General features: G+C 36.2%; 7 protein-coding genes across 7 annotated transcripts; 1 reads left to right on the top strand and 6 right to left on the bottom strand.

Annotated features, from left to right (window-relative positions):
• Window positions 1-62: 62 nt before the first annotated feature.
• Window positions 63-10091, top strand: LOC108805918 (uncharacterized). The gene is given in 6 exon segments (XM_056988379.1): window positions 63-520; window positions 773-842; window positions 937-981; window positions 1058-1382; window positions 3592-7735; window positions 7737-10091. Coding segments are annotated over 2 exon segments (5778 nt in total). The 5' UTR covers window positions 63-520; window positions 773-842; window positions 937-981; window positions 1058-1382; window positions 3592-3607; the 3' UTR covers window positions 9387-10091.
• A 6538-nt stretch (window positions 10092-16629) lies between these two features.
• On the bottom strand, window positions 16630-19324 carry LOC108812634 (arginine decarboxylase). The gene has a single exon (XM_018584949.2). The coding sequence runs from the start codon at window positions 18868-18870 to the stop codon at window positions 16750-16752; it is 2121 nt and encodes a 706-aa protein (XP_018440451.1). The 5' UTR covers window positions 18871-19324; the 3' UTR covers window positions 16630-16749.
• A 7844-nt stretch (window positions 19325-27168) lies between these two features.
• LOC108809075 (polyprenol reductase 2) lies at window positions 27169-29029 on the bottom strand. The gene is made up of 6 exons (XM_018581198.2): window positions 28694-29029; window positions 28078-28427; window positions 27778-28015; window positions 27598-27696; window positions 27451-27522; window positions 27169-27374 (listed from the first exon to the last, which is right to left on the bottom strand). The coding sequence occupies exons 1-6, from the start codon at window positions 28868-28870 to the stop codon at window positions 27270-27272; spliced, it is 1041 nt and encodes a 346-aa protein (XP_018436700.1). The 5' UTR covers window positions 28871-29029; the 3' UTR covers window positions 27169-27269.
• An 8475-nt stretch (window positions 29030-37504) lies between these two features.
• On the bottom strand, window positions 37505-39528 carry LOC108805814 (amidophosphoribosyltransferase 1, chloroplastic). Its single transcript, XM_018577767.2, has one exon. The coding sequence runs from the start codon at window positions 39394-39396 to the stop codon at window positions 37693-37695; it is 1704 nt and encodes a 567-aa protein (XP_018433269.1). The 5' UTR covers window positions 39397-39528; the 3' UTR covers window positions 37505-37692.
• Window positions 39529-44336: 4808 nt separating this feature from the next.
• On the bottom strand, window positions 44337-47725 carry LOC130496744 (uncharacterized). The gene is made up of 6 exons (XM_056989126.1): window positions 46314-47725; window positions 45739-46133; window positions 45539-45665; window positions 45166-45477; window positions 44877-45089; window positions 44337-44784 (listed from the first exon to the last, which is right to left on the bottom strand). Exons 1-6 carry the CDS (start codon window positions 46314-46316, stop codon window positions 44470-44472), a joined length of 1365 nt encoding a protein of 454 aa, XP_056845106.1. The 5' UTR covers window positions 46317-47725; the 3' UTR covers window positions 44337-44469.
• Window positions 47726-48116: 391 nt separating this feature from the next.
• LOC130495686 (uncharacterized) lies at window positions 48117-48979 on the bottom strand. Its single transcript, XM_056987149.1, has 3 exons — window positions 48956-48979; window positions 48558-48892; window positions 48117-48488 (listed from the first exon to the last, which is right to left on the bottom strand). Exons 1-3 carry the CDS (start codon window positions 48977-48979, stop codon window positions 48155-48157), a joined length of 693 nt encoding a protein of 230 aa, XP_056843129.1. The 3' UTR covers window positions 48117-48154.
• A 3782-nt stretch (window positions 48980-52761) lies between these two features.
• On the bottom strand, window positions 52762-54052 carry LOC108805783 (uncharacterized). The gene is made up of 2 exons (XM_056987148.1): window positions 53055-54052; window positions 52762-52962 (listed from the first exon to the last, which is right to left on the bottom strand). The coding sequence occupies exons 1-2, from the start codon at window positions 53400-53402 to the stop codon at window positions 52762-52764; spliced, it is 549 nt and encodes a 182-aa protein (XP_056843128.1). The 5' UTR covers window positions 53403-54052.
• Between the last annotated feature and the right edge of the window lie 18037 nt (window positions 54053-72089).

The raw sequence follows: 72089 nt of genomic DNA, 5'->3' as shown, positions 1-72089 counted from the left end.
GAAGATGAACATTATTTCGTGTGGGCTTCAAAATTTCACTATGGCCCAAATTAAACATTTTTCCTAAACATATTTTTACTCCGAAACGTCGTCGACTGTTTCTTCCACTTCCTCTCCACCTATCATTTCCTCTGTAATCGCCGTTACAGCTACCCTTACTTCATCAATCAATAATGTTCTTTACTCAATCATTTATTGTTTCGATCCACCTCCCAATGATTTGTCATCCTCCAAATCCAGACGTCTCATGATTCCATCAAGCACTTGCTATAAATTTATGGCCATAAACACGAACCCTCATTACCCAAACCAAGTACTATGCAGTTCTTACTTTTCTACTCCCCTCTTCCGTCATGACTAACTCGATTTTGTAACTTGACATTCGACAATCTGCATCTTTGCCCTTTTTCAAGAGCTTGTCCAGAGACCCATCGTTTACTGGATTATTAGGTTTTTAAATATATCTTGCATGTTCAATTGCTATTACTCTCGATACCAAGAGCTTCTTGCCAATAAACAGGTTAATTAGTTAACTCTCTTTTCGATTTTCAAAACTGTTATCATTCGCTACAATTTGATTTTTAATTTCCCTGTCTCCGTCATGTTTGATTCCTCTAATGAGTTTTTAGTAATCAACAAACTCTCCAATCTGATATGTAGTAAAACCGATCATCTTAATTCGTTGGTTACGTACATAATTTTACTTTTGCTTTGGCGTTCAGTCCAATGGTTGTTATTGTTGATTTGACTTGATTTTAGTTGTTCTTCCCAGATCCTGATTGCATTGCCCCCAAGGAAAAACTAAGGTTTGCTAATAAAGGACATGTTTATTTGCTAATAATGTGATCCCTCATCTCCTTCATCACGTGATCTTAGTTTGTTCTTTCTGATTGCTTCATGACTTTTCTACTTTGGCTTATTGAAACTCATATCCAGGAGCTGGAGGAGGAAATTAAGCTTCTCAAGAATCACTCTATATTTGTAAGCAATAAAAGCTTATACGTCTTTGTTTTTTTTATAACTCTCATTCAAATGTTTGTGATTGATTCATTCGTAGAAAAGATGTGTGTTTTGTGGACTTCGGGTCCAGGAGATAGAGAGAGACAAGGTTTTGCAATGAGCAGATATTCTTCTGTCTCTGTTAGTCTCTACTCTTCCCACGGACGGTGGAAGAACTGTAAGTTTTCACGACCTCCCCTGTTTTGTAATGCATGATTTCTTGAAACTGATTGTTTAAAAAGAGATTTTGGACGGAGAAGAGAAGCTGGTAGAAATGTTGCCTGTTATTAGCGAGAGAGCTGGAGTATTGGCCACGGCTGATGGAAACCAAGAGCTTTAACGCAAGTGGCATCTAAACTAATTGTCTTCAGAACTTTTGTGAGGTAAAGAATGCATCTTCTTTGCTCACGAGTTGAAATTTTATTTCTGTCTATGATCATTTATTTTTGAAATTTTACAACTTTGATTACGTGTTTATCTATTTGGTCTTTTTATTAGCATCATTCCTGTGAATAATCTGCAGAAGTCAATGTAGGTTTGGTTGTCACAAGTATTCGTTTGTATCAGATTCATCTTTATAGAGTGGTTGTTTAAGAAAAGATACTTCTGTTGCAGCGGAGCGGTTGTGGTTGTGGCAGAGGTTGTGGTCGTGGTTGTCAAGATGTTAAGAAGAAAAAGAAAGGTAAAAGACTGAGGAAGAAGATGAAAATCTATGAAAAGCGGGTGCTTGGGTCTAAGAAGGTTGTGCTTGGATATTTGAGGTGTTATAAGGGAGGGGGGGGGAACTATCAAATGATTTTTCACCTCCTGAATTATTTGTCGTGGCTGGAGGGGTTGTGATTCCGGGCAGCATTGGGGACAGCTGGGGAGGAGGTGGACGTGCACGTATTGGTGGCTATCGCAGTGAGGGAGGAGGAGGTGTAGGATTAGAAGCAATTGTTAGATTTTTATATGCGAAAGCGGGTTAAACCGAAAATATACCTTAGCCCGGTTTAGTGGTGAACACTACTTGATACAATCGGGCAAGAGTCGGGGATGAAATCACAGATGGAAATCAACCACTTATCACAGTTCAAGTGCCTTGATTCCTTATAGCTTTCTCTCTCTAAAATGTTTCTCTCTCTCTCTCTAGTATTATCTTGTTATTACTTCAATTGATCTCTTCTCTTTGCAATGTATCTTATTTATAGATAACCAAAAGATGCATTGTGAACAGTCACATATGTTCAAGAAAGAGACACATCTCTTCATTAAAGAAACACATACATTCAATGAAGAGTTGCAAAGGTTCATTTATGGAGTTTAACCAATAATTACCAGTTAACCAAACCGGTTCGGTATTGATATATGGTGTTTTTCACATCATTGTATATATGTTTTCATTTGTTTCAAGTCACTAATTCGTGTCAGTCTAGTCCTTTTTGACCTTTTACAGGTCTGGAGTTAGTAGAAGAAAGAAGAGAAGGTGTGTGATGAAAAGAAGTCCTTTTGGAGCATTCCTGCGGAAAACACTCAAGAGAACAGTCCCGAGACTGTTTTCTCTCAAGCGGAACAAGCAGACGGAGTGATCCAGAGATTGTTCCACACCAATATGGAAACTCCTATTTCGGGAATTAAAGCCATGTTGCCCTAATCTCTTTCCTTCTGATTGGCGCCTCCATATAAAAACGTCATCTATCATTTTATTATTTTCTACGCTAGTTTTTACAAGAGAACACTGAGTATTTGAGATCTGCAACTTGTAAGGGAGAAGAATCCATCCTCTCATAGAGAAGATCATCTGAACCCTATTGTTTCATACTCTGTTCTTATGCAATTTTATTCAGGATTTATGTCTTTGTTTATTTGCATTATGATCGAGTAGTGACCTTGCTCGCCTAGGGTTTTTAGGGTGTTGAGACATGAGCTAAACATAGATAAGCGATCCATAACTGTTCTTCATTCATACTGTTCTTACTGCTTTCATTAACCTGATCACTTGATGTTAGATCACTAGTTCATCACCTAGTTAACCGCTTAGGATGATAACTTGACATGTATTGAATGAGCTTAGTATCCCTAATCAGCGAAAGTAGATATTAGGGTGGTAAGTGAACTGATCGGACCTGTTCTCTAAAGCTTGCAATCGATCTTCATCCCAACGACAGTTAGGTGGTGAGATCGATCTGCAAAGCGATCACTGCCACGACAGTGGAGTGTTCCAGCTGAGTGATCCGAGTTCTAGAAAGCACTTCATCGCGCTTGAATAATTGTTTGGCTCCAATTCAACACCCAATGAAATACCCTAGGCTAGCTCTTGTTTAATTGAATCATTCTCGTGTTTATTTTGCTTGTTAACTATCGCCTCTTTCAACCAAAATTATATCTTCTTCTTAGCTTGATTTTGGAACTTATAGAACTAGAGTGTAGACTGGTCCTCTGGATTTGAATCTCAAGTACTACAATTGCAACTGTTAACTTGGCAGTAGCAAGGATTCATTTTTAGTGTATCAAGTTTTGGCGCCGTTGCGACGGGGACCAGATTTTTACCTCTAATTTTCGGTTTCATATCTAGTCTAAGATATCTAACTCATGTTTATTTATTTGTTTCAGCTGATGATCCAGGTGCATGACCAGTAGACATACTCGGAGCAACGCACAAGGACCATTGCATCAGCTTACCAACGAAGAACTAGCGAGATTGGAACGACAGAACCGTCAACAGCCGAGATCTACGAACACCAACATGGGTGATCACCAGGATGATCTCACTGCTGCGTTTGCACTCATGCAACAGCAGATGCAGCAGATGCAGCAAACGATCCAAGCGCAGCAAGCTGCTGCCGAGCAAGCTGCTCTGAATGCTGCGAACCAGCAGAACCAACAGGAGGAAGTTGTCCAGATCGGCCAGAGAAACTTACTGCGCAATCTGCCTGCTACGCGATCTGCCATAACCCCTCCACCGTGCACTAGGCAGGACTTCGAGATCAAGCCAGCCTTGATAAGTCTAGTGCAAAGGAAGATCTTCAATGGACTTCCTGCTGAGATACCGATGGACCACATCGAGCACTTTGAGAAGATGTGTGGTTTCACTAAAGCGAATGGAGTACCACCCGATTACATCAAGTGTACTCTGTTCCCTTTCTCTCTTGATGGGAAAGCTGCTTGCTGGCTTGATTCACTATCCACGGGATCACTCACCACCTGGGAACAAGTCCGAGAGGCCTTCTTAAGCCACTTCTACACGAAATCGAAGACGGCAGCTCTGAGACAGAAAATCGTGACCTTCAAACAGCTGGTGGACGAGCCGTTCTGCGATGCTTGGGAGCGATTCAACGTCTACCGCAGAGAGTGCCCGCATCACGGTTTTGAGGAAGACTATCTGCTGGGAGTGTTCTACGATGGAGTAGGCTGGGAGTACAGGAACGCTTTGAACTCAGCCAGTAAGGGAGATTTCATGACTCAGTCCACTCAAGGTGCCTTCGAGTTGATTGAGAACATGGCCTCAAGCTCAGCTGATAATAACCGCGAGACTGATCGCACTCAGAAGGTGAAGAGCATTGATAACAGCAAGATTGATGAGCTCTCTGCCAAGGTCGATCAGCTGATTAAGAGCAATCAGAACCAGGTCTTCATCATGGAAGAATCCCCTCAGGATAAAGCTACCGCGGAAGGCACATCAGAGGCAGATCAGTCAGCTGAGGATCAGCATGAAGTGAGCTATGTGAATGGGCAAGGATGGCAGTTCAAGAACTATCACCCGAACCCTAACGTGAGGAACAATCCCCACCTGTTCAATGCCCCTAAACCAGACGATAAAGCTCAAGGAAATCAGGGTCAGAACAGTGGATACCAAAGGCCTTATGGCAATCAGGGAAGAACCTTTGTCCTCAACCCAGATCAGAATGCCCAATTCCACAGCCAGAAACAGCCGGTTAATCAGCAGGCTGCACAACCGGCTCAGACTGCTCCGCATGATGACATGAAGAGCCTCGCCAACATGATGAGTCAACTGCTCCAAGGACAGCAGATCCAGGGGAAAGCACTGAACCAGGTCACAAACGACATCAACACCAGGATGAATCATATGTTCAATGACCTGAGTGTGAAGTATGACAATGTCTCAAGCCATATGAGACAGATGGATATTCAGATTGCTCAGACTGCTGAGAGTGTGAAGAGACAGCAAGGAACTCTCCCTGGAAAAACAGACAAAAACCCCAAGGAGTGGAATGCGGTAGGTCTAAGGAGTGGAAAGCAACTGCCTGATCTAGACCCCAGGAGATTCACATCGGCTGAGAAAGGGAAGCATAAGGAGTCGGATCAGCCACCTAAAGTTGTACCCACAGATGAGGGAGAGGCAGAACAACCTACTGAGACTGTTCCGACTGAAGCAGAGCGACCCGCTGGGGTTGTTCCACCGATTGCAGCACCTTCTCCTGCTCGTCAGTATGTACCAAAAGTACCTTACCCTGTCCCAGCTAAGGCTACACGCAAGGATAAGGAAGAGATGAAGTGCAGGAAGATGCTGGAAGACCTAACTGTCAAGCTCCCTCTAATGAGTGCGATCCAGATGATACCATCCATGCGTAGCTTCGTTAAGGGACTGATCTCTGGGAAGATATCTGATGACAGCGAGTTCATGATTGTCTCTAAGGAGTGCAGTGCGGTGCTCCAGAACAGAAGGATCAAGAAGTTGGGTGATCCGGGAAATTTTTTCCTCCCGGTTCAGATTGGGAGAACAGTTTTCTCATGCTCACTGGTCGATCTAGGGTCAAGCATTAACCTCATGCCATATACAGTGGCTAAGCGCCTTGGATACACGGACTTCAAGCCTACCAGGATGTCCCTAGTGTTTGCTGATCGATCTGTGAAGTCTCAAGTTGGAATCCTCGAAGATCTTCAAGTTCTGGTTGGGAACACACTTGTTCCTGCCGATTTCGTTGTTCTGGAAGTCGAGGAAGATTCAAATGATCCCCTGATCCTAGGCAGACCATTCCTCTGCACTGTTGGAGCTATCATCGATGTCCGACAAGGGAAGATTGATCTCCATCTTGGAGATATTGTAATGAAGTTTGAGATGGAGCAGATGCTCAAGAAGCCGATGCTGGATGGACAAACTTTCACTGTACAAGAAGATGGTGATCCGCTAGAGCCGCATGAGGGAATGATCGAGGAGATTCTCACCAAGGATCCACTTGAACTCGCCTTAGTCAGAGCTGAAGCCGAGCAGAGCTTAGAGAGTGTTGATGCTAATGCTTATGCCAAATTTCTGGATTCAGCCAGCAGTATTGAGAGAATGGTGGCGAATCTAAGCCTGGGGGAGGACAGTGAGTCCAGCATATCGGCTGGAACAACCGCGCCTCAGAACCCGTCTGTTCCGGCAGCTCAGACCGATGACTCATGGAGCGAGCTGAAAGCTCCAAAGGTAGAGCTCAAACCCCTTCCCAAGGGACTCAGGTATGCATTTTTTGGATCCAACTCCACATATCCTGTCATTGTGAATGCTGACCTGAACAATGCAGAGACTGCTCTGCTTTTGTGTGAACTAAGAAAATATCGTAAGGCATTGGGTTATTCTCTAGCTGACATACCTGGCATTTCACCTGATCTTTGCATGCATAGAATACACCTGGAAGATGAATCGATGACTTTTGTAGAACATCAGAGGAGGTTAAATCCGAATCTAAAAGATGTTGTAAAGAAAGAGATAATGAAACTTCTAGAAGCAGGTGTGATCTATGCGATCTCTGATAGTAAGTGGGTTAGTCCTGTGCATGTAGTACCTAAGAAAGGTGGGATCACTGTGATAACCAATGAAAAGAATGAATTGATCCCCACTAGAACAGTTGCTGGTCATCGCATGTGCATTGATTTTCGTAAGTTGAATACTGCGACTCGTAAGGATCACTTCCCACTTCCTTTTATTGATCAAATGCTTGAGAGATTGGCTAACCACCCTTACTATTGCTTTTTAGATGGTTATTCAGGTTTCTTTCAGATTCCCATCCACCCAGCCGATCAGGAGAAGACGACGTTCACATGCCCTTATGGAACATATGCATACAGGAGGATGCCCTTCGGCTTGTGCAATGCTCCGGCGACCTTCCAGCGATGCATGATGTCGATTTTTACTGATCTGATCAAAGACATAATGGAAGTTTTCATGGACGATTTCAGCGTCTATGGAAGCTCCTTTCATGTCTGTTTGTCAAACTTGTGCAGGGTGCTGAAGCGATGCGAGGAGAAGCATCTGGTGCTGAACTGGGAGAAATGCCACTTCATGGTCAGAGATGGGATTGTTCTGGGACACAAGATATCAGAGAAAGGCATTGAGGTGGACAAGGCAAAGATCGAGGTCATGATGAGTCTGCAACCACCAACTTCAGTGAAGGGAATCAGGAGTTTCTTAGGACACGCTGGTTTCTATAGGAGGTTCATCCAGGACTTCTCTAAGATCGCGAGACCACTCACTCGGTTGCTCTGCAAGGAGGCTCAGTTTGCCTTTGACAGCGACTGCTTAGCCGCATTCCACACGATCAAGGGAGCCCTAGTCAGTGCACCAGTTGTCCAACCTCCAGACTGGGATCTCCCTTTTGAGATCATGACAGATGCAAGTGATTTTGCAGTGGGAGCAGTCCTTGGACAGCGTAAAGACAAGAAGCTTCACGTGATCTACTATGCAAGCAGAACCTTAGATGAAGCTCAGTGCCGATATGCAACCACAGAGAAGGAGCTCCTTGCCATCGTGTTCGCTTTTTGAGAAGTTCAGATCCTATCTGGTTGGATCAAAGGTGATTGTGCATACAGACCACGCGGCTCTCAAGTACCTACTCACAAAGAAGGATGCTAAACCGCGGCTCTTAAGATGGATTCTCTTACTCCAAGAGTTTGATCTGGAGATAAGAGATAAGAAGGGGGTTGATAATGGAGTAGCAGATCATCTCTCCAGGATGAAAGTGTCAGATGAGACTGTTCTTGATGAGGAACAACCGATGGAGTACGTCAATGCGATTGGTCTGCGCAACATGGAGCAGTCGTCACCTGTCATCAAGGACTGTTCCCGCGTGGAAGGAGCATTCGTTGCAGTAATCCAGAAGGAGTACCCGAATCTTCCATGGTTTGTTGAGATTGTCAACTTCTTGGCAGCTGAGAAAGAGCCTTTGAGGTTCACTGGGAATGAGAAGAGGAAATTTCTAAGGGAGGCAAGGCACTACTTCTGGGATGAGCCGTATCTCTATCGGCAAGGCAAGGATGGGATCTTCAGGAGATGTGTTCCAGAGGCTGATATTCCAGGGATCCTTCACCACTGCCACGGTTCCTCTTATGCTGGTCACTTTGCCACCTTCAAGACAGTTTCCAAGATCCTCCAAGCCGGTTTCTGGTGGCCCACTATGTTCAGAGATGCTCATGCTTTCATATCTCGATGCAATTCATGCCAAAGGATGGGGAGTATAAGCAAGAGAAACGAGATGCCTCAGAACTACATCTTGGAAGTTGAAGTGTTCGATTGCTGGGGGATCGATTTCATGGGACCCTTCCCAGTCTCTCACAAGAACGAGTACATCCTAGTTGCTGTGGACTATGTCTCCAAGTGGGTAGAAGCGATTGCTAGTCCAACCAATGATGCGCGAGTTGTAACCAAGATGTTCACCTCCATCATCTTTCCAAGATTTGGAGTGCCTAGAGTGGTTATAAGCGATGGTGGAACTCACTTTATCAGCAAGTTGTTCCAAGGATTGCTGAGCAAGAATGGTGTCAAACACAAGGTTGCAACCGCCTATCATCCTCAAACAAGTGGTCAAGTGGAAGTTTCCAACAGAGAGATCAAGAACATCCTGCAGAAGACGGTCAACACCACCTGCAAGGGCTGGTCCCTTGAGCTTGACGATGCTCTCTGGGCGTACAGAACAGCCTACAAGACCCCTCTAGGGACCACTCCCTATCATCTGGTCTATGGCAAGGCGTGCCACCTACCTGTTGAGCTAGAGTACAAGGCCGCTTGGGCTGTCAAAATACTCAACTTCGACATCAAACCCGCCAAGGAGAAGCGAACCATTCAGATCCACGAGTCGGAGGAGATCAAGCATCTGGCCTATGAGAGTTCTAAGATCTACAAGGAAAAGACCAAGGCGTTCCATGACAAACGGATCATCAGCAGAAGCTTTGCTCCGAACGATCAGGTCTTACTCTTCAATTCACGGGTTAAGCTGTTCCCTGGAAAGCTTAAGTCCAGAGGGTCCGGACCTTTCACCATTAAGGAGGTTCGCCCTTATGGAGCTGTTGTGTTGCTGGACACGATAGGTGGAGAATTTGTTGTCAATGGTCAGCGTCTAAAGCCATATCTTGCTGACACAACAATCGCTGAAGGTGTAGAGATACCCTTAAGCGATCCCCCTCAAGCCTAATCGGCTCATTGAAGTCAAGCTAGTGACAGAAAATAAGCGCTTGGTGGGAGGCAACCCACTGGTGAGTGTAAATATTGTTTTCCTTTTGTCTTTATCTTTCTAGGAACTAACTTGCAGGTTGAAAAATCAAGAAAATTCGAGATCACTCCAGGAGGGCACTCCAGCGGTTGTTCCGCCGATTGTTCCAGGTAAGTGCTCGAACCAAAAAAAAATATATATATAAAATAAATAAAAAAAAGAGAAGGGGAAGCGGTTTTGATGGACCTATTTAAGGAGCCAAACACTCCACTTCCCCACTTCATCTCTCTCGCCGCAAACCACCCCCTTAGAACCCTAAAATCGCGAACACACATCCCTCTCTTTCTCATCGATTTTGGTTCTAACCTCTTGGGATTCTCTTGAGATTGGGTTGTTTTGCAGGAATCACCTCTCCAATCAAGGTAATCGGACAAGAACCCTCCCCCTTTTGCGCATGCAAATCGCGATTTGGGAGTGATTTCTTGGGTTCTCTCTTTCCTTTATGCTTTGCGATTTCATCCTAGGTTGTAGCTCTTGATAGTATACTTGCTACTAGGATTGAACTCATGATTGATTTTCAATGGAAGAGGAACCGATTTGTTGCTTGTGATTCTTGGCCTTTGCGATTTCTACTGTTGAGATTGAGGCTTGTGTAGGTTGTCTAGTAATCGATGGACTTGGATAGAACAAGAAGATTGGATTGTTCCATCGTTGCTAGAACAACCGACGAACTGTACTGATGTTGGGTTTTGCTGTTGTTTTGCAGATGCCTCCAAAGATGAGCCCGTTCTCTCTGAGTAGAGCCTGTGACAAGAAGCTCACGCTGATCTTAATTGAACATAAGGAGTTTTGTCTCGAAAGTGTTGCCTTTTCAGGTTGAGATGTAGAGTAAGGAGCCGATCTTCGAACAGCGATCAGGGGGTTCTCAGTAAGTGTGTGTGGACCTAATCTACAGCTTGTATGGTTCAGAGATTTGTGGTAAGAGTATGGTTGCTGAGAATAAGCGAGTTTCCACGCTTTCAAACCTTTCTCCCTGTTCTTGGTACTTGTCTTATTCGAGGACAAACAAGGATCTAAGTCTGGGGGAATTGACATATGGTGTTTTTCACATCATTGTATATATGTTTTCATTTGTTTCAAGTCACTAATTCGTGTCAGTCTAGTCCTTTTGACCTTTTACAGGTCTGGAGTTAGTAGAAGAAAGAAGAGAAGGTGCCTGATGAAAAGAAGTCCTTTTGGAGCATTCCTGCGGAGAACACTCAAGAGAACAGTCCCGAGACTGTTCTCTCTCAAGCGGAACAAGCAGACGGAGTGATCCAGAGATTGTTCCAGACGAATATGGAAACTCCTATTTCGGGAATTAAAGCCCTGTTGCCCTAATCTCTTTCCTTCTGATTGGCGCCTCCATATAAAAATGCCATCTATCATTTTATTATTTTCTACGCTAGTTTTTACAAGAGAACACTGAGTATTTGCGATCTGCAACTTGTAAGGGAGAAGAATCCATCCTCTCATAGAGAAGATCATCTGAACCCTATTGTTTCATACTCTGTTCTTATGCAATTTTATTCAGGATTTATGTCTCTGTTTATTTGCATTATGATCGAGTAGTGACCTTGCTCGCCTAGGGTTTTTAGGGTGTTGAGACATGAGCTAAACATAGATAAGCGATCCATAACTGTTCTTCATTCATACTGTTCTTACTGCTTTCATTAACCTGATCACTTGATGTTAGATCATTAGTTCATCACCTAGTTAACCGCTTAGGATGATAACTTGACATGTATTGAATGAGCTTAGTATCCCTAATCAGCGAAAGTAGATATTAGGGTGGTAAGTGAACTGATCGGACCTGTTCTCTAAAGCTTGCAATCGATCCTCATCCCAACGACAGTTAGGTGGTGAGATCGATCTGCAAAGCGATCACTGCCACGACAGTGGAGTGTTCCAGCTGAGTGATCCGAGTTCTAGAAAGCACTTCATCGCGCTTGAATAATTGTTTGGCTCCAATTCAACACCCAATGAAATACCCTAGGCTAGCTCTTGTTTAATTGAATCATTCTCGTGTTTATTTTGCTTGTTAACTATCGCCTCTTTCAACCAAAATTATATCTTCTTCTTAGCTTGATTTCGGAACTTATAGAACTAGAGTGTAGACTGGTCCTCTGGATTTGAATCTCAAGTACTACAATTGCAACTGTTAACTTGGCAGTAGCAAGGATTCATTTTTAGTGTATCAGGTATGCTGCCTAATAATGGGCGTAAACCAACCATAAACCAATAGCAATGAGAGGGGTTCATGTTGGTGGTTACAGCAGCAGCGGCTCAAGCAGCTTGGAGGCAGACTCTCTGTACAGTGACTCGGCGTGGCTTTCGCTGCCAGGAAAGGCGGAGGAAAGATTGGGAATGGGAGCATTTGACTTCATGTCGAAAGGACCAGCTGGATACATCAACAGGCAACCAAACTGAGGTATTATGAGTGGTTTTTTTAATCTGAGAACTTTAACATTTGTGTTTTGGGGAAAATCTGATGATGGAAATCGTGTTGTTGCAGGTATTGCAGCTTAGAGAAGTATGAGAAAATCCTATGGAGATTTACAGGAATGGCTTTATTTGCAGAATGGGAGTTTTTAGAAGAGGAAAACTTATTTATTCAAAGCTTTTATTTACTTTTTTTTACTATTTTGATTTTTGTGAGTTCTTAAACAAAGTGATTACAAGCAAGTTGATTTCCATCTCATGATTCTCCTGTGTGCTACATACCAAATGCTTAAAAGTATGAAATCTCCTTATATTCAGAACTTCAGAAGCAAAGTATAAGTTCTTACATATTGAATTCAGGCTGATAACATCAGACAACAACATACTGAATTCACATAAAAAGCCACTGAGTTTGTTAGATGCCTGAGCTATCGTATTAGATACAAAGTGTCCCACATCGGTAGTTGGAAGGATCCTTAGTAATATATAAGGTAGATGTGCCACTCCACTTATCACCAATTAGTTTTAAGTGTGAAGCCCATCTAGCTTAACATGGTATCAGAGCGGTCGATCCTAGTGGATCAAAGTTAAATTAAAAAGAGTCACCCGATGTTGGGCCACTCCGTGGATGGTATTCCCACAGTTGTCCACGCATGTTTATGAGAGGGAGTGTTAATGAATAAAGTCTCACATCCGTAGTTGGAGAAATAATTAAGTAATATATAAAGGGTTAGGGCCAATCCACTAATTGCCAATTGATTTTAAGTTAGAAGCCCATAATAAACCGAATCTAATATAGTATCAAAATATGATCCTTGCAGTCCAACCCGATCCACATCGATCTAATATCTAATATATCGCTAAGCAACATCAGTCATCGAAACTATTATGTAAGAAAATCAAATTTTGTGATCAACAACGCAAACACAGAAGCATATGCGGATAAGCTGTTCCCATTTCACTGTATTATATTATATTGAAATTTGAGATGAATTGACAAATCAATAAGAGAAGAGTTTTAAAATCCATCCTCACACACAAAAATTCAACAACCTTATACAACAAATTTTCTGGGGTTTGTTTTTAATTATATTTAGTTTTATGTTTATTGTATATTTATTTTTGGTTTAGCTTAGCATCTCTTCCTTTTTCCATTTTTCTATTTGCTTTTCAGTTTTCACCGTTTTGAGTTTTTGGTTTTAAGATTCATAAAATAATCTAGGCTAAATGTTTTTTTTTGTTCCCTTCCCTTCCCTCTTTTGTTGTTAAGAATTCATTGAAGTATTACACATATATATTGCTGATGGATAACACAAAATACCAGTTTAGTTTGGAATATTTTCACCCACGTCTGGTGCAGGAGGAGCTTTAGGTAGTTTGCATGTTCAAGGGATAACTGGATAAGTTTGAGTTATGTGTTAAATGTAATTTTCTTAGGTGAGTGATTTCATGGATAATGCTATCCTAAGTTTTTAATGTATTGATTTCATACTCTCTTTACGGGACGATAATCCCTCTTTGATTCACACTACTACTACTTTTACAATATTCGATAGTCGTCACAAGCAAAAAAATGTTTAGGCATATACACATGTTCTCGAAATTGTCTAATGCGTTTTTGTCGGCATTGTAATTCTAATGCTAAAGTCACACATTTATATCACTAGGAATATAGCCCCGCGCAAGCGCGGAGTCATGAATGTCTAAAAGAATTTTCGATTTGTGTTCATGAATTCGACTTTTAGCAACATTTTTTTTAAGAATATATAGGACATAGACCATATATCCACTCAGATTCAACATTTGATACGCTGACTAATTGACATCCTCATTAGCTATCCAGTAAATCTCCAACCTATATAAATATAAGAAAATAATAATCTATTCCAATTTAGAAACCCCACACAATAGTAAAACCCTTTATTAAACATAGTGCAATAATATATACATACTCAGAAAAATAGTCAAGGCGAGATTTTTTAACAGAAATAGAAAATGAATCTCCATGAGCCTCTCTCAGATCTATGCGAACTCTCTCGGTCCGTCTAAAAAGTTGTGTTTCTTTTTCATTGGTTTTTCCTGTAGTTATCAGCTGTGTAAACAATTTTGTTCGCCTCCTCCTTGAAACTACCAGTGTGTTCTAATTCAAATTTGAAGTATGAGAAATTAGTGAATCCCTCCATGGCGTACATGTCTCAGCGGACAACTTCAAAAAGTAGAACAAAGAACATAGAAAAGTTGTACTAATCAAGTTTTCAGTAGGACTATGAAATTATATCAATTTAAGGAGTTTCAATGAATGTGACACTGAATAGAACGGTTTAGAGTGTAATGGTTTATCATTGGATGTGAGAGTTAAACGACAAAGTGGGAGAACCCTATGCCATATTCAAAGACAGTGCAAAAGAATAGACGATTAGGAAGCTTTTTGGGTATGTCTGACGCATCAGCCTTACCTTTTAAAGGTTGTGTAGAAACTGAATGCCATAGGCCGCAAGTTAATTTAAAATGACCCAACAATCATTAATTCATTACATGATCACGTTCGAAAACTAACTGCCGAGGGCCGTAAAATCACCGGAAAAACGTAATTCGGACACCAACGATGACGATTTAAACTGACTCAGTCCAAAAACCAAAATTCTTAAAAACTTAATTTTTTACTCATCTCATCCTATAATCGAGTAGTATATTTAAAAATTCATGAAGTTTTCATGAAAATGGCAATAACGAAGAAACTGATGTATAACTCTTAAAAAATTATGAGCTGTCGGAGTCAATATTGCAGAAAGTCTAAAAGTTTAAAAAAGAAGACGAGTTGTAAAAATCATAATTGCCTTTCATTAAATTTGATCATAAAAAAATGCAAAACACATATTTTCTCTATTCGAACTCGGGTTGTGGGCTTCTTTAATGATACATAAACCACTGCACTAAGTGATATTTAGTGATATTCATATGAATACATACTATTTTAAAGCAAAAATATAAAGATGGGTCCCACAAACATTTATTAAAATCTGATGTGGACACCTTAAGAAAAGAAGAAAGTGTCTCATTATATATATGATTATCATTACGAGATGAGAGTTGCTCTTCACTTTTTCTAAGGCGATAAAAATAAAGGATTGATTGTTAATTTGGTGCACCAAAAGTTTTAATGTCATTTAGTTACCTAGAAAATAATTAATTAACTATGCAGCCACTAAAATTATAAATTTTGACTAATCTTTGGAAACTAAATATAACAATTTATCTAACAAAGCTTTTTTTTTTTGAAAAATATTTAACTTTCGAAAATTTTTGTCAAATGTAATTTTAAAATCAATATAAAATCACTTGCAAAAAGACAAGAAAAATCAACTTAATTAAGTTAACATAAAATATTTCATAAAATCAACTCAATTCTTTAAATTAACATAGAATATTTTAATTAAGTTATTACAAATAGAAATTCCATGAAAAATTGAAAGACAAAATTTTGGAAATCATGTAAATGTTCCAACTAACAGAACAAGATGATGTCTTAAAAAAAATAAAATTAATATAAAATAATACATACTAAAAACAATGTAAGAAGTATGTAGAAGGAGATGAACATTTAACTGCATATAAAAAAGACTAGAGAAAACATATTAATAGAAACAAAAAAATGAAGATAACAAAAACTAAGAAAATAAATATAATTAAGCATATATAAAATGACTAAAAACATATAAATGGGAAATACATATCATAGAAGGAACAAACCAAAAATGAATGAAACTTTTTATTTTTATCATAGTACCACATTTGAATAACTAACTATTTAAGATGAAAAACAGATACTTTCACCAAATTATTGAACATCAAATAGCGGAAAGAACAATTATGTAGGTACAAACATTAATCTTAAAATACATACAGATGAAAAAACTACATTAACTGACTATATATGATATATTATAAAATTAATCGAAATGCATGAAAATTAACACTATCCATAATATTATTAATAAGATTTTACTTAACAGTTCTATAATAATCATTTGAAGCTTCAAATGATAATTAACAAAAAAATAAAATACAAAAACATTATACCACATATAAATTCAACAAATATATTAAGAAAACATATATCACAAATAAATTTATTAAAAATACAAAATTATGATAAACATTTAACAAATAAAAATCTATAAAAATACAAACTTAAACAAAACAACTTACATAATATCAAAAACTATAAATTGATACACTTAAAAATATAAACCGCGCATAGTGCGGTTAAAAACTCTAGTGTTGTCAAATGTTGTTTATTCTCAAAATGAAAATGTAAATATTATTACAACCCAAATAAACAGATGGGCACATGGAAACGTGTGGTCCATTGATTCGGAACCTTTAAGGATAGTTCCAAAATATGCCTCTTGAAAACGGAAGGTCCAGACTTTGCATCTCAAAAACACAGATTGAGAAGAGCCACAAAAAGTAAAGATTCCAAACTAAGAATAGTAAAATACAGTCAGAAGAACCATCTCTGTCACATGTGTGTGGTGTGGTGTCACGCCTTACCGCTAACAACCACATCTTTCACTTATTCTCTTGATCCTACACATTGCCTTACTTCGTCTACTTGCGTAGAATTATGTTTTGTTCTATTCAAAATACTCTTCGAATGCATCCGAACGCATCTATTCTAAATGTTAAGAACAGTTTACTTTAAATATTCCGAATAAGACTTCATGTGATGTATAACAGGTCATTAACATGGTTAACCACTAGTTTATAATCATTAAAATTTGCTAAGAGTTTGCCTTATTACAAAGAAACATTTTTCAACTTAAAAACAGAAAGACAGGAACTAGATGTCGTCACGTCTCTCTCAGTCCACCGAATAAAACCATTCTCCATTCTTGCCGCAACCGCCACCATCACCAACCGCTGCTTCATCGCGGTAGTAAATGGCTATATTATTTATCGCAGCGGTGAGAGCGTTTGTGGACGTCCCCACGGAAAGATAAGGCATGTTGTTGAATGAACGAGCAAGACATGAGGCAACAACTAGTTTGTCGTTTCCCTTATCACCACCAGCTTTGAGGACAGAAGACAACTCTTCAGCTCGGTGTTTAAGAGTCTGAAACATGAGCTCAGGCTCGTGCTGCATCGCTCTAAGGACATCCGCTGAAGATTGGCCCATCATGGCACGAGTCACTGCAAACCCATGAGGACCGTCCTTCTGCAAAACCCGAACAACGCTTGGCCCTCCGAACAGATTGTGGACTCCACCGAGAGCTTCCTCATAAGCCCCACCAAGGAACATTCCCAAATAGTACCGCCCGCCGCTGCAGCCATTGCTGTCTAGCTCGTGCAGTGGCAAGCTCGACTCTCCGCCTATGAACTTGTCGATCTTCCCGTCGCTGTCACAAGTCAAATCAGACAAGATCCCTCTGGCCACAGGCCTTTGATCAAGCCTATGGATAGGAACTATTGGAAACAGCTGATCAATCCCCCAGAAATCAGGAATCGAAGTGAAAACAGATAGATTGACATTGTACGTAAGAACAGGATCCGAAGCGCCAATCTCCTTAGTCACCCACTCGCATAACCCATCAACACCAGCTAACTGTTCAATGCTCAAAGAACCTTCTTTGAACTCTTCAACACATCTCTGTTTCAGCTGATCAACATAAAGCAAGCAGCTTTCACCATCACCACGCATCGCAGCACCATAAAGACTCTCGTAATCGCCACGAGCTTCCTCTGAGTACCCTTCAAGCAAGAACTGAAGATCACTCGGGGTGGTTTCATGTTGTTTACCAGCTGAGACAGCTTCAAAGATCAACACAGAGTGATGAGAGACAATGGCTCGACCGCTCTCGCTGCATATCACCGGATGCTTCACAGACTTCTGATCACAAACAAACCTAACAGACGCCACAACAGCCGCAGCGTACTCCTCAAGACTGTACGCAACAGAGAGATCAGTCTCTCCAGACTTAGACCCGTCGTAATCTATCCCCAACCCACCACCAATGTCAATGACTTCCATACGAGCACCGAGACGGACAAGCTCACAGTAAAGCTGCGCAGCCTCGGACACACCGTCGGAAAGCAAAGCCGTGGATGGAATCTGCGAACCAATGTGAAAATGAAGCAGTTGGAGACAGTCAAGCATACACACATCACGAAGCTTCCTAACCACACGAATGATCTGGACCGTTGTCAGACCAAACTTCCCCTTCTCACCAGAAGTAGAACCGAAGTGACCTGAATGTTTAGTCCTCAGCTTGGCTCGTAACCCAATCACAGGCCTCACGTTCATCTTCTTGCTCAAATCAATAACCAAATCAAGCTCCTCTTCTTGCTCGAGAACAATCACAGTGTTCAGCTCGAGCTTCCTCCCAAGCAAGGCTAACGAGACATACTCCGCGTCTTTGAAACCGTTGCACACAAGAAAGGCGTCACGATCACCTTTACACAAACAGCTCATCGCGAGGAGAATCTCAGGCTTCGAACCGGCTTCTAAACCAAACCGGAAACTCGAACCGAACTCGACGATATCTTCAATAATGAACCGGTCTTGGTTACACTTAACCGGATACACACCTTGGTAACGAGACTCGTACCCTTGCGTCCGGATCGCGAGTTCAAACGCGGATTGGAGAGAGTCGAGGCGGTTCTTGAGGACGTCGGGGAAGCGGACGATGAGAGGAAGGTGTAGAGCTAAACCACCGGAAGATCTGGGATCTGTGGCTTTCTTAACGACTTTCATGAGATCGATGTGTTGGTGAGGCATGGTGTTGGAGCCGTGGGGACGGACGGAGATGTTGCCGGAGGGGTTGGTGGTGAAATAGGGAGCGCCCCATCCGTCGATTCGGTAGAGGGAGGAGGAGAGGGACGGGGACCAGTCGACGGAGGAGTTTGGAGACGGGGGGATGAAGACGCCGGAGCAGTCGACGGAGAAGGCGTCGACGGGAGTATCAAGGAGAGCGAGAGCAGGCATCTTCTTCTTCTTCTTCTTCTTCTTCCTTCACAATTATTAATAAACGAATCTCCGAAAGGGAAAATGAAAATGGGGAATCAAATAAATTTTGAATCTAAAAAAAAAAAGAGAAAATGAATTTGTGAAGAAGATTGGTTGGGGGGATATTGAAATCCGCCGAGGCAAAAGAGCCTCGGGGCAAACCCCCTCAGAAGAAGCAGAAGAAGGTGAATCTATCACCGCCGTGAACCCCGCCTTTTATGACCCCACCCGACCCGAAATTCCCCACGATGAACGTTCGGGACAAGTTTATTTGGATAGTTTCCAAATCTGAAAATCGGCAACAAAAGCTATTATTCCCTGAAAGATTCCCGGGAATTGAGGAGGAACAAAAACAAAGAGAGAGGATGAGAATGCTAATTTTCTCGGGATAATCTTTGCGAGATATTAGCGGCTACAAGAGAAATGGAGGTGAGCGAGTATTGCATGTAGCGGAGATGCGTCATTATATAGGAAGAAAAGAGAAGAGAAGGTGAGATTTGGGCTTGGGTTTATTTGTGATTCTTTCTTTCTTTCTTCTTTATCCGTTAAGAAAATCGAATACCGATTTCTAGCCACCCAAAACTTTAAATAGCTTATTCAACCCAATTCTGTAATCTAAAACTGTGTAGCAACTACAAACTTAAAAAGAAAAGAAAAAAAGGCTGAAATGAATTGTAGTAAAAATTTAATGTTTCGGTTTCATTGTTAAAAGGTATATTATCTTTTAGGATTTGGATATCTGAAATATCAAAATTAGTAGGACTAGAATTTGATATGTGCGTTCGCAAAGGTTTTTTCGATTTACATTATCTAAATATGTATATTTGTTGTTCGTATGGTAGTTGGATAGTAAGTTAATGAAAATAATATGTTATATAAGATATTTGTCAATTAATTATACTATATTAATTTTTATTGTATTTATTTATAAATCAAAACCAGTTAGTATCTTTTTGTTTATTAATAAATGTATGTTTTCAAAATATAAATATTTTGTTGAATAGTATGTTATTTTTTAAAGATATTTATATGTTTCTAAGACTACATTGGTGTAACACATTCTTTTCTATTTTTACACTTCACATCATTTTTTCCCTCTTCTACCTAATTGGTTTCATAACTGTAGATTGTCATTTGTGTATATTATTTGTACATCAAAACGATCAAAATAATATAATGAAATTTTATACAGACAACATTTAACCGATGCATACTTGGTTTGGTAACAAAACACGTGATTTTAGATTCAGTTGGTTTTGTAACATCTATATTATTAAAACTGAAGTACAGTTTGGTAATGTTTGAAAACATAGATAAAAAGATAAATAAGAATTGTTTGGAAACATGAATAGCAGATTAAATATTTTCATTTATTTACGCATTCAGTAATTGCATTTACAATAAATTAAATATTTTCTTTTTGTATTTCTTTTTATATCAATTAAAATTAATTAATTACAATGATTATTATTTTTGTGGTGAAAATAAAAACACAAACTGAAATATAAATATTATATATTATATAAAACAATTTTTTAAAAACAATATTACCTTATTTAGTTTAGTTAAATATAAAAATTTTGAGAATTAAATTTTCAAGAAAACAAAAAAAATCATAAAACTAATTATAATTCATAGATAAATAATGCAAAATTAAAAAATTTAGTATGTTGTTTTGTTTTAAAACTAAATGTTAATATATGAATAGTACAATTACATCAAATTACATCAAGTTATAAATTTTTTAATATAATATTATGTACAAATAAAAATTATTATCATCAAAAATCTATATTATAAAATAAGATATTTTACTCTTTATGTAAATTACAAAACATAAAAGATATATCTGGAATTTTTTATAAATCCAGCGGTTTATGAATTTACGTTGAACACAAGTTATATCAAACACCCGTATGGAAGTGCGAGTCATATTCTAGTGTAATTTAAAGTTAAGTCTTTAAATTTATTTGGCTGGTTTAGTAATGTTATCTAACGATTGTTTTTAAAGATAGTGACATTGACCGGTAATTATTTAGAAAAAATAAGGGTTAAGTATTATTTGTACTTCAGTTTTAATAGTTTAGATTATAACTTTAAACTCTTGTACGCAGTTTAAAAGTTAACTAAGGTGTTGTTAGTTTGCTCATTCAGCTGATCAATATGTGTCAAGATGTAAATCGATATTCATTTTATGCATTAAAATACTACGTCTAGATGGATCACTCAACTGTATTTATGAAAATTCATCTCAAATTATCACCCAAATGAAAATGAGTCTTCACAATATATTTGGATGAGGATGAATCTTCACGAAAAAAAACAAATTTTCCGTCAAAGCCATAAAAACACATTTTCCTGCTAAAAGTGAACAATATAATTTCTATCAAAATCAGAAAACAGACTTTCCCATCAAATATAAAAACACAATTTCTCGCCAAAATCGAAAAGACACAATTTCACATAAAAACCAGAAAATAGAATTTCCCGCTAAAATCGGAAAACATAATTTCCTCCAAAACTAGAAAAACACACCGCCAAAATCGAAAAATGCATTTTTTCACCAAGAAACCGGAAAACACAATTTCTCGCCAAACCGGAAAACACAATTTTCCCGGAACCGGAAAAAAAAAATTTCCCGGAACCGGAAAAAAAAAAATTTCCCGCAAAAATCATAAAAAGACAATTTCCCGCCAAAACCCGAAAAATAGAATTTTCCACCAAAACTGAAAAACGTAATTTCCCGCAAAAATCGGTAATTTCCTGCCAAAACCGAAAAACACAATTTCATACAAAAAACCGGAAAACATAATTTCATACAAAAACCGGAAAATAGAATTTTCGCCAAAACCGAAAAAATGGAATTTCTCGCCAAAACAAAAAAAACTGTAGTTTCTCGCCAAAACTAGAAAATGCAATTTTCTGCCAAAACTAGAATACTCCAATATAATTAAACATAAGATTATAATAGTTAAATCAAAACAAAGGTATATAAGTCTTTGTTTGGTAAACTTATCCAAATAAAAATAGAGATGTGTAAACGAACATAAATTCATCAAGATGCTCCATCTGAATAAAGAAACGAACATGTTGACAAAAAAAAAGAATAGAGAAACGAACATAGTCAAATTACATCCAGATAGATTGTTTGGATGAATAACCTAGATGTATCATATGGATGGAGTTGACAGATGTCATAAATAATAATAAAAATGATCACATATTTATATATTATCCAAAAAAATTTAAGAATATCATATAATATATATGCTATGTTAGTACTTAGTATACATGTTCAAAAACTCCACCGTCTAGTCGATTAGACGCCCGGAAAAATTATTCAACAATGGTCAAATGTGGTGAATTGAATGTATGCGGCTAAAAATTGGATTTAAAATATACGTTTTAAGTCGTTTCAATCTAGAAATTGAATAATATATCTAACATTTATTAAATTTTGACAAAAACAACAAAAAGAAAAGAAAAAAATGCAATAAACCATTAAATCGAGCAGCCATCGTGTTAATAATTGCCTATAAACTCTATGGAGGAAAATGAAAAGTGTATTACAGCTTTACATTTCAATTAGAAAACCTAAAAAACTGCAAAAACCCACATTTCTGAATTCAAAAACGGGTTATTTAATTAATTAGAAATGGTTAATCCACTACACCAAGTCTTTTTAGCGCTCAACGGTTGTCAACCACGGCAAATCAAATGTACTCATGTATGCGGCTAAAAAAATCAAAAAAAAAAAAAAATTTTAATCGTTTCAACTAGAAATTGAAGAATCTATCTAAGATTTATATAATTTTGACAAAAAATTAACAAGAAAAAGAAGAAAATGCAAAAAAACTATTAAAATTAAGCAGTTGTCGCCCTAATAATTGCATAAATCCATAAATTTTTAGGGGTTTCATTTTCTTAAACAAAAAACTGCAAAACCCACTTTTCTAAATTTTAAAATTTGTTATTTAATTAGTTAATTATAGTTAAACCACTACAATAAATGTTTTTATCGCATCTAGTATATAAATACATTATAGATAAACAAAATTATATAAAAATTGTAAAAACTCGCCAGTTAATCTCTATGCAATCTTCGATTCATTGATTCAGCAGTAGACCATCCGACTGCATGTGTTACATTTAGCGAATTCCCGAACATGGATTAATGGTTCTTTGTTTTAATTTCTCAAATATATTTTGTGATAATACTGATTTGTCTATAGTTGTATTATCAGTGCAAGTGTACCAATAATTAGAAAAATATATTCTTTGAAAACAATATAATTTAAGATTTTTTACTTAGAATTGCAAGAAATTTTCATAAATTTTGTAATTATATTAGTTATTCTATTCCAGTCTACCTTTCTAAACTATATCTATTTTGAATAATATAATGATCTGTCTGATGCCAAAAATAGTCGTATGTCATAATAACTCATACATAACTTTATGAAAAGAGTCATATGTCAAAAAAGAAAAAGAAAAGAGTCATAGGTCATAATGATTCATACATAACTTTAAGTATATTATTATTATTTTAATACACTCCATATTTCACACAGGAACATATAAATTAGTGCTTTTCATGTCTAATAACATATTAAAAAACATCACAAAATAGGAATTTTAAATGCATTATTTAAAAAGAAAGAATAAAAAAAATAGATTGTAACACATCAAACTTATGGAAATACCATCCAAATTTTTATTTTAATATTAAAATTTTATTTATAGATTAATCATTATACTTTTACATAATTTTATTTATGTATAAGTATTAAATATATATGTTTTATATAAACCTATTAATAATTTCATTAATATGACTATAAATTCATATTAATCACTGTATATTTTATTAAAAACTAAAATTATGTATATAATAAAGATTAAGTTGAATTAAAATTATTATCAGGTAAATTTTTAAATTTTAAAAATAAGGTATTAATAAAATTGAATAATAAGTAAAATAAAGTAATATATTTCAAATATTTATTTAGAGAAAGAATAAGAAGAACTATTAGAGAAAAATTCAAACTTTTTGAATTTTCATCATCTTAGAGGAATAAATGAACGTAATTACTAGAAATGCTTTATCAAAAAAAAAAAAATTTGAATTAGTGAACGTTCAAAAGAAAGAAAAACATACGGAATGGTGACAGGTGTGATTTGTTACTTTAAAGTTCCTTAAGCATCACGTGGCGGTCTTAACCCTTAATGTTGGAGTAGGTGAGTTGTGTAGTTTGACAAATTGTAGCGCTTCTCCGCAACCACATAAATTTAGATGTCTTTTGACGTTAACTATTTGCTTATTTCTACTGAGAATTTTCAAAAATACCACTTTCAAGGTATCATTATTCATCTTTACCATTACTAAAGACACATTTTCAAAAATACCTTATTTATTAAAATGGTAAAGACTCTTATATCTTTGTTTTTATATGTTTTTCAAAATTCTAATCCCAAATTCTAATTCCTAAACCTCCAATTCTAAACCCTAAACCCAAAATCTTCAACTCTAAACTCTAAACCCTAAACTATATACCCTAAATTCAATATCCTAAACCCTAAACCCTAAAGTCTAAACTATAAACCCTAAATCCTTAACTCTAAACCCTAAATCTTAAACTCTAAATCCTAAACTATATACCTTAAACCCTAAAACATCAAATCTAAACCCTAAATCCTAAAACTTTAAATCTAGACCATTCATTAAAATAGTGGTAAAAGTGGTTAGTGTAAACTTGAAAAGTGGTACTATGAAAATAGTATTTTTGGCAATTTCTCTATTTCTATTGACTATATACTCCCTCCGTTTATATTCATGTCACTTTATCATTTTTCACACATATTATAAAATTAATAAAAGTATATATAAGTTATTAGTAATTAATTTTTTTTTACCAATAATATTTGAGATAAATAAAATTATTTATAAAACTAATACAATTTGTAATTAATTTTCAAATAAAAATAAATATAATTTGCATTAAAATTATAAAGTGATACTTTTTGTGTAGCAGAAAAAATGTTTAAATAATACTTATTATAAAACAGAAAGAATATCATATCTAAGGTGGGAGGGTGCGAATGTATAGCTTGTTTAGAGTAAAAATTTGAAGTAAAAAAGTTGTTAGTATTTGCTGCATTTAAGCTAGTAAGACTTTTAGTGTGGTATGAAATGATGTGCAAGGCTTGACATGGTATGATCTGAGTGGATTATCGAAGAATTTGATCAAAACGTGTTTGGGTTTAGGACTCCAAGCAGCAGCTAGTTAAGGACTCCAACACTTAGATATTTTAGATATTTAATTTTGACTATTTGTATATATGTTTAAGTATTTTGGATAACTAAAATCTGTTTTATATATTTTGGATGGTTTTTAATATATACTAAATCTAAAAATAATAATATATTTAAGTATATAGATCTATTTCAGATATATTCGGTATTCAGAATATTTCGGTTTGGGTCGGATTCGGTTTTTATAAACTGTTTATAACTACAAATATCTATTTTTAACAGATAATTAGTATCTCTCAAATGCATCTATTTTAAACTAATGGACGTGTAATTGCTGCGTTTAAGCTAGTAAGACTTTTGGTGTGGTATGAAATGATTTGCAAGACTTGACATGGTATTGTCTGAGTGGATTATCGAAGAATTTGATCAAAACGTGTTTGGATAGTGATGACGTGATAGCGATCATCAAAATTTGTTATATCCAGATCGGACTATAGCAAACTTGTCGTGATTTACGGATAGATTAAAGCTGTGGGTTTTATTTGCGTCTCTGATCGTTGTATCTAAATGTGTCTGGTTGTAATCAGCAAAATCTTACAGTATTATTCACCGAACTGCAGAAAGTAGACAACATGCAAGCTTTCGTAAATTCATTAACTGAGAATATACCAATAAAATCGGAAAAATCGCATAAAAAACCCTCAAAGTATCACTTACTAGCACTTTAAACCTTGAAGTTTTTCCATTAACATTTTTAACCTTCAAAGTGACATTTGTATCATAAAAAACCTCAAAAACAAAAAGTTGACCAGTTCAACAGGTAATTTTTCAAAAATAATTATTTAATTAATAAAATAAACAAAATAAATAAATAAAAAATCCAAAAATAAATAAAAATCGAAACTTTTAATAAAATCTACAAAAATGAAAAAAATTCAAAAAAATAAATTAAATTTTAGAAAATTAAATAAATATTTTTAAAATTAAATAATCTTCTAAAATATTAATAAAAAAGTTAATAATAAATAAGATTAAATTTAAATAGAGAAGAACTAAAAAAAAGTTCACAATTTTTTAAAAATAGAAAATTAAAAATTAAAAATTCACTAGTGACGATGATGGTTTCTCACATAACCATTAATAATGACGATAATTGTCATATCTCCAATGATAGTTTCCAACATCATCGTTAAAAATGACAGAAAAATCTTTTTCAAACTTTTGAATTTTTTTTTTTTTGAAATATATGAATTTTTTATTTTTCTGTTTTTTTAATTTGATCTCATTTATTTTTGAGTTTTAATTTTCTAACTATTATTAATTTTCTGATTTTTTTCTTCTAATTTTCTGGTTTTTATTTAATTTATGAGTTTTTATTAAATTTTACGATTTTTGTTTAAATTATAAAACATAATTTAATAATTAAAATAAACAAAAAAAATAAAAAAAAATCAGAAATTAAACAAAAATCGTAAAACTTAATAAAAAATCATAAATTAAATAAAAATCAGAAACTATTATTGTCACTAGTGATATATTTGAAATTGTTATTGTCCACGATGATATGATATCTTTTTTGAAAAAAATATTATAATTAAAAAACTATTTTGAATTTTCTATTTTTTTAAACTGAAATTTTTATTTAGTTCTTCTCTATTTAAATTTAATCTTATTTATTATTAAAATTTTATTTATTTTTATTTTGTTAAAATTTTAGAAAATTATTTAATTTTCTAAAAAAAAAGTTTTCTTCATTTTTGTAGATTTTATTAAAAGTTTCGATTTTTATTTATTTTTGAATTTTTGTTTATTTTATTAATTAAATAATTATTTTTGAAAAATTACCTGCTGAACCGGTCAACTTTTTGCTTTGGAGGTTTTTTATGATACAAATGTCACGTTAAAGGTTAAAAGTGTTAGTGGAAAAACTTCAAGGTTTAAAGTGCTAATAAGTGACATTTTGAGGGTTTTTTATGCGATTTTCCCCAATAAAATCGGTAAATTCCAAGAAACAAGCGACAATATAAACACAAAATGAGAACATAGCGACAATATATAACATAAACATGATTATTCAGATACAGTATACAAGCTTGGTTAAGTTGTGTTCTACCTCTTGAATAATTTAGTAAATAAAAGGGAAAATGGCATTTCGGTTAGCCGGATAGTTCTCAAACTTCCGGAGATACCACCGGTGTGTTTCTCCAGCCGCTAGTGTCAGATTCCCAACCTACAAAAAGAAAGGACATAAACCAAAAATTCTCTGAATCCAAACAAAGCATTGACAATAAGAAAGTGGACTGTACCACGAAACCAAGGAGTAACCAGATTGTTATATCTGCTCCTCCACTAGCAATCAGCAAACCAGTATATAAAACCTAAATTACAGAGCATCAAACCATTAATGATAAGAAGAAAAGAAGATGACTACTATAAAAGGTATATATCATTACAATTTCTGCCAAATAATGTGGACTAGAGACGATTTCAAACCAATCTCCATGTGGGATTATGTACTCTTTCGCTTGGCTAGGATTATCCCGGAGCGATCCCTGCATTTATAACATTTTTCGTCTCTCTCTAATGATGTTAAAACAAACAAAACAATGAAACAAGAAATGTTAAGAACTTACAAGAATTGCATGACAGCGGCGTTGATGTAACCATCCCCAGAGAAAAATGATGCCACCAATCAACTGGCACCATCCAAGCTTCATCAGAGGGCTTAAAGATGATAATATGTCAAACTCAGGGGCCGCTGAGGTGTGGCTTTTTCCTTTGGCAATGAACTCAGCAACTTGATATCCGGCAAATCTAGCTACCTCTGGTGCTACATTGACGCAGAGTGATAAAGGCGCTACTGTATAGAAACTGAAAACTCCAAATCAAAACTATGGATAGAGATTCTACACAATGTAAGAAGAGAAACTTACAACAATCCGACGAGGTAACCAAGAATGTGAAGCCGAGCAGAAGGGCTATACTTGAAGACATAGAATGACTCAATAAGGCGTCTCAGAACTTGGATTTCCATCAGAACAAGTAAGAACACTGCTCGCCACACTTTGAAACGGTGCTCCACAGGGGTCAAATGAGATTTATGAAAGGAGAAAACATGGGAACCGCCGGTTAAGTGGCTTGCAATGTCGGAAAGGTGGAACTCTTCTGAGGATAAAGGTGCTGTTTTGCAAGCATACATCCCAGTGGTTGCTAGCAGCAGAGTGGTCCACGCCGCTCCGAAAACATAGAAATGAGCAAAGTATTTCTGAGGAACTGTCCACTTCTGCATCCAAAAAAAAAACCAAATGAGTCAGCTCATATATAGTAACTGAAACGGAATGGTTTGAAACTAAAAGTAACATGCTTTTCAATCATGTTAAGGGATGATTCAATTGGACCAAAGGGTCTGAGGAACTCATTAAACTACAAAGAACAATAATATTAAATATTTTTTTACAATCAGCAAAGCAATAGGAGCAATTCTGAAAGTGCTCATACTTAAAAAAAGTTATAAACTTTAGGGAACCCCAGAAGACAAGAGGCGAAAACCTGAGACGAGGGATGAAGGATCTTGCCTCTTCCTGCGAAACCCAGAACGAGTTGATGAAAAGATGTCAGCTTTGAACTGGGTATCGAAGCAATCACCATAGGAAGTACGGCGGCGATCCAAGCGGCTCTAACCAACCAAACAATCCCTAATTCCATAACTAACGAAGCAATCATCATAGCAAAGCCTAGAAAAATCTCTTTAATCACAACTTAAAATCCGAGAAACTTCCGTTTAGAAGATATTTATGGAATCAATAATTGAGAAAAGTTGGATTGAGAAGTTAAGATCTGTTTCTATTTTCTTCGAATATCGTGCGAGGGAAAAACCATTTGTGAAGTCAGTTCAGTTTTAATTACATGCCTTTGCTTCGATCACAATCCACGTGGTAATCGATCCTTCTGATCTTTTTAATTAAGGCAATTAATGTGATGTTACTGGAGTAAGATGTTTTTGAAGCGTGTGATTTCCGAGTCAATGAATGTACTTCTTTTTGTTTTTGGATTATACAGAACAGAAGTGGATCCAATTGGTCACGTGTTTGCAGCCTATATTTTCAACCCACGTGTTGGTCCCATGTCCTTGCCGATATTAATTCTCCAGTGGCCAGCGGAATTTAAACATGAGTCTGTATTAGAGCTGAAACTCCCTCAAAACCACTAGACCATCCTTGCTTGGTTTCAATGAATGTACTTATTTACAGATCTCCAATATCACACTATTTTTTTCCTATGATTTACACAAAAATAGAATAACTCAAGTAACTTTTTCTCTAATGATACACTCTATAATAGAGTTAATCAATTATAGTGAAGATATAGAGGAATGTCACTTTTAACTCTATATTTAGAGAGGAAAATTGATATTCCTCTATATCCCACTTTATAATAGAATAACTCTATTATATAGTGTACCATTGAAACAAAAATTACTTTATAATAGAGTTACTTTATTTTTATGTAAATTATAGAAAAAAATAGTGTGCGCCATTGGAAATGCTTTTAGTGACTTCGTTTGATATTTTTTTTTTCCAACAACGGCTTCATTTGATATTTTTATTACCAAATCATGGAAATTTACCGATATGTGTCTTAATTAGGATCATATCGTATAATTTAATTGATAATTAAATTATTTGATTGTGTGATCGAATATGTAAACTAATTGATTAAAATCTGAAACTCTTTCAAATAGCTTAAAACATCTCCAAAAAATAACCTATTGTTATGAATATTATAGTGATCGACCCATAACCGTACGAACCGGACAGACCAAACTATATCGTACCAGACCATAACCAAACCTGGTCCATGACCGGTCCAAGGAGTAATCAAGACTGACGACCAGATAGAAAGAGAGAGGCGGCCAAAGAAGATTCATATTTATCCATATTCCCATTATTTGTTGTAGTAGGATTTCCTTTTCCTAGATAGACTAGGAATATATACTTTTCCCTTCATCTTATGGGATTGGTAATTATCCATTTATGTAATCATGTATATAAAGAAACATCTGGTCCTTGGTTAATAATATAAAAATTAATACTTTCACAATAGGTTATCAGCACGAGACTCTAAACCCTAAGCAAAACTCGGCTGCCACAAAAACCCTAAATTCGGACGCGACTTCAAACTGCCGTTTCTCTCAAACTGTAAGGACTCAGACTACGATCAACCTATCAATTTGAAGCTCTCGACGATAAGAATCCAGCGCCGCAAACCTCACATCAATCCGATCTCAGACGCGCTCTCACCTTCCGTTCTAAGCCGCGCTGTCAAACCCTAATCCATTCAGTTCTTGTGTTCTGATCGTCTCTCTCTAAGGTGGTCCATTCAACACTTCAGAACTCAAGGTATATCTTTTAAACTCTAGAACACCAACGAACAAACCTTAAAATCTGAATAACAAGAATTACAACTTGAACTTTAAAATATCAATCAAGCAAACATAATGGAAAACACACAAATAAGTAAACAAGACAAAGGAGAAATCGGATCTCATGTATCACATACAATTTGTATGACCACGGTTTAGGTTTTAAGTTTTGCGGATTGATCTTTTAGAGTTCATGTTGTAATTCTTGTTATTCAGATTTTAAGGTTTGTTCATTGGTGTTCTAGAGTTTAAAAGATATACCTTGAGTTCTGAAGTGTTGAATGGACCACCTTAGAGAGAGATGATCGGAACACACGAACTGAATGGATTAGGGTTTGAAGGCGCGGCTTAGAGCGCGTCTGAGATCGAATTGATGTGATGTTTGCGGCGCTGGATTCTTATCGTCGAGAGCTTTAAACTGATAGGTTGATCGTCGTCTGAGACCTTATGATTTGAGAGAAACAGCAGTTTGAAGTTGCGTCCAAATTTAGAGTTTTTGTGGCAGTTTGAAACCGTGTTCATACAAATTGTATGTGATACATGAGATCCGATTTCCCATTTGTCTTGTTTACTTATTTGTGTGTTTTCCATTATGTTTGCTTGATTGAAAAATATGGAAAACTTGAACTAGTTTGAAAATCGGAAATCTTAAAGAAATATGGAAACTATCCAAATCGTTTGTTTGTTCATCTTTCCTGTTTTTCTTTTGAACCTGATTGCTTGTTTACTTATTCTTAATCTGACAATATAATATGGAATTTTTTTAAAATCGAGTTTGAATAAGGTATTCAAGGGCCTTGAAAACCCTAATTACAAATCGGAAAATTTTGTGTTCTCCTCCGGCCTTGAAACCGTTTGTCTCTATGTTTTGATTGTTTATTTTTATTTTTAAATCTAAACATAAGATATGTAAAATGTCTGTTTGAAATCGAAGATAAACAATGTGTTTAAGGACCTTGAAAATCCTTGTATCAAATCGGAAAATATGATGTATTATCTCGGCCTTGAAACCAATCTGTTCTCTGTTTTGATAATCGATTTCCTGTTGACAAATCTAGAAATTATGGACCTTGAAATCCATGTTTACCTGAAACAATTGTTAAGCTTTATCCGGCCTTGAAAATCGGAATTGATAAGCTTCATATCCAGCTTTATCTCTTGACTTTTAAATTGTTAAGTTTATCTTATGTTCCATGTTTATCTGACCTTGAAAATCAGATTAGATAAGTTGTATCCGACCCTTAAAGATAGGACTTGATAATCCTTATCCGGCCTTGAAAACCGAACATTGTCATTACTCTTACCGGCCTTGAAAATCGGCTGTGTTCTCATTTATACCCGACCTTGGAAACCAACTAGAACACTGTCCTTATCGGCCTTGAAACCGACCAGGTCTCGTTCCGGTTTTGTTTTAATCCGACCAAAATCTTTTATTTTGTTTAACTTAGCCGTGTGGCTTTATGTATGCATTAGTATTTTCTGATAATTTATATGGATTGAATTTTATGATTGTTCCAGCACCATGGTCTTGTAGTTACTTTGATTTATTTTCTTGTTTGATTTATAATTCTGATTTAGATCTAGATTGTTTGATTCACTTGTGATGTGAAATCATTAAAGGCCTTGAAAGCCTTGAGCATTGAACTGATTTGCTGAATCTTAACATCATATACTGATGTGGCCGTGTGGCCTTGATTAAAAAGTGGCTGAATGGCCTTATTTGCATAGTGGCCGTGTGGCATAAGAAATTATATGCATTGATTGTATTCTAAATCATTGTTTGATATGATTCAGATGTCATATTTGGATTATGATACCCTAGATATCTCTGGAGAGAACTATCTAGGATGGACAATGAATATCTCAATTATACTAAGGACAGAAGGTCTTGGTGAATGTATCATCAAGGATGATCATGGAACCGAGAACGAAAAATATATGGCATTAACAGTAATGCGCCATCATCTCACTGAGGAACTGAGAAATCAGTACCGAGATATAGAGAGCCCTCGATGCCTTTGGACAAAATTAAAGTCTAGATACACTAAAGTGTTATTACCAAAGGCAAGACACGAGTGGATGAGCCTCAGATTCCGGGACTTTGGGTCCGTGGAAGAATATAATTATGCTCTATCCAAAATAGCTCATACATTGATACTATGTGGTGAAAAATTAACAGAGGAGGAATTACTTGAAAAGACATTCTCCACAGCAGATCCAAGAGATCTATTTTTACAACAAACCTATAGAGAGAAAGGTTTCACCACCTACAATGATCTGCTCTCATACTTATTACAAAGTGAGCAGATGAATCAGATGAAAGATGAGATGAGTGGTTATGAAGCAGATAGTGATGAAAGTGATAATGAAGAATCCAAGAGAGCCACGTCAAAAGTTACAGATGGAGTGGCCGGCTTGACCATTGTCTAAAAGCCTTTGACATTCTGATTTTATATTTTATTTTTCATGATTTGGTTTTGTTTTCATTTTGACTTGTCATTTACAACTTCATAGCATTAATAAAAGTTGCTTTTATCTTGATTGATTTGCTTGAAAATCTCTTGATTAACAAATGACAAATGAAAACTTGAAAAGAGTAAGTCTAGACCACGCCTAAGGCATGACTTAAAGGGGCACGAATTTGTTCACCCAAATGAAAGACCCATTGAGTTATAAGAATTGAGATTGAATGGTTTCCATATTGAACCAATGAGCAAAAGGAAACAGAAATGTTCCTTCAGATTATAAATGAAAATCGTCCAAGTCATATAAAAGAGGTCGATACTATACTCTCCCTACTGATCTAGGCTATGCCAAGGATCAGTATAATAAGGCACAAATGCCTAGGTAACCAGATTGGTTCACCAACGAAATTAAACACTTTATGGCATGATCGGATTAGCCATCATGGTCCAAACTTGTTGCAAAGTTTAATATTACAAAGGCACAAAGAGTTATCCCATAAAATCTCACGTTGTGAAACATGTACACAAGGAAAACTCATGAGGTTTAATTGTCTCAAGCATTACGAAATGGCAAAATGGTTTAGTGTCTTTACACAAACTAATTTATAGCATGTTCATGAGGGGGAGAATATACACCCAATGTGGTCCATGACCATACTATAAACCAGAACATGATAGCCTGGCCGAACAGGCCATAAGGCATGATAGCTTGGCCGAACAAGCCATAACCTGAAGGTTCAGACTTCAAAAGTATATAAGCTTGGGAACATCACAAGTTTACATGTATAAAAGATAAGATGCATCAGGCCATATAAAGTGAGCATAGATATTCTCATCTAAGAATGATAAAGGGTCATGATCCAGACATAGACCATCCTAAGAGATTATGAATAAACCACCACAAACATATGTGCCATCTAGGATGGAACCTCATAAAAGGATGAGATAAGATTGGGAATATATGTTGGATATGAGAACATGACTTTCTCCCACGAATTCTAAGAGACCATGAGCCAAACATAGGTGGTCAGATTGTGGCCAAGGTACACGGATTACATACAAGATGAATCCGACTATCCAACATCAAGGAGAAAGAAATAAGCTGGTAAAGGTAAATATAAAAGTGAAAAGTGAAATGGAATGGTATTAACCATCCTTGTCTTGGCAAAGATCCTCGGACCAGATATATGTACTGGACGTCCAAACCAAAGAAACAAAGATAGCCAGACAGACCCGAAAGAAAAAATGACTAAGTCATACCAGCTTAGCACCACGAAATAAATGTCCTAGTAGAGACATAATCAAGTTGCTGAAGAGTCTATACAAGATAGACCAATATGTTCCATAGATAAGGAACCTCAGATAGAAAGAGATAGGTGCTCATAATGACAGATCCGAGGTCATAAAGGAAACCAGACCAGACATTGAGATAAGGCCGGCGGCCGGCTCTAAGGTACATGTACCATACAATGCGACTTGGGACGCCAAGCTGCAAAGTATTCAGTGGTCCTGATAAGAATGAAATCTCAATCGATTGTATCATGTCTGGAACGCGATAGAACGCGATGGAACATCATATAAGGTGTCGACACATACACACACATAAGTGATAAAGATGCATAAGAGAAAGCACTTGAGCGTAAGAGATATAAGCGAGGATCACGAACCCACGTGAGAGTACTCATAAAGAAAAGAAAAGGACGTGGGTTAAAGTAAAGAAAGTATAAGATGGGCTTATTGGCCACATACATAAGAGAGACGCCATCTAACCAGTGGACAAATGAGTCTTGTGAGGAAAAGAAAATCGTGAGATGTAGAACATGAACATATAGATAAGAGGTCGTACATGTTGATACATAAAAGCATTCAATGGAATGGCTTGATCACACAAGGATACTCAAAGGGACTAAGGAACAAGTTATAAGGAGACATGCTCCTATGTGGTGGATGCTACTACCCAATATCGAAATTGATAAGATCTGGACATATAAGAAAGATGTAGTAGACATTGAATAGATCACTGGATATGAAGGTAATAAAGATACCTGAAAGATGAGAAAGAAGTTCTCATAGAACAGTGTCGTTCCTGAGCTGTTCATGGACTGAAGTAAAGGCAGCTGCATGCATATAATATGATAAGACTAAGTGATACTTAGTAAAGGGAGTTCTATAAGAACAATCCAGATCAGTCCATGCATATAGTATGAAAGAAATTCCTTGTGTTTATACTTAAAAGAAAGGATGATTAACTGTGTTGGGATCTATGATCCAACGTACCAAGAATAGAATGTGATATGGTCAAGAAAGAATAAGAGGATGAATCCATCAGATTCACGACCAAAGGATTCATATCAACTAGGATCATGTCCGACCTAGTTCGACCTTAATCATCTTGGTCCTGTTCCAGCCTGTTACGATCCGTTCCCTTAGGTCCCGTTCCGACTTGAACCGTCCAAGTGAGAGGAACGTCATATTGACCCAAAAGTGGCTTAGTTTTGAGGAACATCAAACTATAACATAGTAGCCATTCATGAATAGATTGTGGACATATACTAATGAAGGTTCATGAAGAGTTTGGTCAAAAAATTATGAACGGGACACACAATGGACAATAGCATGATCCGAATGGATCATGGATATACAAAGGCATTCATGGTCAAAATTTATCTAAGAAAGATAGACAATATGATCCGAATGGACCATGAATATCCTGAAAGCATTTATGGTCGATATCTATCCAAGATAGATGGATAAAATAAATGAGATACTCCCATATATAGAAAAGTCCATATGTTCTGGTCAAGGACAATAGAACATGTCCGACCATATTTATGAAATGGACGAAGCACATAGAAGTATATGTACCCCAAGTTCACTGAAATAACATCCAGAAGAACTATCTAGCAAGTGAAAGACATTGCACGGAGGTACAAGTCAGGGGGAGTGATACATGTTGTACTCTTTTCTCTTCACCTGGTTTTATCCCAATTGGGTTTTACTGGTAAGGTTTTAATGAGGCAACACCAAGATTGGTAAAGTGTATTCACGGGGTCCATATGTCTATGACATCTAAGAATGAGTTCATGCGTTGTACTCTTTTTCCTTATCCATGGTTTTGTCCCACTGGATTTTCCTGCAAAGGTTTTAACGAGGCAACATAAGAACATGTTACTGATCCTGAACCGTATGTGTCGATCAAGGGGTAGTGTTATGAATATTATAGGGATCGACCCATAATCGGACGAACCAGATAGACCAGACTATATCGTACCAGACCATAACCAAACCCGGTCCATGACCGGCCCAAGGAGTAATCAAGACTGACGACCAGATAGAGAGAGAGAGGCGGCCAAGGAAGATTCATATTTATCTATATTTCCATTACTTGTTGTAGTAGGATTTCCTTTTCCTAGATAGACTAGGAATATATACTTTTCCCTTCATCTTATGGGATTAGTAATTATCCATTTATGTAATCATGTATATAAAGGAACTTCTGGTCTTTGGTTAATAATATAGAAATTAATACTTTCACAACATCTATAACTTCAAAAATGAAATTTTTTGCTCTCCAAAAATAAACTTCAAATTTGAAGTTTCATATTTTAGTTTGCATTTTGGTTTCTAAAGTTATACATCACATTTATAATTCTAAAATATTTTTTCGTTTATCAAATTATTCTTTAAAAATTTTATATCTCGTAAAAAAATCAATTTCTTTATAAATTTAATTTTATACATAAAATTAAATAAAAATTAGAAATAATATTTAAAATATTTTAAAACTAGACTTAGACAACAACAATACAAAAGAAACTTAAACAACAACAAAAAGCTTTTAAAAATTTACATGAAAACATAACTATTACACAAATTTAAATATTACAAAACACTAATAGTCAGATAAATTTCTACTTCTATAATAGAGGAATGCTATTTCTTCCTCTATAAATAGAGTAAAAAATAGCATTCCTCTATTGTAGAGTCATACTTTTTTTATTTTCAAAATAGTTTTTTAACTTTCAAACTTTTATATTTATAACTAAAATAATTATTTTATAGAGAAATACAATGTTTATAAAAATAAAATTATATTCTTTATTTACATAATAGTCTTTTAATACAAATTTTAGTTTAAAAAATTCATAATTTTATGGAAATCTTTTAAAACTTAAAAGTAAATAGAGTTAGTTATCAATTTTTATAAATAAAAAGTGTTTTTTGTAAAATTAAAATATAATTTTTTGAAAATATTATTTTATAAAAGCAAAAATAGAAAAATACATTGGAGATGGTCTAAGAGATTGTTTGGCGATGTGTTCAAGCTACTTCTTGTAATCTTTTTGGTCGTGCGAGTCCTCATCAATATTTACATCATACATGTTTCCACAATTTCTTACCTAGACCGCTTTAATTTAACAAGCATGATTGAAATCCACTGCCAGCCATTCAACCAAAATCAAAATCAAACCATTCAACCAAAATCAAAATCAAACTTTATTCAAAATCTTAGAACAACATTTTTGAAAACAAGGTTGAAAAAGTTCTCTTCCCCACGTAGAAACGTTAGTTTAGCAACCAAAAGATTCGCAGCATAAAGACCACTCGGATAAAAAACGCAAGCAAAAGACTCTGGAACGTGACTACAGATCATTGTAGGTCTATCGAACCCAACCTGCTTCGATATTGTCAAAACTTCCAACAAGACCATCGTCAATGAAGTCTCCACCTCCTCGTTTCACCTTAACTTCTTGGGGCTTCACAGGATAATCACCAGTAAAGCACGCATAGCAGAAGCTCTTGGAGTCTTCACCTAAGTGTTTCTTCAAGGTATCGAACGAGAGAAACGCAAGAGAGTCACTCCCAATGAAATCACTAATCTCTTGAACACTCATTCTGTTGGATATCAACTCCTCCGAGCTAGGCGTGTCCACTCCATAGTAACAAGAAGCTACAATAGGAGGACTAGCGATCCTCATATGAACCTCTTTGGCACCAGCTTCCCTCAGCAAACGCACAATCTTAGACGAGGTCGTACCTCTAACAATCGAATCATCAACCACAACAACTCTCTTCCCTTCCAAAACACCGCGGACAGGAGACAGCTTCAGCTTCACACCAAAGTCTCTAATCTTCTGCGACGGCTCGATGAACGTCCTCCCAACATAATGAGACCTAATCAGCCCCTGCTGAAACGCAACACCGGACTTAGCAGCGTAACCTAGAGCAGCCACAACGCCAGAGTCAGGCACAGCGATCACAACATCGCACTCAACGGGCGACTCCGTAGCCAAAATCTCCCCAAAGACATGCCTAGACTCGTACACGGACCGACCGAACACAATCGAGTTGGGTAACGAGAAGTAAATATGCTCGAAAATGCATTGCTTAGGCTCGTTACGAGACATCAGACACTGCGACTTCACACCGTCTTTATCCACAACCAAAACCTCACCAGGATAAACCTCTCTCTCGTAAGTAGCTTCAATCAAATCAAGAGCGCAAGTCTCGGAAGCGAACACAACCGCTCCGTTACTTCTCCTACCCATAACCAAAGGCCTAAACCCATGCGGGTCACGAACAGCGACAAGCTTATCCTCAGTAACAAAGACCATGGAGTAAGCACCTTGAAGCTTCTCACAAGCATCAATGATCCTCATGAAAAAGGGTCTAGCTTTAGAGATCGCAATCAAATGAAGCACAACCTCAGTGTCGGAGCTAGTGTTGAAAATCGAACCGTTCTCTTCGAGCATAGCCCTCAGCTGCTTGTAGTTCACCAAGTTACCGTTGTGGGCAACGCCGATGGACCCGAAACGGTAGCCGGCGACGAAAGGCTGGACGTTCTTGAGCATGGAGGCTCCGGCGGTGGAGTAGCGGACGTGTCCGATGGCGAATTCTCCTGGTAGCTGGTCGAGTTTGGACTCGTTGAAAACCTCGGAGACTAACCCGACACCTGTTATGGTCTGGAGGACCTTCTCGTTGCTGACGGTTACGATGCCTGCGCCTTCTTGGCCGCGATGCTGAAGCGCGTGGAGGGCTAGGTAACAGAGACGGGAAGCTTCCGGATCGCCGAAGATTCCGACGACTCCGCACTCTTCTCGGGGCTTTTCGTCGTCGTCGTCCTCTTCGTTGTAATCAAAAGAGGCGAGAGAATGTTCTCCGGAGGACTCAGAGGAGAAATACTGGGAGACTCCATGGACGAGGAGGGGAGAAGAGGTCGAGGAGGAGGAGAGGAGAGAGAGAGGGGAAGGTTTAAGGAAGGGTTTTGGGAGGAGAGAGAGGGGTTTAGTGGTAGAAGGGTTGTTTGATTTAGGGATTAGAGAGAGTGAAGAGGAGAAGGTGGTTGTGGTGGTGGTGGCTGCCATGGATGATTGAGAAAGATGAGTTTAGGGAGAGAGGCAGAGACGATGAGAATGGGTTCCGTAGGTTTTTTTGTTTGTTGGTCTTTGATTGTATGAAAGAGAGTGATAGAAGCCGCCGAGTGGGGGGAGGGTTTTGAGTGTATTGACCGTATCTTTTCCTTTCTTTAGGGTTTTTCTAATTTTATTTGTTTTTTTTTTTTTTTGAAATTCGAAATAGCATCTCGAGCCTCGAGCTCTAATTTTTAATGTGCTTAGCCGGTCAAAATAAAACTACAATCGGTTTAGCTAGTCAAAACAAAATTATTATCGGTTTAGCATTAGCATTTAAAGACATTAGCATAAATACACATTGTGAGAGCACACTGTGCTACTGAGGTATTTTGAGTGGTTGAAAACCCCTCAACAAACAAAAAAAGAAATATATCTAACACTAAACACCCTAGATCTTCACTTGAACATCTTAATCACCCTAACTCATGAATCCAAAGTGTGTCTACTCTCTAATCTCCATGAAAACTCTTAAATCTATAAGAGATTCAAGGCTAATCATGTTTATGAAAAGGAGGAACAAGATATAAAATGAAAAACTTCCTTAGATTAATGAAAAGATTCAAGCTTTATAAAAGGAGGCAAAGTGTGTTCTTGAGAAGAAATGAGATAAGTCCCAAATTGGGAGATACAAAAGTATTTATATGAGGCTCAGAAGCCCTTAAAACATCAAGAGAAAGGACTAAAATGACTTTGGAAGGCTTTACATTTCGAACAGATCTCATAAAAACCGCCGGGTAGGTCATCGACCAGCTACCCGGCCACGACCAGCTTCCTTCTTCTCGTCCAAAACGAGCGGGTAAGGCTACCCGGCCAGTTCTACCCGGCCACGACCAGCTTCCTTTTTCTCGTCTAAAATGTGCGGGTAAGGCTATCCGGCCGGTTCTACCCAGTTCAGGCTCGACCAGTCTTCAAGGAATGGCTTGTTTTGTCTTGGCCAAACTTCATTCTTCACCTTTTTTTGGATCACAGAGCTCCCAAACACCTCCAATCACTCCATGGCACACTCAAACACCTAATAAGGATACATGAATGCAATATGAGCCTAAAGATGCCTAATACATAATCTACATGCTCAAAATGTACAAGAATAATGACTAAAATTATGTAAATATGCAGCATATCACAAGGGTAATCATCATGTACAATAGACTCCCATCGGACCTGCATAAACATGGTCTTAATTAAAGTGAAAAGGCCCCTGTCTAAGAACAGAGTTGAGATCATCTTCTGATGTAAAGTTGCTAAGGAAGTTTTCGTTGCCCAAATAATTACCAATGATATGGTCTTCCATGCCCCATTGTGCTGGCATTTTTTGGAGTAGTTTTTCAACATTTTGTTTCTTTGAGTTGAGAATCTTGCCGGTAAATGACAAATGGAATTCTTTGATGTTTTTAGAATTATCCTGATCAGTTAGCTTGATCGGTTCGTCATCATCATCGCAGAGAATTCCCTTACCCTTTATCTCTGCCAGATGATTGGATTTGATTCGGTAAGAGGACCCCATACTAAGATACAAAGTTCTGAGAGAAAAGAGAGTTGTGATGCTACGACAAAAGATCGAAGCAAGCAAGTCGCTCCAGTTCTGATCAGATCAGACAGATCCAAATTTAGGTGTAGAACGAGACAAGTAAGTCACTGCTGGAACCAAACGGATCGTCACTCGTGTTGCTAAGATGGATCGTTGCAGAAGCAGTTGACAAAGGAGACAAACTGAGACAGATCAGAGGGATGACACGAAGGCTGATCACTACGAAAAAGACCGTATTAATCAGAAAGAGATTGGTATGTCGATGAAAATAATTCAATCACAGCAACTTGGAACCCAAACAAAGCTCGATCGCTTTATCATGAGTGATTCGTGGGGAAGATGCCAACGGAGAGACTTCGTGGATGAAGCGATAAGACAGAATCGGGTTGATGAGGAAGGTATGCACCCTTGTGGTGAGTCGAGAGCCGTCGTGATCGGAAAGAGATCGGATCGTCTTCAAATCTTCATGAATCTGCAAATCGCCATTGCAGTCTCCAAAACCTAGCGGCGCTCTGTTTAAATATCTTTGTATGTTTTAATGTTTAATTTTTTAAAATATTTACAAAATATTTGTGTAATCACTTTAAACTTCGAAAAATGTATACAAAATTTAAAATTTTAAATAGTTTGCCGAACATCATCATCATCTCCTATAAATAGAGAGAAAACTTCGTAATATAATAAGTTCAAAAAAAAATGTTTACTTGAATATATTTTGAATTTATTATATTACGAAGTTTTTCTCTCTATTTATAGGAGACGATGATGTTTGGCAAACTATTTATAATTTTAACTTTTGTATACATTTTTGGATTACACAAATATTTCATAAATACTATAGTAGGTTTTCAAGACTACTCTGGAAGGGTGACAGGAGGCATATGCTTCTGTACGTATGTGATTAGTTGGCTTTCTGATGGATCATCCTCCAATTAAATGCCATGTTCGGAAACTCGCTAGACGTTTCCTGTACGCTTGGGTTGCGCCTGGCGCCGAATGAGAAAATCGAAGATTTTGCGGATATTAATCGCCGATTTATTTTGCTTATATGTAGTATATTTGTAATAAGATACACTAAAGATCACATGGTGAAGTGGTATTCCATTCCCTTTATCCTTTGAACAACCAGGGTTCAAAGCAAAGCGAATGAAATTTTGCAAGTTTTTAGTGTTTAAGTTTAATGAAGGACAAATTCGTCATTTCATATGTCGTCTTTCTCATTTGATATTTATGGTTTTTTGCAGTTAAGCACGAAGAGCCATCGAATATGATGAGTTTTGTATAATTTTTCGTCATTTTCCTGTTGTTTCCAAGGAAATTCTTTGAAAATTATGTATATCTAACGATTTCTAAATTAAAACAGATAAAAATTTAAGATTTTTTGGAGATTCCGATTTTTTCACCGATTTGGTACAAATCACAAAGCATGGCCGGATTGCGATTTTCCGATTTGGTACAAATCACAAAGCATGGCCGGATTGCGATTTTCCGGCGATTTCACGCCTCTAGACGGCGCATTTTAGAACATGAATTAAATGTTATCGTTTCATTAGTATATGTAAAATTGTTTATAATTTTTAATCTATTCAACATAAATAATAAAAATTTAATAAAATATTTATAAATACACCATTGTATTTAAATTTATAGAATTAGACATCCAGAAGCATTAATGCCAACGGTAAGAAATTACTTATTGAGAAAGAAAATTAATAAAACTTTTTTATCGTATATAAATCTTTATTATATCAAACATTTTAGTTTAACTTGCATTTAGTAGTTCAAAAAAAACTTGCATTTAGTACGTACATATGTAACAATTTTTTTTCTGGATTGTAATGCTAAATAGCAAATCCACTAAATATTATATATCTGAAAGAACATTTCAAGATGTCTCGTGTCCCTCTCACCTGCAGGGCAGATGTGTCGTTAAAGAGCGTTAATCACGGACTTTGAAAATAGCAAATGTTCTAAAGAGTACAAAGCAGTGCAGGATGTATGGTCAGGAAGAGCTTGTGACACTTCCAAACAAAAAAAATTATTATCAATTATTATTATTATTATTATTATTATTATTATATTTTTTCAGCAAACAGCACATGTGTGCTCTCGTCTCTATTTACTTATTATTCCTCAAAGCTCTAAATCTCTACTCATCTTTACCAACCACAGGTTTGTGTTATTTCCCAAGTTTCCGCTCTTTAAACTGGTACAGTAGTTTTGATAATCTAAAATGAATGGGTATTATAAATAATTTGCATGTAGGACGAGTGTTAAACCATGGCTAAAGACATGGAGAGACTACGTGTAAAAACCCAAAACTGGTCCGTAAAATTTTCTAAGGGAAAATAGGTTTCTTAAAGGTCCAATAAGAAAAATCTAGGTTCATTTTTTCTTTTTCTTTTTCTTATAAATACAGAGTTTCCTCCTCTCTTTGTCGTCTCCACCTTGTCTCCATCATCAGGTCATCTTCCTCATCACCCCTCTCTCTCTCTTTTTCTGATTTTGTCTTTGTTTTTTGGTAAAGGAAATTGATGAGGCAGAAGAAGACGATGCTAGGTGGTGGTGCGGCAGAGAAGATTGGTGGTCAAGGCGATAGCTTGAGTAGGTGGAAGACAACGAGGACGTAGGTAATTACGTTTAGGATTGATTGGTTCTTTTAATTAGTTTTTGTTGTAGTTAAGGTTTACTTTTTTTATTAATCTATATTATTAAAATCTATATTATTAAAATTCAAGTACAAAATTGGAGTGTTTAGAAACTTAAATAGGAGGATTAAAAGCATTTGGAGTGTTTGGAAACTTGAATAATTATCCTAATGACACTACAAGAAAACAAATAATTAACGAGGGCCATTTTCCTCGTTAATTCCTCGTAAAAGGAGGTTTACGAGGAATTAACGAGGAAAAGCCTTTCGTCGTTTTTCGTCCGTCGTAAAAAAGGATTCGTCGCCATTTCCTCGTAGAATAGCGAGGTTTCGGTTTCCTCGTAAAGACGAAGTTAATATTTCGTCGTAAGTTCCTCGCCCCCTTTCCTTGTAAATCACTCGCTTAATTTCCTCGTACAAACCACGTGAACCACGCGTCGTTACTTACACGTAAGATCCTTGAAATCATATCCTCGTAAATTCGATGTAATATCCTTGAAAGGATTTCCTCGTAAAATCGATGTAGAATCGTTGAAAGGTTTTCCTCGTAAAAACCTCGAAAGCCTTTCCTCGTAAAGACCTCGAAAGACTTTCCTCGTAAAAACCTCGAAAGCATTTCTTCGTAAATTTCTCGGAAATATTTTCGTCGTAAATAACTCGTAGACTTCCATTTTTCGAATTAATAAAATATTATTTGATAAATATAATAATTATTAATTTAACAAAATAAAAATATTTAAATATTGGATTTATAAATAAATTTTAAATAAAATTCACAAGCAAGAAAATATTTTATATATAATTAAGTTTTGGATTTTATAATACATAAACCGAAAAAAAACTAAAAAAACTAAGGCTCGTTCATCGCCTCGTAGAATTCCTCGCTCCTCCTCGTAACATCCTCCTCGTTATGTGTGCCCGATGACTCGCCTGGAATGGGATTTTGTTGTTTCATGTTCCTCAACAAAGCTTCCCATTCCGGATTTGTGGACGCTATAACGTCGATGAAGGCTTCGAGTCCACTCACACGGCTTTTGGTCGCGCCCAGCTCGGAACGCAACTGAGTGACTTCTTCGGTCTGTCTCTGAGCATAAGATGATGTCGCTCTCGGGACATCATTGACGGAACCGATCCCCAACGTACGTCCCTTTTTCTTAGGGACAACCTTAAAAACAAAAAAATTATATTTGTTAGTTAAATTTAAAAGGGAAATTTAATCAATTAATAATTAAAAAGATATAATGTTAAAAAATTTACCTCCTCGTAAATCTTATCCACTTCAGTTGTGGATAAGGTAACTGGTAATCCGTCGCCGGACTGCTGGGTCAGCTGAGTCTGGCGCTCCTCAACCCGAGCAATTACGTTGTTGTAGATTTGCTCGGACTTGCCATCTAAAAACTGGCCCGCCTTGTTTTTGTGGGTCCGCTCGTAAAGTTCCGGAAGAGTCGGGAGACGTCCCAACTCTTTGGCCTAAAAACATTTAAGAAAATTGTTAGAAATATATTTAATTATATTAAAAATAATAATTAAATATTTAATTACGTACCATTTTCAAACGGACACCGGCATGTGGTTTTTGGCCCGTAGAGTGTAGCATCGGGCCGTTACCGTGCTCGTCTACCGTGTTACGGGCGGCAGCACAAATGTTTGCGATCCTAATGGAGTTAGGATCCTTCCAGTAACGGATGAGGCCGTCCCAAACATCCGTGGTAAGCTCAGCGGGTTTGCCACGGGTGTACCCCTTGACGATCCAGGCACCCTTCCAGTTGCAAACCGTGTCCGACAAGCGAACTTGCGCCTTTTCGTAAAACGCCTTCCTCACTCTCTCACTGACCCCGATGGACCAATGATACTTTTGCTGCAAAAAAAAATTAATAATTAGTTAATAAAAAAAATAATTAATTAATAGAATTACTTACAGCGTAAATCTTGAACCACGTCTTTCGGATGTAGATCGGCGTCAATTTCCAGTTTGGATGCGCCATGGAGAAGTAACCTTTAATCGTCTCGGTTACATCTGTCGCAAGGGAATTGTCAACCCCAAACCTGGAAAAAAATGAAAATTTAAATTATTTAATGAAGTTATAAATTAAAATAATTATTTAAAAAATACACTTACCATAAAGTCCCGTCGGGTCTGTCGGGGTCTATGATTGGTAAACCAGCTCTGCCTGGCATACCAAGAATATCCTCGACAGTGTACTGCGAGAAGGGAACAGTAGGTGGCACCATGAGATCGGGATGAACAGCGGCGGGGATCTCAGGAGGAGCCATCGGAGGAGGCACCGGAGGAGCCATCGGCTGAGCCATCGGCTGAGCCATCGGCTGAGCCATCGGCTGAGGCTGAGCCATCGGAGGAGGAATCGGAGGGAAGAAATGCTGAGTCTCGGGAACAGACTCCTGATCCGAAGAACCTGAACCGCCGGCACCTGAAGAAGAACCTGGCGGGTCTAACTGACTACCAGGCTCACCGAATATCTCCCTGTAGTGAGCAGTAAGCATGCGCTGGCGAACCTGCAAAAATATATTTTTTTGAGATTATGATCATCAATAATTAAAAAGCTATCATCAATAATTTAAAAATCTATCTAACAAACATAAAATCCGTAAACCTATCTAAATTCTCTAAACTAACCACCTAAATTAACCACCTATCTAAATTGTCTAAACTAATAAAGGGGGCGAGGAAATTACCATTTTCGGAGGAGAGAGGAATGGGAAAGGAGTTAGAGACGAAATGGGGAGGAAGTGGAGAGGAAGTTGGGAGGAATGGACAGTGTGAGGTTTGTGAGGTTGTATATATAAGTTACGGAGGTCTCGCAATTTCCTCGTAAGTTTACGAGGAATTAAAGAGGCCCGTGTTCCTCTTTCTCGTAAAAACCTCGTAAGATTACGAGGAAATTGCGAGGCCCGTCCCAAACTAAACGATAAATTAGCGAGGCCCGTCTTTTTGTTACTCGTAAAACCCTCGTAACATTACGAGGAAATTGCGAGGCCCGTCCCAAATAAAACGATGAAATTTCGAGGCCCGTCTTTCTGTTCCTCGTAAATGCTTCGTAAGTTACGAGTTATTAACGAGGTTATTTTCTAAACCTCTAAACTCTAAACCCCAAACCTTAAACCCCATCTTTCTTATATTCTACTTCATATATTCATAACATATCAAAACTCAAAATTTATAACCACAATTCTTTAACTTCTAATATCAATCTCTTCTTCCTAATTTAAACTTATACAAAATCAAATTATTTATTTAAATATAATCATTTGAAGATTTGAAAATATAATCATTTGAAGATTTGAAAATATAATCTTTTGAAGATTTAAAAATATAATCTTTTGAAGATTTAAAAATATAATCTTTTGAAAATTATAAAATTATTAATGGGGTTTGGAGTTTTGGATTTAGACAAAATAGATAAGAAAGATGGGGTTTGGGGTTTAGGGTTTAGGGGTTTAGACAACATATCTCGTTAAAACCTCGTAAACCTACGAGGAAATAACGAGGAAAAAAAAAAAAAAAGAAAGCCTCGTTAATTCCACGTAAGCTTACGAGGGCGTTACGACGATTTGTGCTTACGTGGAATTAACGAGGCCCGTGTATTTCTTTTTTTCTACTTTCCTCGTTATTTCGTCGTAAATTACGAGGAATTACCGAGGTTTTCTTTCTAAACCTCTAAAATCAAAAACCCCAAACCACAAACACCATCTTTCCTATCTTCTACTCTTCATATTCCAATCCCAAACCTCAATCCTTTATTTTTCATTCAAAACCTCAAACTCAATATTCTTAACATTTCAAACCTCAAAATTTATAATCACAATTCTTTAAATTCTAATATCAATCTCTTCTTCCTAATTTAAACTTATACAAAATCAAATTATTTATTTAAATATAATCATTTGAAGATTTGAAAATATAATCATTTGAAGATTTGAAAATATAATATTTTGAAGATTTAAAAATATAATCTTCTGAAGATTTGAAAATATAATCATTTGAAGATTTGAAAATATAATCTTTTGAAGATTTAAAAATATAATCTTTTGAAAATTATAAAATTATTAATGGGGTTTGGAGTTTGGGATTTAGACAAAAGAGATAAGAAAGATGGGGTTTGGGGTTTAGGGTTTAGGGGTTTAGACAACATATCTCGTTAAAACCTCGTAAACCTACGAGGAAATAACGAGGAAATAAAAAAAAAAGAAAGCCTCGTTAATTCCACGTAAGCTTACGAGGTCGTTACGACGATTTGTGCTTACGTGGAATTAACGAGGCCCGTGTATTTCTTTTTTTCTACTTTCCTCGTTATTTCCTCGTAAATTACGAGGAATTAACGAGGTTTTCTTTCTAAACCTCTAAAATCAAAAACCCCAAACCACAAACACCATCTTTCCTATCTTCTACTCTTCATATTCCAATCCCAAACCTCAATCATTTATTTTTCATTCAAAACCTCAAACTCAATATTTTTTTTTATAATCGAATCACATGCATTAAGTCTGAAAATCAATCATATTAAAACACAAATACATCAATCAGATACATTTTCGTCATCACTAGAAACATCATCATTTTCATTAAACTCGTCTTCAACAGCTTCATCTGTGCCATCGTCGGTAAGATCTTCATACTCATGATTATGCGGATCAATGAGAAGAATGTCATCAATTTGTTGTTCAGGTTCCTCGACTTCATTTATCTGTTCTTCTTGCAATGGTGGTTCTTCTCCACTTATGATTCGTCCTCGAGGTGTAACTTTGATCACGGATAACCAATTTATTCCCGATTCTCTCATCCGAGGGTATGGAAGGTAGCTAACTTGATCTGCTTGTGAAGCTAAGATGAAAGGCTCGAATTTGTTGTACCTGAAAATAAAGAAAACATAGAAATAAGCTTATTCTACTCATGTATGCCAAATAAAGAATTTGTTGTACCTTCTTCCACCATTGACATCAACTACACCGAATTTGTTAAACCGAACACCTCTGTTGACGACGGGGTCGAACCACTCACATTTGAAGAGGACGCATTTCAGCTTCAATATCCCTGGAAATTCCACTTCGATAATCTCTGTCAAGATACCGTAGAAATCGGTTTCCCCTTTCACACATATTCCATAGTTACTGGTTGCCCGCTGTCTACCATACTCATATGTGTGAAAAGTATAGCCTCGTGTGAAATACATCTGTGAAGTGGTGACCTTTACATGTGGAGATTGAATTACTTCATGTAACCACTTAGGATAATCTGCATCGTCGTCAAAATCAACCTGCAAAAACAAAGTGAACGTTAAAATACAAATCATTTATGAATAAAGAGTTTGAGTTAATACCTGACTCTTCAACCTTGGATACATGAATATTAATATCTATTAATTGTGTTTCCATATTTCACTTAGTTTAATAATTTAATTAATTATATCACCTTAATAATATTATTTTACATCATTAATTATATTACCATAATAATAATAGTGCATATCTTTATTTATTAGTTAATCAATATTAGTTTTGTACCAATTATAAAATCAAAATGTTAAATAATTAGGTTTTACATATGATTAAACGTTTGATTTAGTTTAATTCACTAAAATATTTGTATTTTAGTTTTAATCGGTAGAAACTTACGTAACTAAAAACATAGTTTAAAGATATGTTTTTGTGAATAAAAAATAATTTAAATCAAAATAATTAAAATGTGTTACATTTATTGCCATTTAATTTTTCATTCCATATAATTATTTTACTTGATAAAAAAAATCTTTCTATTTCACTTAATTTAGCAAAACACATAGAAAGAATTTTTTATTAATTTATAAAATCAGTTAGACATGAACATTATCTGTCCATTTAGGTACATATTGTTCCTTTCGGATATCGTTTTTTTGTTTTGAAATCAAGTCCCGCTTGAATATTATAAATTTATGTGTGGATTTTGAGTTGGATCATTTTCAATCTGGATGAATTCGGTTCTGATGTACAGGAACCTAAAAATATCTAAATAACCAATGTATCTAAAATGGATTCGGATATTTGTAACAAAAATAGCCATATAACCTAATTCGGTCCAGGTGTTTTGAATATCGATAGTTGTATTATGATACATCTAAAATACATAACACTAATTATGAAAAATAAATATCTATCTATAAAAATATATTTCAGGGGACAATTTAACAAAATATTAGCTGGTTCAGTTGACATAAATATATTTAAAAAATTTATATGAACTGAAAAAATCAATATAAAAGTACTGTACATTTGGATTCAAAATCATTTCTTTTAACAATAAACTATACAAATATATTGATTTGTATATAAATTTAAATTACAATGTAAATATTTAATTAATATAGAAATATGTCACATTGTTTAAACAAAATATCAATGGATGCTATTATGTCATCACCTCATTATTTAGTTAACTTGGAGCGATGCAAAGGAAGCAGCCAGATCCAACGCCGCTTGTAAGTGAGAAGCATTCATTTCCTGAACCAAAAAAAGAAAAAAAATTGTTGACAAATGTAAAAGATAAAACTAGGAGTTATGTTCACGATATTATACCACTAGCCAAGATAATTACCAAATCCAAATGATATAAGATGAAAGAACTGACATTATCCATCATAGTTACAGAGCACATAATGTGTTTAAGAAAATGTTTTATCATTAGCAATATGAACCAAAAAGAAGATCAGTTTAGCATTACCTTCTTAACGGTCATATTCTCATCTCTGCCGAAAATTGTGTAGTAGTATGGTGTAGAGTCCTTTGTATTCAAATTGTCGACCTTTCCACACTTCAAAACAGTGATAAGCTTGAATTCACGCAGAGACAATCTTACTGGTTTTCCTCTAAACAGAACCCAAATCTCATTCTTTTTTGACACTTCTATTTCCTTCTAAGCAAAAAAAAATCCAAAATCTTGATGACCATTTGGGTTTCTCGGCCAATTCAAACAACTTCTCAAATCCGTTCTTCTTGAAGACCTCAATTTCATCTGGTTTTAGTATGGCTAAAAGATCTCTTAGATGCATCATAACAGAGTAAGTATTTACCTTCTCTCTCTTTGGTTCCAGCCCCGCTCTGAACAAACGTCTTGGGAGATCAGAATCCATTAGTATATACAGAAACAGTGAGATCGTGAATTTGTCAGTTTAACAAATTCCAAAGATTGTGAATTTGCGATTGATCCAAACCGTTAATGTTTAAAGACTTACAATTCACCGGAAAACGCCGAGTTTCTTGACGGTAGTATAGGGTTTATCGCCGTCGGGGATGAAGAGAAAAGAAAAAACAAAAAAATGTTGCTTGGATCGTTTTCTCTTTAGTTGGGCCACCTATTGACCCTTTCTCTTATTTAAATAAGTTCTTATTAAAAGAAGTTCTTTTTTTTATGGCCAAAAACAAATAGTTCTTCACTATCGCAACTCGCAATCTTCTTCTTCTTCACAAAATGGCTTCGATTCCGTCACGAATTTTTGATTGGATTTCTGGGTTCTTTCTAAGAAAGCAGTCGACATGTTGATAAAATCAACGAAGAAGATCCTTTGTGCGTCTTTTTCCTCCTCTTTGTTTTGGGTTTTTAGAGTTTATCTTCGAAAGTGAAATTGATTGAATTTAAAAGGGTAAATAAAAAGTTTTGTGATTTTTATTTCAATCTCTGAGATTTCTGAGTAGCTTTTTGTGTTTTTGAATCTGTTGATTTTTCCATTAGCTGAAAATTGAGGTCTATTTGAACCGAAGAGTCCAAGCTTCCACAAGAAATTGATTTAGAAGATCATAATACCACCGGTAAGAAATTGATTTTTGGAACTTGATTTTTCCGATTGGTTAGTTTATTGTATGCATTTTCCATAGAAATTCCATGTTTTGGGGAAGCCCAATTTGAAACAGGAGATATGTTTGGATATTTATATAGGCTAATGATATGTGTTGCTATCTCTATCTAATTTGTCAGTTTTAAGAATTCTCTGAAAGCTGGTAATTCTCTGAAAGCTGGTAACCTCACGAATGGTTGTATATTGATTTTTATGTAGGAACACTTGCTTTAAACACCATGAGTGTCAAAACACTTGAAATGAAAATGCATATGCACACGTTTCTGGCTTGGAAATTGGACCCAAGAGTGTCTGCGCTTGTGGAATCCACATGTTTTCGGTGGGCTTTGAAATTCAAAAATGGTCTTTATAGGCAAGATAGTAATCTTCTAAGTGCCCTTGCCTCGATGTATGATGAGAGTAAAGATCATTTCGTCATTGGGAATCCTAAGATAGATATTGATTTTGGTCTAGAAGACATTTTATATATTACATGTCTTCCAATTGACGGAGAACAGGGAACATGTATTTATCTTTTCTTTTACTTCAACATACCTTTAGTTTTAGTTATTCGATTTATAATGCCCAATTTGAATACAAGTCTCAGGATATGAGAGTCAAAACATCAAGGGTACAATCATGGAGCATTTTAAGACAAATGAAGAGAAGGCTGAGTCATTAATGATGAATTCCGGTAACAGTATTGATCTCTCAAGATTGAAGTTCGAATTTGAGATGGTACCACAAGAGGAGGATATTGACTTAGAGCCTTATTTCAAGGCTTCTCTCCTCTTTTTGTTGGAAGAAGTCATTGTCCCAAACAACAGCAACTCTTATTCTCCCTTGTACCTACCACTACTGGGATTCAATGTTGTCAATCACTATGCTTGGGGAGCAGCTATGTTGGCGAATATGAAAGAATCTCTAGAAAAAGTGAAGAAAGTTGGGAAATTCACAAGCTTATGTTGTTTTTCGTACGCTCTCACGGTAAGGTCTTTAAAAAAAAAAGATAATTAATATGATTCATAATAAATCAATGATGTACAGTGACAATTATTGTTCTTTATCTTTTTTTTTATAGGTATTTGCATTAGAGCGGTTTCCATGCCTTAGAAAAAGATGTGGATCATCATTTCTATATTCTATACCATCCGGATTTCCCTTGGTTTTGGGGTAGATCGAGGCGTTGTGTAAACCGAATAAAGACACGAAGAATGTAAAGTCTGTGAGATACTACAAAAAGAAGCTTCAAGACATGGAAGAAAAAGACGTAAGACCTTAAATTTCATTTGTATCTGAGTGTCTTCTCTCAAAAGACTTTAAGGTCTTACGTCTTTTTCTTCCATGTCTTGAAGCTTCTTTTTGTAGTATCTCACAGACTTTACATTCTTCGTGGCTTTATTCGGTTTACACAACACCTCGATCCACCCCAAAATCAAGGGAAATCCGGATGGTAAAGAATATAGTGGTGATGATCCACATCTTTTTCTAAGGCATGGAAACCGCTTTAATGCAAATACCTATAAAAAAAGATAAAGAACAATAATTGTCACTGTACATCATTGATTTATTATGAATCATATTAATTACCTTTTGTTTTTAAAGACCTTACCGTGAGAGCGTACGAAAAACAACATAAGCTTGTGAATTTCCCAACTTTCTTCACTTTTTCTAGAGATTCTTTCATATTCGCCAACATAGCTGCTCCCCAAGCATAGTGATTGACAACATTGAATCCAAGCAATGGTAGGTACATGGGAGAAAAAGAGTTGATGTTGTTTGGGACAATGACTTCTCCCAACAAAAAGAGGAGAGAAGCCTTGAAATAAGGCTCTAAGTCAATATCCTCCTCTTGTGGTACCATCTTAAATTCGAACTTCAATCTTGAGAGATCAATACTATTACCGGAGTTCATCATTAATGACTCAGCCTTCTCTTCATTTATCTTAAAATGCTCCATGATTGTACCCTTGATGTTTTGACTCTCATATCCTGAGACTTGTATTCAAATTGGGCATTATAAATCGAATAACTAAAACTAAAGATATGTTGAAGTAAAAGAAAAGATAAATACATGTTCTCCGTCAATTGGAAGACATGTAATATATAAAATGTCTTCTAGACCAAAATCAATATCTATCTTAGGATTCCCAATGACGAAATGATCTTTACTCTCATCAAACATCGAGGCAAGGGCACTAAGAAGATTACTATCTTGCCTATAAAGACTATTTTTGAATTTCAAAGCCCACCGAAAACATGTGGATTCCACAAGCGCAGACACTCTTGGGTCCAATTTCCAAGCCAGAAACGTGTGCATATGCATTTTTATTTCAAGTGTTTTAACACTCATGGTGTTTATAGCAAGTGTTCCTACATAAAAATAAATATACAACCATTCGTGAGGTTACCAGCTTTCAGAGAATTACCAACTTTCAGAGAATTCTTAAAACTGACAAATTAGATACAGATAGCAACACATATCATTAGCCTATGTAAATATCCAAACATATCTCCTGTTTCTAATTGGGCTTCCCCAAAACATGGAATTTCTATGGAAAATGCATACAATAAACTAACCAATCGGAAAATCAAGTTCCAAAAATCAATTTCTTACCGGTGGTATTATGATCTTCAAAATCAATTTCTTGTGGAAGTTTGGACTCTTCGGTTCAAATAGACCTCAATTTTCAGCTACTGGAAAAATCAACAGATTCAAAAACACAAAAAGCTACTCAGAAATCTCAGAGATTGAAATAAAAATCACAAAACTTTTTATTTACCCTTTTAAATTCAATCAATTTCACTTTCGAAGATAAACTCTAAAAACCCAAAACAGAGAGGAGGAAGAAGACGCACAAAGGATGTTCTTCGTTGATTTTATCAACATGTCGACTGCTTTCTTAGAAAGAACCCAGAAATCCAATCAAAAATTCGTGACGGAATCGAAGCCATTTTGTGAAGAAGAAGAAGATTGCGAGTTGCGACAGTGAAGAACTATTTGTTTTTGGCCATAAAAAAAAGAACTTCTTTTAATAAGAACTTATTTAAATAAGAGAAAGGGTCAATAGGTGGTCCAACTAAAGAGAAAACGATCCAAGCAACATTTTTTTGTTTTTTCTTTTCTCTTCATCCCCGACGGCGATAAACCCTACACTACCGTCAAGAAACTCGGCATTTTCCGGTGAATTGTAAGTCTTTAAACATTAACGGTTTGGATCAATCGCAAATTCACAATCTTTGGAATTTGTTAAACTGACAAATTCACGATCTCACCGTTTCTGTATATACAAATGGATTCTGATCTCCCAAGACGTTTGTTCAGAGCGGGGCTGGAACCAAAGAGAGAGAAGGTAAATACTTACTCTGTTATGTTGCATCTAAGAGATCTTTTAGCCATACTAAAACCAGATGAGATTGATGTCTTCAAGAAGAACGGATTTGAGAAGCTGTTTGAATTGGCCGAGAAACCCAAATGGTCATCAAGATTTTGGATTTTTTTGCTTAGAAGGAAATAGAAGTGTCAAAAAAGAATGAGATTTGGGCTCTGTTTAGGGGAAAACCAGTAAGATTGTCTCTGCGTGAATTCAAGCTTATCATTGTTTTGAAGTGTGGAAAGGTCGACAATTTGAATACAAAGGACTCTATACCATACTACTACACAATTTTTGGCAGAGATGAGTATATGACCGTTAAGAAGGTAATGCTAAACTGATTTTCTTTTTGGTTCATATTGCTAATGATAAAACATTTTTTTAAACACATTATGTGCTCTGTTACTATGATGGATAATGTCAGTTCTTTCATCTTATATCATTTGGATTTGGTAATTATCTTGGCTAGTGGTATAATATCGTGAACATAACTCCTAGTTTTATCTTTTACATTTGTCAACAATTTTTTTTCTTTTTTTGGTTCAGGGAACGAATGCTTCTCACTTACAAGCGGCGTTGGATCTGGCTGCTTCCTTTGCATCGCTCCAAGTTAACTAAATGATGAGGTGATGACATAATAGCATCACCCCAAGTTAACTATATGATGAGGTGATGACATAATATTTATATGTATTTAAAAAAAATCCAAATGATATAATCAACATATGCATACTAATATGAAAGTTGAGAGAAGACACTCAGATACAAATGAAATTTCAAACAAAGAAGGAACAAAATTAAATCAAGAATTTCAAAATCACCTCTTCATTGTTTTCGACCAAATAAGGTCTCTCAGGTTTAATTCGAAAAGAATGACAAGTAGAATATCCACCACTCGCAACTCTTCCTCCCTAATAAAACTTTGTTATTACGGAGACAAAGACAATAATACGAAGTACACAAAGACAAACAAAAAAATCAACTTAAATAATACACTCACCTCAGGAACACTCGTCACCTCATCTCGAGCAATTTCACAGATAAAATTTTCATATCGCTTAGTCCACTCCTAAGCCACGAATTTGTAGTAAGGGTTGGAAGATTTCCAATCTTTGTTTTTGTATTTGCTTAGTTTCAATTTCCTCTCTTTTTTAATCTTTGGCCACGATGTTTTGACTTGCTACTTCTCTAATCCTAATTGCACAAAACATACATCTGGAGGATTATACGCACATTCATTAAAGCACGAACATGGTGTGCGTGAAAAGACCATAGGCAACTGGGAAGCATACTTCTCCGACAATTTAAGGTCACGATTTTTATAAGGCTGCCACACAACCTATGAAATTATTTAGTGAAAAATTTAGTTAAAACGATATATATTCAATTTATAATGAGATCTATTCAATTTATATGTATTTAAAAACAGAAACAAGACTTTAAGGTCTTACGTCTTTTTCTTCCATGTCTTGAAGCTTCTTTTTGTAGTATCTCACAGACTTTACATTCTTCGTGTCTTTATTCGGTTTACACAACGCCTCGATCGACCCCAAAATCAAGGGAAATCCGGATGGTAGAGAATATAGAGGTGATGATCCACATCTTTTTCTAAGGCATGGAAACCGCTCTAATGCAAATACATATAAGAAAAAGATAAAGAACAATAAATGTCATTGTACATCATTGATTTATTATGAATCACATTAATTACCTTTTGTTTTTAAAAACCTTACCGTGAGAGCGTACGAAAAACCACATAAGCTTGTGAATTTCCCAACTTTCTTCACTTTTTCTAGAGATTCTTTCATATTTGCCAACATAGCTGCTCCCCAAGCATAGTGGTTGACAACATTCAATCCAAGCAGTGGTAGGTACATGGGAGAATAAGAGCTACTGTTGTTTGGGAGAATGACTTCTCCCAACAAAAAGAGGAGATAAACCTTGAAATAATGCTCTAAGTCAATATCCTCCTCTTGTGATACCAACTCAAATTCAAACTTCAATCTTGAGAGATCAATACTGTTACCAGAGTTCATCATTAATGACTCAGCCTTCTCTTCATTTATCTTAAAATGCTCCATGATTGTACCCTTGATGTTTTGACTCTCATATCCTGAAACCTGTATTCAAATTGGGCATTAGAAATCGAATAATTAAAACTAAATATATGTTGAAGTAAAAAAAAGATATATTCTCCGTCAATTGGAAGACCTGTAATATATAAAACGTCTTCTAGACCAAAATCAATATCCATCTTAGGATTCCCAATGGCGAAATGATCTTTACTCTCATCATACATCGAGGGAAGGACACTAAGAAGATTACTATCTTGCCTATAAAGACCATTTTTGAATTTCAAAGCCCACCGAAAACATGTGGATTCCACAAGGCAGACACTCTTGGGTCCAATTTCCAAGCCAGAAACGTGTGCATATGCATTTTCATTTCAAGCGTTTTGACACTCATGGTGTTTAAAGCAAGTGTTCCTATATAAAAATCAATATACAATCATTCGTGAGGTTACCAGCTTTCAGAGACTTCTTAAAACTGACAAATTAGATACAGATAGCAACACATATCATTAGCTTATGTAAATATCCAAACATATCTCCTGTTTCAAATTGGACTTCACCAAAACATGGAATTTCTATGGAAAATGCATACAATAAACAAACCAATCGGAAAAATCAAGTTCCAAAAATCAATTTCTTAACGGTGGTATTATGATCTTCCAAATCAATTTCTTGTGGAAGCTTGGACTCCTCAGTTCAAATCGACCTCAATTTTCAGCTACTGGAAAAAAATCAACAGATTCAAAACACACAAAAAGCTACTCAGAAATCTTAGAGATTGAAATAAAAATCACAAAACTTTTTATTTACCCTTTTAAATTCAATCAGTTTCACTTTCGAAGATAAACTCTAAAAACCCAAAACAGAGAGGAGGAAGAAGATGCACGAAGGATCTTCTTCGTTGATTTTTTTTTGAATTATACAGAGGTATCCTGGCCCCACAGAAGTGGTCCAGACTAGTCACGTGTTGCCACATGTCGGTCCTCTGTCCCTGGCGATGCCGAAATATTAATTCCCCAGTGGCCGGGATTCGAACCCAGGTGGCGGAACTCACAGCTGTGAACCCTTTACCAACTGAGCTAAAAGCCCCGGTTGATTTTATCAACACGTCGACTGCTTTCTTAGAAAGAACCCAGAAATCCAATCAAAAATTCGTTACGGAATCGAAGCGATTTTGTGAAGAAGAAAAATTTATAGGAGAAGAAAAATTTAAAGAGACATATTTTTCAAGCTAAATTCCAAAGTCTTTCTTTTTCAGCCTTTGAGGTGCCACTTCTATGAACAGTTTAATGAAGAAGAGAACAAACACACCACAAAAATTATGCACTTTAAAAGATATGAATGTTTTGATCATCCTCAACAACATTATATTTTTTTTCCTTAATGGCAAATGATTTATATGTGGTAGACCTCTCCCAAATTTAATTTGGGGCATCGACTCACAAAATCTATTTCTATCCATACCATTTGATCTCAAAAAATCAAGATGTTGTTTATAAATATGGTTTCACCATATTTTTGAAACTTGGCTCCTTTTTTTATGATCAAGTATTTAATAATTAAATTAAGTTGTTCCAAAAAAAATCTGAAACAAGAAAACAAAAAGTTAGACATTCTCATTCTTGATAATTAAAACAAATAAATTGTTGTTAGAATTAAGATTGAAGGAAGATTATTTTGAAATAATCCTAAAGATCTGACACCGGCATCTTCTCCCAAAGATCAATCAACCTTTTCTTACAAAAAATACTTTTTAGAATAATCAGTCCAATTAGTGCAAAGCAATAAACGTATATTTTGAGTTAACACTGATAGAACCGTATTTTATAAATTATGGATTACTGAATATTGTAAAGAATAAAAATGATAAAATTATACCAAAGAGTAAGAAAAGGATGATAAAACTGCAGATGCGAGATATTATCTCTTTTATTAACTCAAAATACGTCCTGTAGTGCGACGGTTTCGATAACGTAATGAGTCCTAGGATACAACTTCAAACAATCTTCTGAATTTGCGTCACTCTATCAGAAGCCTGAAAAAACTGGTTTTGTGTTGTACTCTGAGACACAAAATAAAATAAAAAATATTCAAGTGAGAGAAGAGATTTGTTGTTGATGTATATGTCCAAGTCTCTCTGAGAAGGAGGTAATGAGCACTTGACTTTTATAGCCAATGCTAACATAACTCATACATACGTTTTTTTTAGTATTCATGAGCCATAAAGGAGAATTCAAGTAATGACAATAAAGAGAATTCATTCTCACTTGTACGTTTGAGTTTTATTTGTTGTTACCAATATCAACTCTTTATTTTGTCTTTAGTGGTAATTAAAAGAGATATATTGGTGTTGACTTTTCAACAAAAGCAAAATGAAATAGGATCATTTGCCATATTCTCTAAGAGCATGCGCAATGGGGGATGACCCCGAATCCTTAGCGCTTAATGGTCCCATATGTTTGATTATAATAATAATATTAAGGTTAGCAAACTTAAAGATTGGTCCGTAATTAGGTGTTTTACGGACTCGATCCTTGTGGTACGTGTCCGGATGTGAGTGGACCGGGCCGCTTTTGTGTTTCGTATGGGGTAAAAAAATTTGGTCACTTCGACCGAAGCAAAGAAAAAAAAATTCGTCTCCTCTCTCGACGGCGATTCAGTCGATTGCTCTCTCTCGGATCCTCAAGGTAAATAGAAGGCGATTCTTGTAGATTAATCGATGTAGATTATTTGCATCTTGTTTAGGGTTCTTCTTGTTTGTTTTCCTCTCAATCTAGGGTTTGGTTTTGTTTATTCAATCGATTTGAAAACTCTAGTTTCTTCCTTTCGATTTACGATTAGGGTTCTTCTTGTTTGTTCCATTTGATTTACGATTAGGGTTCTTCTTGTTTGTTCTTTTAGGGTTTCAAAATCAAAATCTATTCCATTCGATTTAGGGTTTGAAAATCCCAAGTATTTCCATTCGATTTAGGGTTATAAATCCCAAGTTCCATTACGATTTGGGTTCTTTACAGAGCATTTAGATTTACGATTTGGGTCTCAATTTTATTACCCATTCAAATGCAATGATGGTTCCATATTATTAGTTACGGTTTTCACAAAGTCTCAGTCTTTTTCGATAAATTTGTGTGTCGTATTCTGTTTCAAAATCCATGCTATAATGCTCTGTGTATTCTTTGTTGCAGGTTAACTAGAATGGGACAATTTAGCTACAGCCAGCCGTCCTTATCATCAGAGGACTTGGACATAACCTCACTTTCTCGAAGCTGAAGGTCAGTTGTACGCGGATGAAGCTCAGAGTAGCTTCCATATGGCAGAGCCGGTTCAGTACCAACCTCAACCTGAGGCGGATGATGGAATCCCGACGATATGCTACTGTGGGGCCGAGCCGGTTGTAGCAACAGCCTACACTGAGAAAGATCCAGGCCGAAGGTACTTCAGCTGTGTCAATGCGGATGATGGAGATTGTCACATCTGGAAGTGGTGGGATGTCGCGGTGATGGAGGAGATGAAGGAGTTTCAGTAACTACAACGCAAGCCCTCACCTCGTTGGGCAAATACCGAGAGAGATTACTTCTTTCAAGCAGAGGTGGTCTAGGATCAACGAGCAAGTATGCAAGTTTACTGGATGCTATGATGCGGCTCTGAGGGAGAAGAGAAGTGGCCAAAATGATGATGATGATGTGATGAAAGCCGCCTTAGACCTATTCTTCATCAAGTACAACAACAAGTTCGTCATGGATCACTGCTTTAGGGAGCTGAGGCATGACCAGAAATGGTCATCCAACTATGTGGCTAAGGAGGGTGGAAAGGAAAAGCGGAAGCAAGTGTTGGAGGTTGATAGAGAAGAAGACGACTTGGGAGAACCAGAGGCTAGACCTATCGGTATAAAGGCTGCCAAAGCTGCCAGTAAGAAGAAGAAGAATCCTAGAGAAGTGGAGTTGTCAAAGCTACAAGGCGTGTTAGAACTGAAGGAAGAAGTCTCTAGGAATAAAGTCTTTGAACGCTTGCTCGCGAAGAAGAGCCACTGTCTGAGATGGAAACATCGCTACAACTGAAGCTAATGTCTGAAATGTTATGATGTGTTGTTTGAGGTTGCGTAAAGTAGTTGCTTAGCTCAGTACTTGCTTAGTAGTCGCTTCATAATGTGTATAATGTGTTGTTTCAGTTGTGCATTACAGCTATAATAACTGTTGTGTAATGTGTTGTTTCAGGTCAAGATGTCACGGGAGAAGAGGAGTTGTCAAAGAGTTTTGGTTCTTTAGCTAAGGTGGAGATGTGAAAGCAGTCACGGGTGGTCGTTTTTGTAGCCCATGTGAACAAGTCACGGGGTTGTTGTTTTTCACTTTATGTAGTATAAGTACTAGGCATGCATCTATTTAGCTTTTTATCTCGTTCTCCTTGTTTCCTCATTATCAAAACTTTGTATGATATCGGAGAGGCTTGTAATATTTTGCTACCAAGAAGTTTATTGATCCCACAGTTACAGTTCGGGTTAGTACTTGCTAGTTACACTTGCTTGATTCATTTCTCTATACTAGCTTGACTTGTCTTCACTTGCTAGTTACACTTTCTTGCTCCACTTGCTTCACTTAATAAACTGATTCATAGTTTGAGATTATACAATTAATATGCAACCCGAATATAAAGTATACAAGTTAATATGCAAGCCGATTTAACTAGACATATTTTTGATAGATAAAAAAGCTAAATACAAAGTTTGGATCATTTCTGAATCACCAGATGAAGTGAAGTTAAAACAATGATATTTTGAGAGTTACATACATACAATAAGTTAGCCTAGACCGATATTGAGATATATTTACCTTGATGGGTAGCATATATCTTCGAGTAAGCTGCAAGTTTCTATAAAATATTAGGTTATATACAGCCAGAAATGAACTTAATGAGGCTAAACAGAAAACAAGTCAATTTTACCCAGCAGGCAGTTCAACTGCTTGCTCCACCACCATTGAAGATTGAGGTTTTTCTTCATCCACATTTATCACTTTCTTATCCGAAATCTATACAATTATTGGAGAATAATCAGTGAGTTAGAAGCACAGCTTAGCTAAGCCAAAGAAACACCACAGCCAAGTAGGTCACTTTTCTTGCCAAGTAAAAAAACTTTTTAAGCCGCATAGAGTGCAAATTATCTAAAGAGCAATTAACTACAAAAATTGAAGACTTAAGGAACCGGATTTTCTATGAACTGCCTGCTGGGTAACATCCAAAAATCTATCATCACAAAATCTATGAACTCAAATCGAGCTTAAGGAACCGGATTTTCTCGCCTTGGTACGCTCCAGCTTCTCGTTTAGAGGTTGATCTCTTTTACGCTTTTTATTCCCCTTACTCTCTTCATGCTGTTTCCCATTTCCATCTCCATCTACAACATGTTGAAAACATAACTATGGAAAGCCAAAACATGTTCCAAATTGTAACTTGTATGGTTTAAGAGGTCTAACCTAACTTTTTGACAGTCGGGCCAGGTGTTAAAAGGACAAAATCTTTATATAATACATTTGGAATCTTTGTCCTTCCTTTCCTTTACTTGCTTGAACACTCAGAGGAGGGACAGTCGTAACCTGATTATCTTTAATTCTTTCAACCTGATTCTCCACAATCAAATCAGAGAAAAATTAGAGGTAAACAATTAAATAAGGCAATGAGCGATAACCAAACTGTTCGGAATTGAGAGACCACCTAATGCACATGACCAAGAGGACGAGCGAGAGGACGGCGGAGCAAACAACTCTGGATATGACGGCTGCGGAGACAGAGAGAGGGACCGAAACTGCAAAATCTCCTTTATGTTTCTAAAAACTAATACGACCAGGAATATCATAGTAAGAGAGATGGCGCCTAAAAAACATAGAGAAATAACAACATAAATTTCTAAATCCATTGAAGAAGAAAGGTGAAGAGAGGAGAGTCAGAGAGAAGGTTTGGTTTTGTAGTGGTTGGTAGAGTCGATTTGAAAGAAACACTGAGAGAAAAACTGTTAAGCTTTAATGATAAATTTTAATGCTAATGCCATGTCGTCGATTTGAAAGAACATATTAGTCCGGCCATAGCCTACTGTTAAGCTTTTGTGTGTGTTATATATTTTTTTAAAATGCAAGGGAACCATTATTTTGCAAATCAATCGCAAAATTGCAAGGGAATTAAGTTACTCGCAAATTTGCAACGGAAATAAGTTACTCACAAATTTGCAATGGAAATAAACTACTCGCAAATTTGCAACGGAAACAAGTTACTCACAAATTTGCAAGGAAATTTTTTTCCGTCGCAAATTTGCAAGTAACTTATTTCCAATCGCAAATTTGCAAGAGAATTGCGAGTGTTTTTTATTTGCGAGTAAGGATTTGCGAGCAAATGACTTCCCTCGCAATTCCGTTGCAAATCACGATTTGCAAGGGAACTGCAAGGATTTCTTCCCTTGCAAACGAGATCACTCCCGAACAGCTCTGTCTACATTCCACAAGAAGTTAAAACTGCTCAAACCTGTGCTCTGGCCTTTGAACAGAGTGCACTATTGACTTGTCCAATAGAATAAAAAGGCATATGAGGAGCTATCTGAGAGTCAGAACCGGGTATTGTAAGATCCAAGTCCGGAGAATTTTTCTCACGCAGCAGATGCATCTGATAAATGGAATAAACTGGCTCGCATTGAGGAAAAGTTTTATAGACAGAATTCGTGTATTCGTTGGTTACAGGCTGGAGACGACAACACTTAGAGTGGTCGAAACTCGTGCTACAAGAAACACTATACGCTGACTGGTAACGCAGCAAGGGGAAGTGTTCACTTCTCCAAATGACACTAAAAGAGAAGCGGTATCCCATTTTCAGATTTTTTTGCAGGCGCATGCGCAAACCTCATAGGAGGTTCTATTTTTGCAGGCGCATGCGCAACTTTCATGTCATCGAAAGCAGGTTCTGTGATTTTCTTCGGTCCAGTTCACCTAATCAAACCCATAAAGCGAAGGTCAGCTGGTCAGATTTGTGCTACCCAAAGGAAGAGGGAGGGTTGGGAGTGAGGAGGCTGAGGGACTCATCTATGGTTTTTTTCTTTAAATCTTGTCTGGCGTTTATTTACTCAGCATACCTTGTTGTAGGTCTGCTGGGTAAAGAACTATCTTTTCAAGCAAAGTTTATTCTGGGATGTTCGAGGTCATCAAAAAGGTTCGTGGATGTGGAGGAAATTTCCAAGCTCCGAGACATTGCTTATGGGTTTCTAAGATTTGAGGTTAAGGATGGGAAGTCGACATACTTTTGATTCGATAACTGGTTGGAGATGGGGCACCTGATTGATACTACATGAGCTTCTGGTACCACATACCCTGGACTCCCTCGTCATGCTAGTGTTAGTGAAGCGGTGAAGCAAAATGGGTGGATCATTAGAGGTCAGAGAAGTCATCATTATCGGTACCTCTACGAGACCATAGTTGCAGCACCGGTCCCTGCTCCACAGTATGGAAGTGATGTGCTCTAGAATATATGAGAAGATGATTATCAAGACACTTTCTCTGTGTCTAAGACCTGAGAACCAATTCACCTCAGGAGAGATAAAGTTTTGTGGAGTAAAGTTGTGTGGTTCACTCAGGGAGTCCCTTGTTACTCATTCATCACATGGCTAGCAGTGAAGGATCGACTTGCAATGGGAGAGAATGCGTACATAGGGGATGACTCAGGGATGTACACTATGCAGAGAAAGGGATGAGACAAGGGACTACTTATTGGCTTTTGCTTGCCCTTAATCCTTCGTGGTGTGGCATGATCTGGCTAACCGGCTTCTCGGTTCTCACATTGACCCCGACTGGTGCCTTACCCTGAATCATTTACAAAGCTATTGATTTAGCTGTCTTGACTCTAACTTCATCAGGATGCTTTTCCAAGCAACTATCTACCATATCTGGCGTGAACAAAATGGTAGACGACATCATACGAGTTGGATGACAACGGAAGCTATGCATGCAAGTATCGACAAGGCAATGAGGAACCGGCTGAGACAAGGGACCACTTTTGCGGAGAAAGGGATGAGACAAGGGACCACTTATTGGCCTTTGCTTGCCCTTAATCCTTCGTGGTGTGGCATGATCTGGCTAACCGGCTTCTCGGTTCTCACAATTACCCCGACTGGTGTCTTACCCTGAATCATTTACAAAGCTGTCGATTTAGCTGTCTTGACTCTAACTTCATCAGGATGCTTTTCCAAGCAACTATCTACCATATCTGGCGTGAACGAAATGGTAGACGACATCATACGAGTTGGATGACAACGGAAGCTATGCATGCAAGTATCGACAAGGCAATGAGGAACCGAATTTTCTCTCTCAAGTATAAGACCGAACACAAGTACTAAGGCCTTCTTCAGCGATGGTTTCTTCATAGCATAGAGCTTTGATTCCTTTTTTTTCCCTTTACGTTCTTCTTTTTTACAATTAGGCAAGCTTAGCAAATTAGTCATACAATTCTTAATGTAAGTGTTATCTTAAAAGATGAATAAATATGAAATTTCATCAAAAAATTTGTTATTCTAAAAATTAAGATTTTATTAAAATATTTTTTATTACTGAACTAATTAATCTGTAATATCACACTGAACTTATTTTTCAATTCAACTTAATCTATATAATTTAATATATTTTCAATTAAATTTAACTTTCTTTTCTACTGCATAAACAATAATAAATTATAAATAACATCAACATATAAACGTGACCTAATAAAAGTTTAGATTCTTTTCAAGTTATTTATATCAATATATTCTATTCTAGCCTATATTTAATGAATCAAAATAATACAATTTAATTATAAAAATAAAAATAATTTAAAATATTTATAAATTATAATTAATTTAAGTAAATAAATAAACCAAATTTTATATTATTTTATAAATGTTATTAAGTTCATGTTAGATATTTTTTACCGTTTGATATATTAGCTAAGTGATGAACCACTATTTTTATACATTTACAGAAATTCGCATCGATGTGACCATTTTTAAATTTTTTGTACGTATCCAAATGAAGTGACTATTTTTTTTTTTCATCGAACATACAGACTCATATTGACTCTGTACACCAAACTGGTAGCTCTGCATCCATGTGAATGACAAAAGACGATTGTTGTCTGGCACTGCGTGCTAAACGATCCGCCTTTGAATTTGCCGTCCTTGGTACATGAATGAGCTGTGAGCTATGGAAACTACTCTGTAAGCTCCTGATATCCGCCAGATAACTTGCAAACGCCGGCCACTCTTCTGGTTCCGAAACCATCTTCACCAATTGAGAACAATCTGTTGCAAACGTAATCTGATACTGTCGTAAATTCCTCATACATTCTATTGCCCAAATCAATGATTCCACCTCCGAGCGAAGGGGAGACATACTTGCCCGAACATTTCGTGCCCCAATTAAACCCTCATATCCTTCCAGAGTACTAAACCAACCTTGTCCCAAGAATGAATCCTTATCCTTCCACGAGCCATCTGTGAAGCACCATCTCCCTGGAATTGAGGGAGGCTGATGTACTTGTGGTGGTATGGATTGACGGATAGTCAAATCTTGTGCCGCAGCCCACATAGTAGATTCCGTTTCTGCCAACTTTAGTGTATCCATGGGATCAATATCCAAGTTACTAAAAAACTTGTTGTTCCTTGCTTTCCAAATATACCATAGGATCCATGCAAACTGATGATCATTCATCTTGGGTAAAATTCTCCATAATAAGTGATCCATGTTAGCAAACAATGATTCCGATGGGAAAACATTTGGATTTGTTGGTATTGTTGACAATGCCCATATTTGCCGCGCTGGAGGACATTAAAAAAAAACATGATTCAAAGATTCCTCCACACTCCCACATCTATCGCAATTAATTTCCCCTTGCATACCTCAGGTTTTAAATTCTTCTTGACCGCAACACACCCTGATACAATTTGCCAAAGAAAGTGCTTAATTTTTGGTGGACACTTAACCTGCCAACAAAAAGCTTTCAAAGCATCTACCGTCGGTCCATAGGAAGCTGGTTGTTTTTCTTTGTCAGGATAAACCCTTTCCACCTCATATCCTGATTTAACCGTATATTTTCCATTGTTAGTGAAATGTCAGCCATCCTTATCCTCTATACAAAACCTACTAAGAGGTATACTTTCGATTATCTTTGCATCCAATGGATCCACCAAAGCCCGAATGGCTTGTGAGTTCCACGTCCTAGAACCTGGAGTAATAAGAGAGTCAACCGTGAGGTCCGGAAGTAAATTGTGATGATTTTTGTTTGCAGGTCTCGGGCGAGTGGTTGGGAGCCAAGGGTCATTTCATACTGAGATAGATGAACCTGTTCCCACCCTTTTAATTAGTCTTTTGCTAACCAGAGATCGAGCAGAGACGATACTCCTCCAACCATATGATGGGGAGTAAGAACGGATTGGTTCCAGGGGTGAATCATTCCTAAAATACCGACCCTTGAATACTCTAGCGAATAGAGTATCCAGTTTATTTATTAGACGCCAAAGTTGTTTTCCAAGCATTGCCGTATTGAAATTCATAATATCCTTAAAACCCAAACCACCCTCCTCCTTAGGAAGGCACACTTTATCCCATGATTTCCAGTGCATGCCTTTCGTACTTCCCCCAGGACTCCACCAAAATTTGGCGACCGTACTCGTAAGCTTCTTTATTATTGTTTTTGGTAGTTGATAGTAGGACATCACATGGTTTGGTAAAGCCGTAACCACCGACTTAATGACCACTTCCTTCCCTCCTTTAGTAAAGTACCGAAAAGTCCATCCATTAATTCTTGTGTCCAATCGATCTTGTACGAATCCAAATACTTGTACCTTAGATCCACTGAGATTTTCTGGTAATCCCAGATATGACCCCATACCTCCTATATTCTGAATCCCCAATATATCCCTCATTTCCTGCCTCCTTGGTTCCTCAATCTTATGCCCAAATTGAATAGATGATTTTTAAAAATTAATCAGTTGACCCGAGACTGCCTCATATTCCTTAAGGATCCTGAGAATAGTCTCACATTCATCACTCTGTGCCTTACAAAAGAAAAGACTATCATCTGCAAACAGCAGGTGAGATATTGATGGGCAAGCTCTCGCTACTTTCATTCCCGTCAATTGTTTTCCTTGTTCCGCCTTTTTAATATTTGCAATCAGAGCCTCTGTACACAAAATAAAAAGATATGGGGATAGTGGATCCCCCTGCCTAAGACCCCTTTGTGGCGTTATAAGTCCCTTTGGTTGACCATTTAGTAAATACCTGATACTGAACCGAAGAAATACATTCCATCATTAGTTTTGTCCAATGTGGATCAAAACCTAGTTTATTGAGTAGTGCTTGAATAAAATCCCATTCCACCCTATCATATGCTTTACTCATATCCGTCTTAATCGCCATATACTTATTTTGACATGATTTATTTGTCCTCAATCCATGAAACATCTCTTGAGCAATCAGAATATTATCTGAAATCAACCTCCCTGGTACAAAAGCCGATTGTGTTTCCGATATAAGTCTTGGAAGACAAACTTTCAGCCTCTCACACAGCACCTTTGATATAATCTTGTATCCTACATTACAGAGACTGATGGGTCTCAACTCTGTTATTCGTGTAGGTCTTTCCGTTTTTGGAATCATACAAATATTGGTAAGATTCAACCTTGGATCCATGTCTCCTGTAGCTAAAAAATGATTAACCAAATCCACCAGATCATCCTTTATGATGTGCCAAGAAATCTGAAAAAATAGAGCAGTCATTCCATCCGGTCCCGGTGCCTTTTCTGGGTGCATCATAAATAAAGCTTGTTTCACCTCTTCCTCCGTTGCTACCCGGAAAAGACGTTGATTCATCTGAAATGATATAGCTGGTGTTACCTCCTCCAGAAAATTATCAAAATTGGAAGGATCAGTAGTCGTGAACAGGTGCCCGAAATAATCCACGGCCACCTTTTCCACTCAAATGAAGTGACTATTTCTTTTCATTTTTATGTATCGATGTGGACCATTTCTTTTCATTTAATGAGTACTAGGTATTTTGCTACGCTATGTGCATGAATAAAATTTTTAAATTTAAATTATATTTAAAATAAAACTTTATTATTATTTTAAATTACCAAAATTATAAATCAGCACTAAATGTAATCATCCCTGTTACATTTATTATACATCATGTCATTTTCTAGTATGTTATGTCATATTTATTTAGTAAAAATGATTGTATGGAGGACTTGCATCAAAATCTGTTTCCAAATAATGTCTAAGGGATTATTCTTTTTTGCTTGATTCAAAATATACATTTTATTATTATATTTTTTGAAAAAAACATTTCAATTAGTAATATCTAATTTATTTTCATTTTATGTTGTAATTTTAATGTTTTAGTAGTATATGAAAATGTTAAGAGAAAATCTTTGTGCGTGTGTTTTATCCCCCAATTTTTATGAAATAATGATGAGATACACTGCGAATGATTTTTTTCATTATTAATTTGATTAGGGCGTTTGCCCAGGCTACGCCCGGATTATTTATTTATAAGTATTCTGATTATTTTATTTACAAATGTTTTAAAAATTATAAATAATTTAAAATTAATAAATCAGAAAATGTCTAAAACATTAAAGAAATGAAGAAAGACTTTTTATATTGTCGTCTTGTTGAATTTAACGTTTATCTTCTATATTCTTTATGCATCTTCTATACTCTTTATGAATTAACAATTCTTGTATTGCAGATTTATCTTTTGTTAATTTATAATTTTAATATGATTTTATATTTTATAAATGTATTTTTTACTTATTAAAATTTTGATTTTATACTTTATAAATAAAATTCTTTTGTCTTAAATATTTTATATTTTGCTAATTTATAATTTTTGATAATTAAGAAAATTCTTTTGTTTAAGTTTATATTTTATAAATATATTTTTCTAGTAAATTTGGATAATGATTTGTTAGGTATTTTACGATATTCCATATATCTTTTGACAATACAATATGTTTACAATTCTTAAAACTGAAAAGAAAGTAGCATAACACACTTCCAATGTGAAAAAATTACTTTGATGTTATTTCTTAATCTAAGTCATTAATTTTCATTGCCTTCATACTTTCTTTTGTCAATTCTTCTTTAAAACTTAAAAGTAATGTATATGGAGTTATTAATTTAAAATATTTTAATAGTGTTACGCGATTACTCATTTTCTACATATTTTTTAATTAATTTTTAAACTATATTGCATATGGTAAATCAATGTTGATTCTTAGTAGAAAACTATTTGTTCTTAATATATTATAGGACTAATGTTTGTTACCAACATGATTTTCTTTTCCACTCTTTGATGTTAAATAATATTAAGAAAGTATTTCTTTTTTCACTCTAAATAGCCACAAAAATATGGACGTACAATAAAATTTATTTAGTAAATCCTCATGTTTTGTATATTTTTATTGTGTTTAAATGTAAGTCTATCTCTATTTTCATTTATTTTTTTCGATTTTTGAGGTTTATTCATTTTATAATGTGTATTTTGATTTTTATATGTTTTCAGTGGTCTTTATATGTGGTTAAAAATATTAAACCTTTGATGTTGCTGTATTTAACTTATTCCTGATGATAAACCTCTCATAAGGAATTTGGTCATAAGCACAACTCATAGACAAGACACATTCTGCTGGAATTACACAACGAATGGCCAATATACGGTTAAATCTGAATGTTGGATTGCATAGAATCTTTTAAATGATGAAATTGAAAATAAAGTGTTAGAGCCGAATATTATAAAGCTTCAAGCCTTTGCTTGGAAGATAAATGCGCCAAAGAAAATTTGTCATCTTATATGGCAATTATTAACTGGCCAAGTGGCTGTAACGAAGAACCTCGTAAGGCGTAACATACGATGTGATAACTATTGCCCAAGGTGTGGTGAACCAGAAGAATCCACAACCCATGCTATTTTTGAATGCCCGCCAGCTATACAAGTTTGGTCACTGTCATCAACTCCGACAAGTCCAGATATTTTTCCAGCATCAAGCATCTACACGAATATGGATTATCTGTTCTGGCGGAAGAACAATATAATGGCACCAGAACAAGACATGGATCTTTATCCTTGGTTAATCTGGTATATCTGGAAGGCCCGAAATGACAAACTCTTTAGAGAGATTGATAGAGATCTTCTGGAACTAGTTATGCTGAGAGTGAATGTCAGGCCTGGTTTAATGCAAATGAGAATGTACCGCCAATGGTACAAGAGAGCTGTTATGAGGAATCCCAAGTCATAAGCTTGGAGAATATTTGCTTGTTAGATGGATCATGGACATCACAAAGCCAATTTAGTGGATGTGGATGGGTATAGATGGATAGTGCTGGGAACACTCAACTTATGGGAACACGAAACTTCCTTAGACGAGAATCAGTTTTGCACTCGGAAGTAGAAGCACTGCGATGGGCGATGGAGAATATGCTTCAACATTCGACATACCATAACTTCGGAACTGGCTACAAGGAGCTGATTGCCATGGTTAAGGACCCCCACGCTTGGACAAGCTTTGCAACGGAACTGGAGAGGATAGAGACACTACTGATATGCTTCCCGGACTTCAGTATCTCATATATTCCTCGAGCACGCAATCAGTTTTCAGACATTTTAGCTAAAACAACTAGATTCTTCCATAGGGAGTTACATTTTATTGGTTGTTCTATTCCGGTCTGGTTACCCAGGCCACCTCAAGTTTGAGTAATAGAATAGCCGTTTGCTGTAAAAAAAAAAACTTATTCCTATTTATGTGTGTTTCTCTAGCCTTTCCTTATGTTTAGTTAATTCCTTTGGTATTCATTTGGTATTGTAACTTGATATTTCGTATATAATTTTGATAGGTTTTATTTTTATTTAAATGTTCATCTTTTCCTAACAAAATTTTATTGATTTTAGTATGTTTATAACGATAGTGACTATTTTAAGATATCATTTTTAAGTTGGAATTTTTACATCATTTCGAAAAAAAATTTTAATTTGAGTTTAGTTAAATAAAATTGTATTTTTAAAATTTCACTAAATATTTTATGTTCACTTTCTTAAAATTTTTTGAGTGAATATAACCCCATTAAGATAATTTTAAAATTATTTTAGCTAACTTTACCTATTTATTTTATAATAATTTAAAGTATATTATTTATAAATGTT

The sequence above is a fragment of the Raphanus sativus genome, chromosome 6, assembly GCF_000801105.2.
Source record: "Raphanus sativus cultivar WK10039 chromosome 6, ASM80110v3, whole genome shotgun sequence".
NCBI classification, from domain to species: domain Eukaryota; kingdom Viridiplantae; phylum Streptophyta; class Magnoliopsida; order Brassicales; family Brassicaceae; genus Raphanus; species Raphanus sativus.
This window is presented reverse-complemented; position numbering and strand designations above follow the sequence as displayed.

Bases quoted from the DNA above. Each gene is read 5' to 3' on its own strand.
- LOC130495686 (XM_056987149.1), bottom strand. From the start codon at position 48,979: ATGTATCCAAGGTTGAAGAGTCAG. The intron at 48,893-48,955 runs GTATTAACTCAA...TTGTTTTTGCAG, and splicing joins ATCCAAGGTTGAAGAGTCAG to GTTGATTTTGACGACGATGC. The intron at 48,489-48,557 runs GTACAACAAATT...CTTTATTTTCAG, and splicing joins GATGTCAATGGTGGAAGAAG to GTACAACAAATTCGAGCCTT.
- LOC108805783 (XM_056987148.1), bottom strand. From the start codon at position 53,402: ATGGAGCATTTTAAGATAAATGAAGAGAAGGCTGAGTCATTAATGATG. The intron at 52,963-53,054 runs GTAAGGTCTTTA...CTTTTTTTATAG, and splicing joins GTTTTTCGTACGCTCTCACG to GTATTTGCATTAAAGCGGTT.
- LOC108809075 (XM_018581198.2), bottom strand. From the start codon at position 28,870: ATGATGATTGCTTCGTTAGTTATGGAATTAGGGATTGTTTGGTTGGTT. The intron at 27,697-27,777 runs GTAAGTTCTTAA...TTATAAATGCAG, and splicing joins GCCGCTGTCATGCAATTCTT to GGATCGCTCCGGGATAATCC. The intron at 27,375-27,450 runs GTACAGTCCACT...TTCTTTTTGTAG, and splicing joins GGTTACTCCTTGGTTTCGTG to GTTGGGAATCTGACACTAGC.
- LOC130496744 (XM_056989126.1), bottom strand. The intron at 45,478-45,538 runs GTAAGTAATTCT...TTTTTTTTGCAG, and splicing joins CGTGGTTCAAGATTTACGCT to CAAAAGTATCATTGGTCCAT. The intron at 45,090-45,165 runs GTACGTAATTAA...AAATGTTTTTAG, and splicing joins CCGGTGTCCGTTTGAAAATG to GCCAAAGAGTTGGGACGTCT.
- LOC108812634 (XM_018584949.2), bottom strand. From the start codon at position 18,870: ATGCCTGCTCTCGCTCTCCTTGATACTCCCGTCGACGCCTTCTCCGTC.
- LOC108805814 (XM_018577767.2), bottom strand. From the start codon at position 39,396: ATGGCAGCCACCACCACCACAACCACCTTCTCCTCTTCACTCTCTCTA.